Source organism: Leiobunum rupestre, chromosome 4 (assembly GCF_980474605.1).
Source record: "Leiobunum rupestre chromosome 4, qqLeiRupe1.1.hap1, whole genome shotgun sequence".
Lineage (NCBI taxonomy): Eukaryota > Metazoa > Arthropoda > Arachnida > Opiliones > Sclerosomatidae > Leiobunum > Leiobunum rupestre.
Window position 1 is genome coordinate 47,900,740 of NC_143387.1, and position 72,089 is coordinate 47,972,828.

The 72,089-nt window shown below is 36.5% G+C and overlaps 2 protein-coding genes across 2 annotated transcripts in view; one reads left to right on the forward strand and one right to left on the reverse strand.

The window, feature by feature from the left end:
- Positions 1–2,098: 2,098 nt before the first annotated feature.
- Dh31 (diuretic hormone class 2) lies at positions 2,099–28,925 on the forward strand. The gene is made up of 4 exons (XM_090172019.1): positions 2,099–2,350; positions 16,549–16,680; positions 26,140–26,241; positions 28,270–28,925. The coding sequence occupies exons 2-4, from the start codon at positions 16,586–16,588 to the stop codon at positions 28,409–28,411; spliced, it is 339 nt and encodes a 112-aa protein (XP_090028145.1). The 5' UTR covers positions 2,099–2,350; positions 16,549–16,585; the 3' UTR covers positions 28,412–28,925.
- A 34,787-nt stretch (positions 28,926–63,712) lies between these two features.
- Positions 63,713–72,089, reverse strand: part of AstA (allatostatin A) — a 16,677-nt gene continuing 8,300 nt past the window's right edge. Inside the window, exon 2 of the mRNA XM_090172964.1 lies at positions 63,713–65,277. Coding sequence (XP_090029090.1) covers positions 64,167–65,277 — 1,111 coding nt within the window. The 3' untranslated portion in view covers positions 63,713–64,166. The remainder of the gene's footprint in view (positions 65,278–72,089) is intronic.

The window sequence follows — 72,089 nt, forward strand, 5'->3', positions numbered from 1 at the left end:
TGGAAAGGGGGGCAATGCCCCTCCCTAGAATTTTGCTGGGAGGGGCAACTAATGTTATTGCCCCCTCCAACATTTTGATCCGTTGAAATCTTCAAAAGGTTCAAATTATCATTTTAAAAGCATACAAAACTTATAGAACCTCAACTGTGTTTAAATTTCAGTCTTTTCCCGCCAATTTACATAGTAGTAAAAAGTACGCGTGCATTCGGAGAAGCTACACTCCATTAAAAATTCCAAACCATTCTCCAGACCCCTTTAATTTGTTTCTCTTTGCCCCCTCCAGCTTCTAGAAAGTTCCTACGCCCCTGGGTTCAATGGGAAGATACGGTAGATACCCTTATGAAGCACCGCTGGAAAAAGCAGCTTCGTTAAATTATTATCAAAATATATTAAAAAGCAATAAATGTATATATTTTGAAATGAAGGTAAACAAATTATCAGTGTAATCGCGAGTAAGTATAGTTTTCCCGAGAAGCGACGTTTAAAGAGTCGAGGCTTTATCGATGCAGCGGGGATAGAGTCGGCCGTTCATTCATTAGAGTCGGCCATCCGCGGTAATCGGGAAACGGTGTTAATTATTGAGCGCAACTTCTAATTGAGAAAGTGTGTTTGACCATCAAAGAGACTAGCTGGATACGCTGACTAGCCTACTTCGGACACTATAGCACCCTCGATCAAGGGTGAAACGTTTTCCTATTTACCTAGATTTCCTCACAAAGCTGACTCGGGATTGAAGTTGTCCAGGAACTTAGAAACTTTACCAAATAAGCCGAAACCAAGTACGCGAATCCAAATCAACGCCTGCTTATTTAGACACTAAGTTCAAATACTACAGCGACGGGATTATGATTGAAAAGACCCCCGAATTTCAATAGAGTGATTAACTCGAAGGTAATTTAACTCTCAAAATAAAACCCTTTGAAAATCATTTTGAGTTTTGCCTGAGTATTAGGAATAGCTAAAACCGAGAGACTAACCACTAAGGGTGTAAATGTGTATAATACTATAATTCATAATAATACTGGAAAAACCGATTTTGTAATACATTTTCAATATTATTACTAGAGTTGTTAAATTTCCGGAAAAATAAAATGCGGAAAATTTTCCGCAAATCGGAAAAATAAAAAATTGAAACATTAATTACTTTTTAAGAGTTTATAATGTTTTCAACTTTTTATCGATATAAATTGTCTAATAACAGTAAACATACTACAAAACATTAATAGTATTACATTGTTAATAAGTTTAAACCAGTCTAGAGGTTTAGTTTTACTTTTAAATTCGAAAAAATGAGGCAAAAATGCCGCTTCATTTAAATTGGGAAACAATATATTAGACTAATCATGGAATTAAAACTTTCTTTAATTTTTCTAAGTATTATTAATTATCGAATTATACATTTTATATTATTGTTATTATAAAATTATGTTACAATGTTTTAGTTGAACTGTAAAAGAGTAATCGAAAGTCACTAGCACGATTAAATTAACAATATAATTATAAAATAATAATTTTTTTAAATTACTTGACGAGTTAATTTACGTACGCATCATAATACCGAGCTAATTGAACCGTTATAACAATTTTAATGCTAAGAAGAGGCAATTAAAAGCAGTCCTTATCCAGGGGGGCAAAAACAATCAATTTAGAAAACCATAAGGGAGGTGGGTGGGACAGACCAGCGGGCAGCCGCTGGACTCCGGTGGACTGCGCTACAAACAAAGCCAAGGGGGGAACAGAATGGGAGGACAGGACAGGCGTCGAAATAGCCGGGAAGCGTGCGTGGCGTCTATCAAAAATTGGGGTGCAAACGTCATTCGGACGAGGGCGCGAACCAGCCGGGAAGGGGGCTTTCAAGGCGCGTGCATCGCGGGGAAAAACGGAAATTCGGGGGATGGGAGGGGGGAGGGGGCGCGCGCGCTGGCGTTTGTCGAGCGCGGTCTGTGTTTTATTTCCGCAACTTATCATCCGAAACTGAAATTGTCACCGTCCAATGGCCACTTTCCGTTCGTCCCACGTAAAAGGGCCGGCGCGGCCAATGGGCGGGCGAATCGCCGATGACGTCACCATCGTGACGTTTTAAAAAGAGCGGTATCTACAGTTAGCAGTCTCTGGATTCGAATATCTCTCTCTCCTCGAAGCCGCTCTGCCTCTTAGGATCCTCGTCTCACGAAACCCCGAAAAGATCTCGACAAGAAAAACTTATCTCTTTCTCGAAACTCTCTCACTCTACTCACTCTCAGTTTCGACTTATTCGGCTGCCCCGTCGTCAGACTGCTCCAAGTTTCTCTTCGGAACCGACAGAAGCTCCGAAAGAAGAACACTCACCTGGATCATCACTTTATCCAAAGTAAGAATACTTAATTCTCGTTTTTCGTCGCTAGAAATTAGTTTATTAAAAATGCACGTGGATTTCAATGATAAAGCAGAAATTTCACCGGGTTATATCGACCTTATTTTCCTCTGAATTACCTTGAAATATCTTTCGAGGGGCTCATTGAATTAAATAAATCTTTATCGGAATTTTTAATGGTAAATTATTAAATTAAAAATTTCATTAGATTTAATTTCAATTCAGCAATATACTCTTAAATTTTTTAATTTACTATAACTTAATTGATTATAGTTTTAATAAACTCCTTCCTAAAATGTTGCGGTTAGTCGTTATGAAATCTACCTTACATTGAAGTAAGAATTGAATGTAGTTTTATTAAACTCCTTCCTAAAATGTGGCGATTAGTCTACCTTACATTGAAGTAAGATAACATTGTAATCCAGGTTGGTTGAAATTCGTGCACTTTGCAGACGGCATTTATAAAACGGTTTAAGATCTGGTTTAGTAAATCGAAGTTTTCTACATAAATTTCTGTATAAAAAAGCAAACTTTACTAAGTCTCGTGCCATTGAATGTAATGAAATAAATTCACCGATAAAAATGCGGATAATATTTTAATATACAAAATTGACTCACCAATGCGTTTAACATTGTACAATAGTAATATTTGGAACGAATGAAAATCTTAATTAAACAAGACGAGTAGAGGTAGTCGGAACAAATATGATAATAAGTGGAAATGGAAAGCCGGCGAGTCGACTAGAAAGAAAGTTAAGAGTAAATATGGGCTTTCGCGAAACGCAGATTTTGAAAAGCCAAGAATGCGAAGAATTTCAGACGGAGCGACATTGCCAGCCGAAATAAAAGATGATTACGAATTAAATTATTCCGTTATAAAGAGGCGCTATTAATGGCGTGGCTAAGACGTTCATTAATTAAAAATTCATAAATTGCAGTTGACAATAATATTTTGTCCGATATTTTAATTTGAGTAAGGCTTATACCACTATATTTCATTAAAATGACCGTAAAACGCTTGATTATACAATCCAAAAGTGAACCACGATTTATAATTAAACTTCTCCGGCCAATTTCACGACTCTGGAGCGACTAAATTGGAAATTAGCGATTTTAGGGACCAGGATTTCCGAAAGTCAACTTTCCTCGAAAACCTAATTATCTTTTTTTTCACGGGGAACCATTTCTTTGGGTTCGGTTCCAAAAATAACTGAAAAGTCGAATTTCACCACCGTTAAATGGAGTAAAACGTTCATTCAAGTCGACAATTCATTAGGCTGTAATTACCATAGCTGTTTCACTCTAAAGCCACTAAAAATCCCGTTATCAATCAGTTAACGTTAAATAAATTACGAAAGTAAGATAAATTTAAACGTCATTATTGTCAAATTAATTTAGAGAAATTTTAAAATTAAATTTCACTTCTAATTATTATTATTATCATTAGGCGAAGCAATCAGATATCAACCAGTTAAAATGATGAGATCAAGATAAATTTAAGCAAACTTACAAGGAGACATCCCGAAGTGTAACCCACCGATTTTGTTCAAACTCGGGGGATTGGTAGACCTTCATGTAACTTGAAAAATCCTAAAGGGAATTTATTCAATGGGCAACCGTTTTGCCATGGCAACGAGAAATGTTTTTGACAACAACAAATTTAAATTTTCCCATTGAAATAACGATTTTTAACAAATTTAAAAATTTCGAAAATTATAAAAAATTGAAAAAATAGATATAAATTGACAAAAAAAACATCAAAACTGATCAACTTTTGATCAATTTGAGGTCAAAATCCTATGTTATTTTCAATGGAAAAATTTAATATTTTGTGTTGTCAAAAACAATTTCATTGCCATGGCAAAACGGTTGCCCATTGAATAAATTCCCTTTAGGATTTTTCATGATACATGAAGGTCTACCAATCCCCCGAGTTTGAACAAAATCGGTGGGTTACACTTCGGGATGTCTCCTTGTTAGTAACTTGTTGAAATTTGAAAATTAAAATATGTCCAAATTCTAGCTCAAATTTTTATGGGAAATGAAAAGAGTGAGCGAACGCTGCAGGCAGCCTCGATTTAAAAATAAATGGAGCGGCGATACAATTTGAATCGTAGAACAAACCACGAAAGGAAATGGTTCAAATAAAATAAGCATTAGCTCCTTATTAATTTGCAGTTAAATGGTTCTTTATCACGGGAGGTTCACTAAACATGGTAATTTGGCCGTATTTGAGTTTGATCCACTTTTAACGTAATTGTCATTATTCGCGTTAGAGAAACCAGCTTTTTTTATACCGTTTATTTGTCTTCCGAAAGTAATTTCCTTTTCTGAAAATTTTTCTAATCTATCACGCGAAATTTGACTTTTCACATTTGCTCCTGAAAATCTAATAATTTGCTTTCATATCGATTGTTAGAATGACGTTTCACTGTTCAGTTTCAAAAATTAAATTTGAGATTGAAACGGATATATACAGATTTACGAATTTAATTTGTTATTTCAAATGCAAATAAATAAACTAATAAATAAGTTATAAATAAATAAGAAAAAAAATATGTTTTGCACAGTTAAAAATATATTTTTCAGTTATAAATAAATTAGAAAAAATATATTTTTTCACAGTTCTAAATAAATAAGAAAAAAAATATTTTTTTCACAGTTATAAATAAATAAAAAAAATATTTTTCACTGTTATAAATAAGAAAAAATATATTTTTCACAGTTATATAAATAAGAAAAATATATTTTTCACAGTTATAAATAAATAAGAAAAAAATATTTTTCACAGTTTTAAATAAATAAGAAAAATTTATTTTTCACAGTTATAAATAAATAAGAAAAATATATTTTTCACAGTTATAAATAACCAAAAAATATATATTTTTCACAGTTATAAATAAATAAGAAAAAATATATTGTTCACAGTTATAAAGAAATAAGAAAAATATATTTTTCACAGTTATAAATAAACAAAAAAATATATATTTTTCACAGTTATAAATAAATAAGAAAAAATATATTGTTCACAGTTATAAAGAAATAAGAAAAATATATTTTTCACAGTTATAAATAAATAAGAAAAAATATATTTTTCACAGTTATAAATAAATAAGAAAAAATATATTTTTCACTTAAGTCAATTAAATTTCACGATGGTGTTCGTTATTTAACTCAAAAATAATTTAAATTTACTGATAATTATTGATCTTTAGATATCTTGAATAGGAATTCATTTATCACAAATTCCTACAAAAGTTGTGAAAATGAAAAAAATGCCAACAAAATTCACGTGGTAAAATTAATCCACGATAAATTTCACGATAAATAAAAACCATTATAGGGAATCACGGGCATTTTGAAGTAGATGATAAATATGTTCTTAAAGAATAGAAAGAAAATTGGATGAATTCTATAGAGAAACGAAACTATCTAGAGGATAGATGCACAATGTTAGTGGGGTCTACAAAGGGTATGAAATCAGCCTTCTAAAAAGAGAACGTGCGTGCCGCTATTTTCCGAAGGTGAATTTCAGAGCACTCGCCAACGGAAGTTCCTCCTTACCTATTTTTTTTCATTTTCTTTCTTAAGCCCACTTCGTCGCGGGAAAAAAAACGAGAAAACGAAATGTAGTTAAAAAGAGAACTTTAGGGGATGCAATTTTAAGGATAACTTTACGATTACGAGAAAATGGGAAATTTGGCCACACTTTTAAGGTTATCTTTGTAATTAACTTTTTGACTAAACAAAAACCCACCGTTAAAATAGCGAAAGCTTTTCCAGAAGTTTTAAGAAAACAAAGAACAGTCACGCCCCGTTAAATTCGAATAAAGATGGAAAACTAACTGCAAATTAGCCTCGGGCTAAAGGAAATAACTTCCCGTTTTTAGGGAGACATTTGTAAATGGTTTGTGGTCCATCTTTTAGGTATAACAAAAATTTTACCGCTCTGTCTTGTTGGATTTTGTAGGGCAGAATTCAGTTTTAATTTTTCCTTAAATATTTCTAGAAATGGCTTTAATTTCGAAGATAATAATAATGTTGTTCGACTTAAAAGCAAATAAGTTTCTGTTTTAGTTTTTTTTAACTTAAGGGGGAAGACTACAGTGGCCATTGTCTACTTTCGCGCTATTTCAAGCTGAACTCTTTTAATTTTGTATCTCAACTTATAAAATTAATATTTAAGTGTAGAACAGCCGCTTGTTTAGTGCTTAAAATAATTTTGACAATTTTAAATTTTAAAGTAATTAAGTTATTACGTTTTAATTCGGATCCCAGAAGCTAAACAAGTTGAGCAAGCGCCCAAACTACCCTTTAGTTAGGACCTTATATCTCGTTAATTATTAATATTAGAATTATCAAAATTATTTTAAGCACTAGAGGAAGGCCCAGCCTAATAAGAAAAATATAATTCAATTGTGTAATTGTTAAAACAGAAACGTTCATCTTGAACGAAAAAGAGGCTTTTACTGTATTCTTCCCCCTTAAATTTCAACATTTTTTATTTCTATTTTATTTAATAATAATCGTTTAATTCGAATTATCTTGAATTCGACATTTATTAAATGAAATTACTATAATAAAATCAGGAAGCTATATGTGCTTACACTTGGAATGTTTAATGACCAATTGTCAACGCGCTTCGAACGCGGCTGGAGAAACGTCGAATGTAGACATTCCAAGTGTATGTATATATAGTTTCCTGGTAAAATATTTTTACCAAGAGAAATCGTGACGGCTTAAAACGAATGGTTTTGAATTTATTCGAATTTAGATTTTCCAAATAAATTTATTGTAGGAAACTAAATTTAAGGAAAATATAAGGAAATCACAAATACGCGAGTAAAATATATAATTAAACTCGCCATAAAACCGTCGCGGATTAGATCGAGAAAGAGGTACTGAAATATCTTGATAAACTCAGAGTCGCGGAGCTAAGCTATTAATACCGGCAGGAGGACATAGCGTAGCTTCTCCCAACATTAAATTAACAAGGAGCAAGTGCTGATCGACTGCGAACGACAATAAGCTATAGAAAGGCGAGTACGTCGAAATCCCACGGGGACAACATTCGGAAACGGGTCTCCTTGTGTCCCAAGAACGAACTCGTGTCGGGAATAAGGGAACGAGCTAAGCTACGCGGTCGTCGAGCCCAATTATTTCCTACCAATACCGTCTAGCGACGGGACTAACCGAACACTACGGTAACGGGCGAATCCCGCCCTTTTCCTTTCGTAGGACAAAATTGGGAGCTTATCCCGCGTGGCCAATACTAATAGTTCCGAGAGTGGCCATCAGGTGGCGTTTTCCTTGGACAATTAATACTCGCGTTAAAGGCGTTACGTAGGAACCCCTTCTGGCGGAAGGAACAATTACAATTTGGAGTGAGGAGACGAACAATTATAAAATTTTCCGACTTGGAAATCCCGTTTCCAAATATGATGACTATTACCCCGTGTCTGAAAGATAAGCCAGACTTATTTCGAGGAAATGTACACAGCCATAAGGACGTGTCACTTTTAATCTCAAGTTCTCTGGGCTGAAACGGAGATATATAAGTATAATTCGAGCCATTAACGGATAGTTCAATATTGGAGTTTATTCGAGCTCTCAACGCGAGCCTGTTAAAACTGCAATCCAAAATTAATGATGATAGTCGAGGATTAAAGTCTGACGAGTTAACGACGACAAATGAAGAAACATTACACCGAATAAGCCAGACGTATTATTAAAATATAATTATTTTTTCTTATTAATAAAAAATAATTTAATTCTAAGTAGAAATATTTTAAAAAGAATGTATTATACTTAGGGGGAATTCGATGATTTATAGTGTGTTTCCCAATTCACTTCACGAATTAAATGTCAAACGAATCACCCTGGTATCTCGGGTTCGTTCATTAACACAAATCTGGGGAAAATCGGTTTTTACTTGAGTTTGCTTGATGAGCGCTTGTAGTCATAGTGACGAAGGAATTTACTGAACGGTGTTATTTCTAGTCAGCGCTGTTTTTAAAGATGCCGGCTATAAATGTTCAGAGGAAGCGAAAAATATTATTTTAAATAATTAATGAGTTGATAAATGACGAAATTGTTGACGACAATATTCTTTATTGTTGCAACGATCAGTCTTTTATAAAACGGAAATTGCAGTAGATGAGGCTTTCCAGTTAAATGTTAGGCCTTTGACCAAACCAGATGAATTGTTGATTAAAACTACAGTTGTATAGTTTTAACTTGGAGGAGAGAAGTATTCTGGAGTGGAAAATCCCATAGCGGTAATAAGAACGTCCTTTCCCGCCTATTGCTGTTAGAATTACCCAGACTAACCCGGTTTTTGGTCGGACGTCAGCTTTATCTACCATCATTCTGGCTTGATGACGTCCGACCAAAAAGTGCATGATGGGAATTTTACAAAGCCGCAGGTGGTGCCTGACTTTTCCACTCCAGAATACTTCTCTCCTCCAAGGTTTTAACTCCTCCGCCAGCTAAACTGTAAACACCGACGCGTTTGACGTCAAGACATTCTTGCTATAAATAAAAACGTTCTTGATTCTTTATAAATAAAATATGAATTGCACCGAATGCCTTTATGATATTAATTTATTGAGCTCTGTCTCTTTTGAAAGGTTAAACAGTTATTGGCATTTTTAAGATTATTTAGGTACAATTGAGCGTGTTTAACGAAAAATTGACCTAATGTTTCAGTGACTGGCGTTATTGATTATTCACGTTACCTCATTAAAAAGCTATTACAAGGAAATCACGAAATCAAACTTACAACGCAAACAAACTCGAGAAGCAAAACAATTAGGTTACGCCATTATATTTAAAATACACGTTTTCCGGGTAGCGAGCGGAAATACATTTTCTCAGAAATGTCATCGGGCTTCATAGAAATAAACTGCCCAATATATCACGCCGTAAATTGGGAAAAATCTATTTGACGTTGTTCAAGGCTAGACGGAAAACGACCAAGAACTTTTGGCTGTAAGTAACCACGGATTTATTAAGCGAAATTTTTGAGTTTCGTACAGTTTTTATACAATCGAGAAGTAGCGTTTTCAAACAGTGATATTTTGAAATCGCATTCCACAAACCATTAAGTTTTGTTTATACCTTATACGGTTAGAACATGAAAACTAACAAATAGTTTCCCCGTTTTTGCATTTCGTATATAAAGTTATTTCAGTTTTTTAAGTGGAATATTAATTCTAAATTCCCGTAAGATTAAGAAGTTTTCGTCCACTACTTCAGGTCGACGATGCGTTTCAACTTTGAATTATAATTTGTTATGGACTAAAAATGTTAACAATGTTGGATTGCGAGTATAATGACCTTTCTAGATCTATAGAGCTATATTATAATTATACAGGGTGTTTCGTAAACGGTTTTAGAAGCTACGAACCATAGAGTAAACCACTCACATAGAGTGGAAGGCTATCAGCGAAGCTGGTTAACACTTTTCGTACGCAACCTCTTGTTTTTGAGGCGTGAAATAAACAAGCTGGCCTAAAGGTTATGTCCAATATCTGGATAAAAAGTAAGTTTATGCTCTAAAAACTGAAAAAACAACACCATCGCTTTTCGGACAATATTTATTCACGCCTCGAAAACAAGTTGGGCCGTTAGGATTAATGTTTCATGCGCTTCCATAGGGCCTTCCACTCTATTTGAGTGGGTTACTATATGCTACGAATTTTAATATGTCTGATTGTCCTCTAATTAGAATAACAAAATCTTCATGATAGTAAGCCAATCCGAAAGAACGCGCTGGTCGCTAAGAACCAATGGGTTCCTAACTCCTAAACGGCTATCCATAAGTAAAAATAACTCAGAATATTTTCCACTCCAATTGACCTCTATAACCCGTAGAATATCGCTCCTACCAAACATTTTGAATTCAACTGACCCTCTAAAACTTGTAGAACTTCGCCACCTACCGCCATTTTCGATACATCCTGTATACATAGAGGTCGGTAACGGTTAATCATTATCCATGTTTAAATTGAATTTTTTCGGGAAAAAAATGTAAACAAAGAAATTTACCGGTTAATATTAATATTATTAATATTTACCGGAAAATGATTAAAAAACATGTATTATTCGTAAAATTTGAGCTTTTTATCGAAAAAAACGTCGTTTTTCCGAATAATTTTACAAATTTATCAAAAAATTAATCGGATAATACAGAAATATAAATTACTTGATCAAAACGTTTTACGAATAATTTTGAGAGCTTTATCTATTGAATAAAAGTTAACCATCCCCGACCTCTATGTATACATGGAATGTTATAGTTTTTTTTAAAGATACCATAACGATCTTCATAATGAAACAATTTTAAAGGACTTCAAATCAAAAATCGTAATTCAATTTTATGTGAAATATAATTCTTACGGCCTTCGATCCCCCAATAGGGATTGTTCACAAATTACATAAAGTAAAAAATGGCCTCAAATACTCAACCCCCTTAAAAGGAATATAACCTGCAAAGGAATCTTTATACAAGACCCCTTCAATTTTTCAAATTACCCTATACAGTGGCGCCAAACATTTTTAAAGCCGAAGGCAACAGCGGCGAGAGCTGCAAACGTTGGTGTTCCACACCAAATACCTGAGGTTATATTCCCTTTGATTACAATGAACTAGTGTTGTAAGTCAGAAAATTTTCCGTATTTTTCCGAAATAAATAAAAAAAGGTTTCATTTCATGATTAGTCTAATATATTGTTTGCAAATTTAAATAAAGCGGCATTTTCGCCTAATCTTTTCAAATCTGAAAGTAAAACTAAACCTCTAGACTAGTTTAAACTGATTAATAATGTAACACTATTAATGATTTGTAATATGTTTACTTATATTAGACCTTTTATATCGATAAAAAGTTAAAAACATTAAAAACCCTTAAAGAGTAATTTATGTTTAAATTTTTTATTTTTCCGATTTACGGAAAATTTTCTGGAAATTTTTCCGCATTTTATTTTTCCGGAAAATTAACAAAACTACAATGAACCTTAAAATTATTAATTTTCTTTCAAACGGTAGCAAATTTATTTATTGTTGTACCTCTGCAAAAACTAATTAAGCCTACAGAATTTTAAATAAGAAAAACAAGTACTCAATTGCTAATGTATTTTAAAATATTCTAAAATTTAGATTTCAATATAGAATTATAATATGTGACGTAACATTTCTTACTGCGTGACCTCACAAGTGTACGTAATTTACATAGTATGTGGCGTTTAATGAGAAATTGCCTTAATACGCTTAAAAAAAGACCAAATAAAGCTGAAATAGACCTACTGGCTACTCCGAAGGAGACTAAATTGGTTTAAAAAAGAGGCAGGGAAGAAAATAGGAATTCGCAGTGGCCAAAAAGAAAAAGAATATTCAAGTATACCTGGGGAAGTTTTTGTTGGAAAGAAAAAGATGCGAAACACAAGGCTAGTTGTTAAGCCCAATGCGCGAAGAAACAGCGACACAGCGTGTTTGGGTCGGGTAAAACTACTTTGAAGATTTATCGTCGGAGTTTTACAAGACACTAACGCCAGGCGTCGGGTGGGGGGGATTGTTTCGCGCGCTCTGGTGTCAAAAGGAATAATGATGCCCCCACGCTTGAAAAACGATAACACTCCAGAGAGTATCTTTTAGAGAGGGAGGACCAGTTTTACACACGCATTTTCTTTGAGGGGGACACAAAAATATATCTGATTTATTTTTTAAAAGACGTTACTCCCCCCCCCCCAACCTCATCTTACAACGTCACAGTTTCGGGCGAATTTACTGGACAGTAAAGTAAATTTAACGAGTTCAAATGACGGAAACCTAAATTTTATAAATTATAAGTTACGAAATCGTGAATCTATTGGAATACTTTGATCTGTCTAAAAATAAAACCATTAGGTCACGCCAGCCTTGTCAAAAATTATTTGGCCCTGCCTACCGTGTCAAAAATAAACAAGGTGTTGTCCTTTAAATTCTTGATTCATTATAAATTCAACGGTTTAATATTAAAAGTACCAATAATAAATAAAATTATCTGAAAAATTTGCAACATTTAAATCAAAGGTCTCTGTAGTTTAATTAAAACCAGATATAAAACTAAAGTCAATATGAAAGTAAATTTACTATTAATAGAATTGTTCCAGCATAAACCCGTTATTTTCTTTAGGAAAAGTTACTTAGTAAATCAGGAACGAATTAAAACGAATAACAAAATTTATTAACAAATTAAGCGTTACAATCTGAAATAAAACCGTGTCAAAAATACGAGCAAAGAGGTTTAATTTTCAATATCAAAAGTCATATTTGATAATTTTTAATTGGAAAACTGTCTAGAGTGTGCCCTTCATCGGGGTAAATAAGAGTTATCGGTGCCACGCCGTTGAAAGTAGTCGCAAACGCGCGGTGTCCAAAGATCTTACTGTATAATTTGGAGAAACCGCGTGCCAGGAGCTAATTAACCCCAAACAGACACGCGAGACCGAGATATTTGCATAATTCGTTAACTAGTACATTTTGGAGCGGCGGTCCGCGTTAATAAAATAAACAATTAGAGGGAACGACTGTCTCGAATTGTATCATTCTTTCCTTTGTTCGGGAGAAACAGAAAAATTTGCCACGGAGGAAAAGGTGGCCGAGTTTTTAATTACAAATCCAGTTGACCCAACTAACGCGACCAGAAAAGAAACGCCGACTAAATTAAGCGAATGGAAATTGGTTCGAATCTTGGACCACAGATGGCGTTGATAATTAATAAAAAAAAGTGAATTTGCCGAACAGATAGACTTTTATCAAATGCGCCAACAGTGACGGTTCCTGGCGATGGGGGCTAACAGGACCAGAAGCCAAAGAGGACGCGACGGGATGATTAGCTCAGAACGAATCACTGGGATGGAAAGCCGGCTCGACTCAGGATTCTGGCCTTATTGAAATCGTCTGGTCCGAGGACGAGGTTTAGCCTTATTTCAACAATGTCGCGTGTAATGAAACCCTCTGCCCCTCCCGTTCTGGCAATCAAAGCTCGGGTCGATTGTTGATTTTGGAACGCTCTCCGTAACGCGCTCACCCGCGAAGGTAACTGTGAGATGTCACTTTTATCGCTCCGTCTGCCGCGCTCCGTCTCTTCGATAATAGCGCCCTCTTTACCCAATGACGTCATAAGGGGAGCGCTAAAAGCCGCGGCGGACCGACTAGCTCCACCCGTACATGGGCAAATCAACCGAGGGAAAAATAAAGCCTTCCACTATACGGCCAAGACTATAAATCTATAATATAATAGTCGCCTTCTTCGGCCTGTTCTTTCGATTACGAGCCGAGGGAAATCCAATTCCAAAACTATAGTTTCATTAGCGGGAGTGCCTTAAAAAACGGCTGGGCACGATTGGGGTAGAGTCTAATAGGCCATACGGGATTCTCGTTTCTATCGCTATACCGGAACCGTGAACTAGCCACTTCCTAACAAATATTTCACCAGATTTACTGATTTACCAATATGTATTCGCGACCGAAAACTATAACAACGCCACCTTTGGTTCGCCATTGAAACCTAGATAGGTAGCGGCTACAGCCGACCCCCTTAGTTTTTCCTCATCGTTCGTTATACGTAAATTTTACAAATAATGATACTTGCATTTTAATGTAATTTTTGCATCGTTTGCTTAGATTTTGATAAGTTTATTTAAGAAAACATTTTCTTATGACTCTCTAATTTGTCTGTAGCAGACGCTAGATAATATTGTAATATTCGCTGAGGTATTCTTCAATACTTTAGATATTTCCAGTATTTCCCAAGTATGTAAAATGTTTCTCAATTATGTTGAATATTTTGGAATTGTATGCAAAATTTCTGCTTTATGCTCGATCTTTCTCAAAAGATGCTCGATATTTCTCAAAAGATGTTCGCTATTTCTCAAAATATGTTCGATATTTCTCAAAATATGTTCGATCTTTCTCAAAATATGTTCGATATTTTTCTAAATATTTTTATTTCTCGAAATTTCTAATATTCGTCCTGTTTTCTAAAATCATACAAAATTTCTTCTTACTCATCATATTCCATAAATAACTATCCTCTAAATTGCAGTAAGCCTAATAACAGTCGGTATGTCTGTCCCAAAATGATTTTATCACAACATCAAAGTTTAAGAAGAGTTTATCTGGAAATGGTAGCCTATTTTTGAATATCCCCGAGGCAGCGTTTAAATTAAAACACCTTAACTATTACAAAACACAATGGAAATTGTTACTTCAATAGACAGATACCAATCAAAACGTAATATTATATATAACGGTTACTTAGCGCTAGTGCCCCGAACACATTAACAACCACGAAAGCCAGTTAACGGATGTACGGGAAGTGGATTTCTTACACAAGTGGGTGGAGGGAGCCAGACGGAACTAAGAAAGATAAGCCAAAAACATGAAAAGACTCGGCACGATAGGGGTGAAGATAAAACCCACCGAAAGGAAATTAGAATGCCCGAGGACCAAATTTGGGGTCTCCCAAAATAAGATTTGCCGGTTTCGCGTCACTTTTTCTTTCAAAGGAGAACTTTTCAATTTAGGCACTCTAGCGGCTCGGGATATTCGCAAGATACCACAGAGATTCTTGGATGGACAAAATCTGATTTGCATTTAGGGTCGGTGGAAAGCGATTCTGCCCTCCCCTCTTACAAATATTTACGACGTTCTTCAACTTCCTAGTCTATCAGCCCGCCTTTCCTACTATAGCAGCAAATTAAAGGGAGGGTTAATACATTCGGGGGCGGTGAAGGACTTGGACCAAAAAGGGGGGGGCGAAAGAGGGCCAGCGCGGAACCCTTTGAACTTAATTTAGATGTCAAAACGCATTAGCTATTCATACGAATACCCTTTCCACCAGGACGGTCGGAATCGTCCGTTTTAAAATTCAGACCTACTGGTGACCACTGATAACTGAAATATACAAGCGAATTGAAGTGATTAAAACTGTGCTGGAATGCCGAATAAGCTTCTTTGAGCTTCGGAATGTGGTTTATGTCAAGCAGATTCGAAGGACACCTTACGAAAACATATTAGAGCTCCGATGTAATAGATAGAGAACCGCATTTGTTTGTCTACTTATTGTAATTAGCAAACAAACGGATGGTATTTCACTTCCTATTGAGCAATAATCGGTTAAGTTTATTGTAGATTCATTTTGGTCACGAGCCTATGATTAAATTGAGCGTTGGAACGCTCAGATAAATTTGACTATGAAAGCTTCCGTAGTCAAGTGACTCTGTCGAGTAGTAGGTTATTCAGTAAGTTACTCTGCCAACAAAGAACAACATAGGTTGTTCTTTGTTCGCAGAGTGAACATTAAGGTCTATTTTTCAAAAAGGTCTATTTTTAAAGAATATGCGTATTCATAAAAATGTAAATAGGTTGTTCTTTGTTCGCAGAGTGAACATTAAGGTCTATTTTTAAAGAATATGCGTATTCATAAAAATGTAAATAGGTTGTTCTTTGTTCGCAGAGTGAACACTAAGGTCTATTTTTAAAGAATATGCGTATTTATAAAAATGTAAATGATTATATGGTTTCGTATAGTCAGATTCTTGAAAATGTTCGAAAGATTTTAAAAAAAGTTTAATAATTAGCTTAGGTTGTTCTTTGTTCGCAGAGTGAACACTAAGGTCTATTTTTCAAAAATATGCGTATTCATAAAAATGTAAATGATTATATGGTTTCGTATAGTCAGATTCTTGAAAATGTTCGAAAGATTTTAAAAAAAAGTTTAATAATTAGCTTTTAATTTGCGTGTATACATATTTAACCTATTTCAGTAAAGCTCTATTATTATTGAAATATTACGTGTCATTAAAACATTTAGACTACACCATAAGTCTATAATATTGTTCCATAAGTTTATCACTTTGAGGAATATTTTACTGAGAGCTAGTAACGAAGTGACGTCATCGCAAGAAGAAAATATCCCCCTAGCGAGGCTACGTGTGAAGAGGGAGCAAGCGGACGCAAAACGGCGACGGAGCCCGTAATGCAGTCTGTCCCGTGAATAGCTCTCTGTAAAAATTTTGCATGTGAGGAATAGGAAGTGTCACACTTAGGAAAAATATTATACACTTATGACTACACTTATTACAATTAACAATGCATTACGTTTCATTCTTTACATAAATTAATTTTTCTACTCATTGGAATGTTTTTCAGAAAATTCCAAACACACCAGTGACATCTTACCCGCAACATGGTCTCTAAGGTGATTCTATTCTGGTTCGCCTCCTTGGTGGCTTTGGTGGCGCTAGTGTCCGCCGCCTCACTTCCTCAGAATCAAGCAAAGAGGTAAGACTACTTTACTGATAAGAAGCGCTTATTAACGATTAAGACCAATTAAATCCGTAACTTTTCATAGACGAAACTAAAGGGTTCGCCAAAACGAATTACGTACCGCAGTTAGCTAAACCCAGAAAATCCTAGAGATAAAATGGTTAAGTAAATACGGACTAAACGTCACTTTTCCGGAGAGGAAAATTAATTCCCCGACGAACGTAAATGGAACAAATATAACCTTAATCTTCGTAATACCCGGGACGCCAGAATTTAGAGATTAATAACTATAGCGTCTGGGGGAATCAGACCAAAGCTATCGGGTCCGAAGGAGTAGAGACACACGCCATTTACAACCGCCATTAGACCCTCGTCGAAAAAGAGGCCGTCTATAGTCCTCAATTCCACCAACAGGTGTCTCCACTGTACACAAAAAGAGGGAACGAGGATCAAGAAGAAGGGAGGGGGGTCGAAATGATATACAGCGGCGAGCTCGACGCTAAAACGAAAAGCAAATCGGGATACCATTAAGGGGAAGCCCAAGAACTCGGCAGCCTAAAAGGCTTCGCGATCGCCAGAAAAAGCTTTAACCTTGTTTGAGTAAGAGTTACCGTCGCCAGACAGCCAATCACAGCCCCGGATCGTATCTCGGTTACGAGTTTCTCTATCCGCTTGTATCTGGGATAAGCTTGTCTAGAAGGTTCGCGTTCATACTACGCGACCTTAAGATACAATTCGTTTGGACAACTAAATAAATAATAAATAATAATCAGCTAGGCTAATAACCGAGCCACCACCCTAGGCCAAAGTCACGCAACGTTCTAAAGCTTGGTACTTAAAACGTTAACCGTCTCTGGTATGCAAACTAATTGAACTTCAGATAGTCACCAAACTTGAATATACTACTTTGTCTACAGAGTGTTTCAAAAGGTTATGCAAAAATGTTAAGGAGTTGCGAAGTATGCCTGTTTTTTCCCCATTTTCCTACGATGAGTTAAAAGAGCGCCAGAGAGCTTCAACGAGTGGCCTACTAACCCCAGGAAGTAGGCTGCAACAAGTGCCAAACCAAGCAGCAGGGAAACGCGAACATTAAGGTTTGGGTTCGTGTGATAGGTAAAAAAGGACTTTATAAACAAATCAAGGTAACCAGCGTAAACTTAAACAGTATTTAAAGTCCCTGCTGCTTGGTTTTGCGCTTGTTGCAGCCTACTTGCAGGGGCTAGTAGGCCACAATTTGAAGCTCTCTGGCGCTCTTTTAACTCATCGTAGGAAAATGGGGAAGAAACAGGCATACTTCTCAACTCGCCCCCTACAACTCCTTAAAATTTTTGCTGAACCTTTTGAAACACCCTGTCTAGTAACTTAACAACTAATTACTATCAGTTAAGTTATAATTACCCTTCAGAAACGTAATTTTAGTTATTTAAATTTCGCAAATCAGGCGTCTTTCAAAGATCAATGACGAGCATAAATTATTTAACAAATATTAAACGTATAAGAGCAAATCAGGCGTCTTTCGGGTATTAACAAAGTGCAACGAAAGATCAATAACACAAGTGGACGAGCATAAATTATTTAACAAATATTAAACGTATAAGAAACTAGAGCGGTAATATTAAATTTCCCGAAGAAGGTCAAACACCGACGACAGGTCCCGTCTTTAACGTAATTATTCCTTATTTAAACGAACGCGGATACTCTAGGCTCGTCACGTAGGACGTGTCGTAATAATCATCTTAAGACTGAAGAGAGGAGAATATCTTCACATTTGGGACGGCCAGATTCCTCGAGTTCGGTACCCGTCTTGGTACGTGAAGAAATTTCGAAGTGAGGAGAGCAGGATGATTTTTATTTAAATCCGTAGATATATTCCATTACGAGCCCGGTATTTCGAGAATTGCGGGCTTTGATTAAATTTTGCTCCACTTCTCGAGCGGATCAATTACGCTAAAAGGTCACGTAACACGCGACCGGTCGAAGATAATACCTTCTTTAATCAAGACGTAAAGCACGAAATCTATCCCCTTATTTTCCTCCAGTCAAAACCGAACGCCGAGAAGCACCCTGAAGGCGTATACGTTGCCGTTCATCGACTCCCGAATGCTTAACCTCTCTAACGTAATACTGGCACGTTTTCAAAATTGAGTTAAAAATAAATAAAATTGAATTTATTTCAGTTTCCTCAATATTTACCGCAAATACGCGAAAACGGCTTTGGACGTCAAACAAAGAATGAGTTTGAAAAATCAGAAGAATCAAATGTGGATGTGATATAATTCCATAATTAACAACCTTATTCCACACGGTTAAAATTCCCTGGAGCCTTAAAAAATATTATTACTAATAATACATTCCACGAAGTATGGCAAAAGCGATTGGGACCAAAAAATTAAAGCAACGAACCAAATGGCGGTGAGAAAAATTCTTTAAAAACTGACGGGTTTTAGATCTGATGGGGAGGGGGTGAAAGGGGGAGGGGGCAGGTTGGAAACCCACCGGATGGTGGTATCGTAAGAAAGCCGAAGAATAGGAGGCGATTTCTCAATCTTCATCATTCACGAAATTTCCAGTTGCGGCCACCAGAGACGCGCGATAAAGAAGCATCCTTGATCCAATGCCGTAATTTGCTAGTCAATGATGAATAGGTGTCAGACATTTTCCAAAATGCGAGAAAATGACGCCAGGTGCCGCTAGGTGGCGATTTTCTCACGGTTGATTCGAGAAGGAAATACGAACCGAGTTGTACCCAAAAAGAGCTCTCTCAAAAGATAGATTCATTTAATGTCAATAACTCATCGTCTATTTTATGGATACGAATGTAATTTTCGAACTAACGAAAAGTGGTATTTTACATCAGGGATTAGACGGATTTTGGCAGATTAAAGTTCATTCTATATACTGGTATGTCTCGCTTGGAATTAAATTTTTGATATTCATGGGACGAGGAGTAGATAAAGTTTTAAAGTTTTTAAATAGTATCGCGAATTAAATTTACATGAAATTCTTCTCAAAACCGTAGAACGTATAAGGATTTACAAACGGGTTTTGGAATCATAAAGCTATACCATCGCTTAAATTAGTTTTTCTGGTGTTGTTAATTTTCCGGAAAAATAAAATGCGAAAAATTTTACGCAAATCGGAAAAATAAAAAATTTTAACATAAATTACTCTTTAAGGGTTTTTAATGTTTTTAACTTTTTAACGATATAAGATGTCTAATATCAGTAAACATACTACAAAACATTAATAGTGTTACATTGTTAATCAGTTTAAACTACTCTAGAGGTTTAGTTTTACTTTTAGATTCGAAAAAATGAGGCGAAAATGCCGCTTTTTTTTAAACTTGCAAATAATATATTGGAATGAAACCTTTTTTTTATTTTGTCGGAGATATACGGAACATTTTCCGGAAAATTTTCCGAATTACAACACTAAGTTTTTCCAAAGATATCATATTATATTTATATTAAAGCATCTGAAATTAACACTAAACATAATTCGAATATTTATATTGTCGGTAGAAATCAACACCGCCATAGCTAGAGATTTATTTCAAATATCATTCAGACTTCACTCGGGTTACTTAATTCGTTAATCTCGATGCAAATGAAACTAGTAAATAAAATGTGTATTGTCAACCGTTTTAAAAGGCTTAGCTTGGTTACCCCGATATAGGCTTATTAAGGCCTAAAAGATCACTAGGCCTAACTCGACCCGCCGTAGTGTAGTAACGTATACCGGACAGATATTTACGCGCTAGTGCGTAAAAAAACTGTCAAAAATAGCAAAGCTGCAATAATAAATTGAGAATTCCGCACGCTTAATTAACTTGAAGGGCAGCTCGGGAGCGCGTCGCCCCAAATGATTAACAAGGTGCCGGGAGATGGGGCGACTCTAGATGTATGTTGTTTTCATTAGCAGCGGGATATTGGCTAGACGATAATCTGATCAATTTTAGTCGCTCCGCTTTTTAGCAAGGTCAGAAATTGTGACACCCAAGACGCGCGAGATAAAATAAGTAAAATGTAATTATTTTTACATACCTGTTGGTTTGCGTTACGAAAATGTTTGTTTAAGGATTTTTATATTATAAGTGACGCGCGATAGAAGAGATGACTAGTTCGTTTTTTACGCTATCACCGGATATAATTTATATGTATAATATAAATATAGCGGCTTCAAATACTAAAATATTTATGGATTGAATTAAATTTAATTCAGTTTTATTACTTCTACATTTAGCCCATTCCGAGGGGCAGGTCACTTCCATTTTGGGTGCGTCTTAATCATAGTAAAATGATTAAATCAGGATAATAGTGATTAAATCAGGGTAATCAAGATTAAAAAATCTAATCAAGATTAGAAAATCTAATCACGATTTAAACGAGATTTAATCATTCTAATCATGATCTAAGCTTTTTAAACGAGATTTAATCATTTAAACGAGATTTAATCATTTAAACGAGATTTAATCATTTTAATTATATTTAATCATTTTAATCACGATTTAATCAATTTAATCTGTCGAATCGAGAATTTATCATTAAAATCAAAACTAAAGTACGGTTTAATCATACTAATCACGATATAATTTTTTAATCAGGATTTAATCATTTTAATTAGATTTGATCATTTAATCATGATTAAATCAGATTTAAACATTCTAAGTATGATTAATCGTGATTTAATCAACTTAATCGTGATTAAATTGAATTTAATCAAAATAATCACGATTAAATCGGATTTAATCTTTTGAGGGGTGCGTCGTTAATCAAGGAAGTGACCTGCCCCTCGGCCCATTCGCAACTGGACGAGCCTGGTAGAACAGGTTATGTACCCGAGAAATGCCTAAACGTAACGCCAACAAAGGGGCAGGGCACCTGTGGCGGAAGTATGACACCATCCGTTGGGGGTAGTTGGTTCTCTACCTCAAAGATACGTGGGATGATTGGGATCAAAGGAGTTCGCCCCACTCCAGTCAATTTTGAAGTATTAACCTAAAGTCTCAGCTTTTATTTATAAATAAAATAAGTATTTAACCAAGTTCAAAACTATTTAAAAAATTAAACTGACTTAATTTTATATGCATGTGTAAAGAAACCTTTTTTTAATATGCCAAAGCTTAAAAAAACTAGCCAAAGCAGACGAAGACCAAATGTAGACACATTTCCATCAGGGTTAAACATAAGGATTTTTTTTGGAGGCAGCCTGACTAGTGAGCCTCCTACCTTAATTTATTTTAATAGTCACTGACTAGTGGGGGTAAAATTGGGGGTGTAAAAACAAGAATGGAAGCCAACATTTTGCTTTAACCGTCAGAATTAAAATAGGAGTTTTAATCACTTGAGTTGCACATTATGTGATTTTTTTTAATAAAATGGGATTGCTGAATGATGAATTTATGATACGCCACATTTTCCATTATTGATGAATATTTCTAAAAGGAAAATTTTTCACTAGTCAAATTGGTTAATTTTAGTAATCAGAGCATTTATTTTAGTAGTCAAATGCCGTCCAACCCTGATTTCAATACAAACACGAAAGAATGTAGTGTCCGATAAAATCACGAGTACACTAATTCCAAAACATTAAAAAAATAATTTCATGGAAAATATAAATACTTTTATGCTACCACTCTTTTACGACTTTTAGCTCCTAATCCACCCCTCCCTCTTCCAAAGACCGGAAGGTCAGAATAATCGGACAAAAACTTTAATGAACGCATCAGATAGTGGGTAGCCATCATTTGTAGAAACAATGCAAACCCGTTATTTGACAGGGCCTCGGAACAAAGAGCGATTATTATGTCTACAGCGAACCAGCGAGGATTTCGTACAGACGCTTTGCAGGGTAGGTGATCTAAAGGAGACGCTAGCTACGATTCAATTTCGTCTAAGCGAGGGCACACACCGTCGCGTAAATGTAAGATCCCCTCTTTCACCGGGTTATAAATAGAACCCCCGCAAATTGTGGCTCAGGGAGGGAGCTACCGTCGTAGGACAAGCCGGCCACGACGCGAAAATTCCCCCGCGACGCGAGGAACAGGCGAACAGCGGCCCCTGTGTCCAACGAAATTTTATCTAAAACAAGCACGAGGTGGTACACCCCCTTCATCTCCGCTAAACAATTCGGACACAAAGATACGACAAAGAAAATAATTCTCGAAACACACACTGAGAAAACGGCCATCCAACGAAGATAAATACAGTGTATTTTTCGGCCATATTGGAGCTGCAAAATTAAAACGGCGGCAAACGCGGTTGGCATTCAAATCGCGTTAATTATTAGCTGGAAATAGGAAGGGGAAAATGCGCGAGGGGGGATGTTTGAAGGGGGGTGGTCATTGTCTCGTGGAAAAATGAGCCGCTCCGTACCGTATGCATCAAGTCCAAGGCCTATATCGTAATTCGCGGCCAATCCTTTCGCCGTCGCACCGAACAATTGCCTTTTACTTTTATCCCAAGGGAGGGCGCTCTTCTCACTCTCTGCCGAGATTAAGGCGCGCCGTCTAGCGGGCGCGATGGGCAACATCAATTTCCCCTTTTTAAATAGAAAATGCCAAATGGAATATTTTTCGTGCTTAAGCCGGCCCGAGAAATAAGAGTGACAAGAAACGTCTTTAACTCCTAAAAGTAGGAGCTCTTTCCAACAGAATTTTGACGTTCGCCATTCGGTCTAATTAGTGACTTGTTAAAATTTAAATTTAAACTAATTTAAAGGGACTTCTTCGTTGGGTATCTCCAGACACCCATCAATCGGATTTCGTTAAGGAAAACATTAAGGAATTTACTTCATTACGAAATTCTTACTTGTTTTTTTTTTACCCGCTTCTTTTCCGAGACTGAGCAACAATAAAACAAAGAAAATTATCTAGTCTGTCAGCGGAAAAGACAACCTCGAAATGTAAACTGAACTGTTAAAGATTTCTCGAAACGTTCTTATCAACGTCTGGAATACTGATTACTTTCGAATTGCATCTAATTAGCATTAATTTCGTCGAATTAAAAAAGTTGTCCATCTAAATGGACAACTTAATGCTTTGACGTTTAAAGGCTGCCCTATCTAATAAATGCTTTTCCGATTTGAAAGAGTATCTGAGTCCAATTCAAGAGGGTCTTTCAGTCTACTTTAGGTTATTACAAAATTTAAGGTACAAATTTCTCTGGATTTTTTAATGCGTTTTAGGCAAAAGAATTGTTTTAATGAAATTTAAATAGTGAACTATTTTCCTAATATACCATAATTAGTACATTTATAAATGCCTATTATAATCCCAACAAGAACTTATTAAGCTTACAGATTATTTATTATTTAAAATTAAACTAAATTATTCTCATAGTTAATTATATTAAAGACAGAACACAAAAAGTTTAGTAAAAAACTGCCGTAACAAGATTAAAATTAAGTACCGGAAACTGGCATAATAGCAATAATATAAAAGACAGAAAACCGACGTAATAGTAATATTATTATTATTAACTTAGCAATAACATTTAACAATAAAACTGACGTTATAGTAATAAAATTAAAGACAGAAAACTGACGTAATAACAATAATAATAAAGACAAGAAACTGGCGTAATACCAATAATAATAAAGACAAGAAACTGGCGTAATACCAATAATAATAAAGACAAGAAACTGGCGTAATACCAATAATAATAAAGACAAGAAACTGGCGTAATACCAATAATAATAAAGGCAAGAAACTGGCGTAATACCAATAATAATAAAGACAAGAAACTGGCGTAATACCAATAATAATAATAAAGACAAGAAACTGGCGTAATACCAATAATAATAAAGACAAGAAACTGGCGTAATACCAATAATAATAAAGACAAGAAACTGGCGTAATACCAATAATAATAAAGACAAGAAACTGGCGTAATACCAATAATAATAAAGACAAGAAACTGGCGTAATACTAATAATAATAAAGACAAGAAACTGGCGTAATACCAATAATAATAAAGACAAGAAACTGGCGTAATACCAATAATAATAAAGACAAGAAACTGACGTAATACCAATAATAATAAAGACAGAAAACTGACGTAACACTAACAATATTAAAGACATAATAATAATAATAATAATAGTAATACTATTAAAGTAAAAAAAGTATATAATACTAAACACCCGAAGCATTGAACATATATGTCGAAAGTTTGTATATAACATGGGCATGGTTGAGGCAATTCTAACTACTCTTTACGTTAGTTGGTCCTCCACAAAGTATCACGGTAGAACTAAAAAGAAACATCGTACGAAGGCGAACTAAATATATCGTACATAGACCTAATCAAAGATTTTGTTCCCTTTGAATTTAACGATGTCTCAAACAGGAAGCCAGCAAAAATAGCGAGCCACCACGTATTCACTATTTACGTTCAATGTCCAGAACTGCGGCGAAAGGGCTTATAAAAAGCCGAATGAACCCCTCGAGTGAAGTTTCAACTCCGTATTATAAGGTGCAGGCTCTCTCCTTTAGCTACGTGTTTTACGACCGCCTACTATTGTTTCACTGGGATTTCTTCTTTTGGCTCGTTCAAGTTTTCTTTCGAGGACAATTTTACTCGGAGGGACTTCTAGCGAGAGTCCCACGGGGGCCGATACTCGACCGCTTAAGAGCTCCGTAAGAAAATATTCGGCTGACAAACTAACCCAGTCCAATAACCTTTTGACCTCGGGACTTTTTGATAATAAGGGTATGGTCTGGAATGCGGAAGTATAAAAGACAATGGTTTCATCTTCGACGTCCGCGTAATTGGCCCGTGGGTGGTTGGGGCTTCAGGGTCATCAAGGACCTTTCGTTCCCTGCCGGGAATATGGGGAGCTTGAAAAAATACGCCACTTTAGTCAGACGAATAACCATTTCAGTCAGATAAATAACCGTTCCAGTCAGAGGTGTTCTTAACAATTATAGCATTTCTTCAACCAGTTTAAAGTTCATTTAAATGGTCACAGTATCAAAGTTTGGAATTTTTCCTTTTTAAGTACCTCAAATACAAGATAAAATGTTTAGAGAGTAGGACTTTCACTTTTTAATCTGTCTTTTAAATGATTTTAATTTTGTCTACCACCCTTTATTAAAAGACGGTTAATATTCGAATTCCTCGAAGGAAATTTCATTCCATTTTCAAAGCCTCGCGAAATTTCGGTCTAGAAATTAAAATAAAAAATTTGGGAAAAAGATATTCCGTTGAAAATCCCCCGGCACACTCCGAAATAACTTCTCCGAAAGAATGGCAAATATTCGAAGATATTATAAAGGCATCTCTCGCGGCGATATGAGTTTTAAAGACGATGGTTAAGACCGAAACCACTCCAAGCTTTTGGTACCAAATCGACTTTTTCCCTCCCTAGGTGCTAAAAAACACCGTTTGTATAATTTATCCACTAATAAGCGTACATCAAACTTGATCTTTCGAAAATATTTGTTAAACATAATTTATTCTTTTGGACTTACAGTAGATCCAAGCGATCCTTGGTGGAAATTGACGACCCTCAAGAAGTCGTCAGGGTGTTGGGAAACCTCGCTCAGAGCATCATTGATTCAGAAACATACACTCAGTGAGTATTGTTGTATCATAGCACATACGGAGCAGCAGAAGTATTTAAATATTTTAGAAAAAAGTATCCACCTCATAATCATGTTAATGTTATGTACACATCCGCGGTTTGACGGGGCAATTCTCGAGCAGTCTAAGGTACATGATGGGTAATTATGGTCAACGGTTATGCAGTGTACACATCCGCGGTTTGACGAGGCAACCGCTTTAATTGACAACTACCTGGAGCAGTCTACGGTACATGTTTCATGTTAACATCATAAATGGATACTTTTCTCCTAAGATATGATTTATATACTTCTGAAATCACCAAACATCTAGTTTTAATGGCGTGTTTAAGAATAGTTTGATAAAACTAAGCTTGTCGTTATTACATTTAATCAATGAGGTACTGGTAAGCTAGGAGCAACAAACGCAGCACCCCACACAAGGAGAACGCAACCCGTCAAAACTCGTGGATTTTCTTGTGAACAATTTTCATTGGTTAGACGCTTTAGCGCCTGCTGCCGTCGGAAGGGGAAAATTCGGAAATTGTCTTCCCCCTTTCCGTAAAACGTTCAGCGTAAATGTTCGTCCAATGAAATTTGTACACAACACTGCGTTAGCGTGTTTTAAGGCTAGCCGCGTTGTCCTTGTGTTTGTTGCTCCTAGCTGTAAGCGAGTTAAAACAAAACAATTGAATGTCTACAAACTTTCGATATCTACTTGGAAAAGGAGGCATTTCTGATTTCCACTAATATAAAATCCGATACTTTATAACTCTCTCACTTAGATATTTCAACTTATCTAAACATTGAAATGGATTCAACGAGAGATGAAATTTTCGAAAAACACGGTACAGGGTTTAGGAACACGCGAACACGCATTTGTAGTTTGTCTAAAAGTAATACATATCTTTTTGTTTACACATCGGGATTTCGAAAGTTATAATAATCCCAAGTTTGGCTTTAAACTAAAATAATTAAACAACACTCGGAATACGGTATAATTTTATATATTTTTGTTAAGAGTTTTAATCCTGAAATTTCTTTTTCAAATCTTTCTTTTTTGTTTTGTTTTGAAAAGGACATACGCTACATTTCTAATACGGTTCCAAAATAATCTCCGAACTTTACAATATTGCCAAATTTAACTTTTTTTAAAGTAACTTTAGGGACATGGTACAAGAATAACAAGGATAAGTTATTATAACAAGGATAAGCCTCTTTATCGTTACTGGATATACAACTACAAGTTTTCGAATGTCACCGGCCACTCCAATCGAAATAAAAGAGAGGTTAAGCAAGCGCTCTATAAGTTTGAATGGAGACGTTGGACGTATCTAGCCGTTCATCAAACTAATTGTGCAATTTCTTCTAAGCCAGTGTACACGACGAAAAGGAAAAAAGAGTTTGAACAATATTAAAAAGAGGCTTCTACTGTGAGCATTGTCTAAACTCAAAATAATTTTCATGTTTATATAATAGTATGCATTGCGCCATTACAGGAATCCATACCCTCTACTTGGAATGCTTATCTTGGCGTATCGCGTATGGTAAGAGCACCCTGACGGCTTTGGCCCCTCCTACGAGAGAAAAAATCCGTTCTGCGCGCGCTCCCCTCTCACGCTGTTGTTTGTTAAGTTATCATAGTCACGTCAAAAAAAACCGTCCGCCACATCAAGACGAAAATCTGCCGCGATAAGCATTCCAAGTAGAGGTATGGATTCCTGGCCGTAAATCTAAACTTAGGCTTAGGTGCATTTCAAATTAAACCCGTATTTACGCAATCCGTTAGAAAAATTATAATATTCAGTATTTTAATTTGAACACTATAAATATGATATGTTTTAAAATATTTGACTAAAAAGTATAAACGTGAAAAGAAATTTGAAAATGATCACTTGAGTATCGACATTGTCGTTCAAACTTGTAGAGCTTATCCTCTCTATTGTATTATTTCTTTCCGAGGCATCGAGCGAAATGTCCGGTGGAGCTGTAGATAGTTTTCAAATACGGCGGTATATCTAAAGAATTGGCTTTCGTTTCAGCGAAAAGCGAGGTTTGGATTTGGGCCTTAGCCGTGGATTCTCAGGGAGTCAAGCTGCGAAGCACCTGATGGGTTTGGCAGCGGCCAACTTCGCCGGAGGACCCGGAAGGAAACGGAGGGACGTCGGACAAATTGATGTCTGAGAGAATTCGCTCCTTTAAAGTACCCCCTTTGGAAGAAAAAAATATGACCCCCCGACCCTTTTCCCCCAATCAAAATTCGACCTTATATATATATACAATAGAAGTTCCCGAGGGATTTGCAAAATGAAAACACGATTCCACCCTCTTTCAAATTTTCCCGTACAATTTTTTCAATATTTTCCCGCGTTATTGTAAATAGATCAGAAGATTTTTCAAATCTAATTTCGAACAACAAACCAAAAAAATAAAAAATAAAAATATTTATTCTCATAGGGCCGTAGCGAGATTGATAACAAACTGACGATTTCTTGTGTAGGTCTGTTTTCAGGTTTTCTTTTGTAATATTTAAAATAGAATTGATGCTATTGCGTTGTTTAAAAATGTTATTTATTAATTTACGTTGGTGTCATTGTCGGATTCATTTATTAATTATGAAGATTGTTGAAAGTGAGGAAATCAAATAAAATCAAGTGGCAATTGTTCGAGAGTAAAATTGTAAGCGTTCATTCTCTTTCAAAAGTATAAATAAAAAGCAAAAATTTCATTTTTAAATCGTAGAATGCGTTTTGGGGGGCAGGCTTAAGAAATTCGAGATACGTTATACCAGAAGTCAATGAACCGAAGTTATCAGACTGCTATACTCCCCATGTTGGAGGTGTTTTCCTTATGAAGTTACATTTGTACCTCGAATTTGAAATTTTGCGCGCTCCTAGGCCGAAAACAAAAACGTGTTTGATTTTATGAAACTATTTTTTATACATCGAAATAGCAATACCCACAATTCCCAAGTGGAAATTATCGCGTCAAAAGACGGGGATGGAAATTAGCTTTTATTTGACTCGATTTTCATAAGGAAAACGCCCGCCGATTCTGAGCGCTCTTTCGATAACTTCTATTCATTTACTTCTGGCTATACTGGACGATCTCTTGACAGTTGCGTATACAGGATTTAGAGATGGGGGAGGGGGAGGTTACACACACTTAAAACAGAAACAAATTTTACACAGAACTGCTTAAAAATTGTTATTATTATACCTAGAACTATAGGTATTGCTTTATTACGCAATGTTGTATATATATTATTTACAAATTACGAGTAATATTAGTAACGTTTAATGCACCTTTGTAATCTGGTAAGTATGGTCCAGGGGGTGACATCATGAGTTACCACCCTGGGTGACCCCATCCTTAGTGATGCCACTGGTAGAAAGTTAATTTTCAACGATCTGAAGTACATTCTTTACAAATAATCTAAAAATTTCATTTCTTTAAATGTTAGCATTCTCTTTTATTTATAAATTTTTTAATAATTATTTAATAATTTTTCCAACTTTTTTAGAGCTCTTACATAGGTTAGAACTCTTAGAAAACTTGTAGGGGGAACGTGTAGCATTGTAGACGTAGCATTATTGCCCGCAGACTGTTTTCCGGACACGTTCCCTCTACGCGTTTTCTAGCTCGGGCTTAGCCTGACTAACATTAAAAGAGATGATTTTGGATGATAATTTATTTAAGACAGGCTTCGAGAGCCGAAAAAAGCGCCATCTGCTTTAATACCTGTTAACTAAATGTACGAAGAAATAGCAGACGCCTTTTTTTACTGAAATATTTCTAGGTTTAAACTTAAAGATGGAATATTGAATGAGCGGACAGCTGTCATACATTCAATTTAAAACTCGGTCGGTAGGCTGGGATACTTCTGACCCAAGTATAATCTAAGTACTAAGCTTAATCGAAATTTAAAAAATATGAACTCAAAGAAAAAAAGGCTCTTTTTAGGTAACGAGCATACTTTTTAAGGTGGTCCCTTTTTAGGTAACGATACACGAAATCTCCGGGCTCTTCGAAGGTAAGGCTTAAAATAAAAGTATACAAAAGAGGCGATTTTGTCGCCATCTTTCGCTTGAAAATCAGCGAAGTGAAACCTAAAAGGATATCGAAAGTTTGGCGCCTGGCTCGACGGAATTACCAGCGCGACGGTTCTTTTCATATCGGGATAGAGCTGGGTAAAAAATATAAAGATGTTTTTATAGTAAATGCCCAAGGCTAGATTATTTTCCGGCGTCGGGCGATTTGCAGAATCTCTCTTTCCCGCAATACAGCGCGCGGAGCCGGAGAAAGACTTAGCGACTCTTTTCCGCTCCGTTGCCAAGATATAGTGACTTTCGTTCGACTTACTAAAGCGAGGAAAGCGACCCGTTTATTACAGATCATTTTAGGTACGGACACCGATGTACACGGGCGCGCGAAAGCTTAACTCATTCGGGAAGGCGAAAGGCTAAAACGTAATCGCTTTTAAACCGAAAAGGTTTTACAGTATATATATAAAAAATTAATATCTAGTCTCTGATTATGGATCAAAGGATCCTGAAATTGATCAGTAATCGTAACTGCACGTAGTACGAAGATCGAAGTTGAGTTCGTGGAATTTCCAGCCGAGTTGCCTTTACTTCCAAACATTTTAAATGTTTTTTTTAAAAAATATTACAGTATGGAATTGGGTTACGTGTCCTTTTACAACTTTAACTCGAGCAATCAGAAAACTAATTATCACGTATTAATAAATTTGTATAATTTTGTTTCAATAATTGCAAACGTACTAGTTAATTAGCTATAATGTAAGGCCAAAACTAGCGTTGATTTATTACACCTTATTGAGTACTCATTTTCAAATAAACAAAATTATTCAGATAAATATTTATAAATAGGGGAAAATATCCTATTTAAATTTAATTTTAAGGACTAGTTACGGGGTTTCCATCGAAATCCTTAATTAAAAAGAAAAAAAACTTTCACATTAAAATTTTGCGGAAAATCAGAATCAAATGTTGACAATTGTAAAACACTTTTGTGGTTAGATATATCTGTTGCGTTACGCCTTAGCTTTGACCATTTTGGAAAATCACTTCAGAAGAAACGTTGCAATATTTCAAAGTGCTTATTTATTGCAAATAGGGTACTAAGGAACAAGTTCTGAATTTTGGGTGGTTCAGGGATATTAAAGGGGAACGGCCAAGCTTTTCCAAATATGGCCCTATTTCTGTATCAAAAGATTAACAAGACGTTCAATATACTAACACGTACATTTTTTTTCTTGAAAAACAGCTTTTGGCCCAAAAAGTTGAAACGAAAAATAACGCCAGGTGTTTGGGTTTGAATTTTCGCCGCCATCTTAGGGGCTGCTGCCAGCGCCTCTAATCCCGTATGAGCGATTTGCGAACTATCCTAACTTTTAAAATCACGCAATTTAGGCTTAAGTGTCTTATAACTGGAACGAGCCGCACGTGCAAAACAAATTTTTCGCGTCTTCAGCAGCGCACGCTTTTACGTTGTTTTTCTGTCTCATCGACTTCTCACCAGGTGTCGCGGCGGACGCGCCCTTTTCGATTTCCCGAAATTTCTTTATTTTATTAAAAGTTAACCACTCAATATTTTTTGATGGGGTTTTCGCCATAAATTTTAGTTTTTAATGGGTTAAAGGGCTATCTAACTGGTTAAAGCTTGACCGTTTCCCTTACAGTAAACCAGTTTTAAATTAAAAGTCAAGCGACTTTTAAAGCCATTAATCCAGGTGGCCGGTACGTAGGAGGGTGGTGGAAAGCCCTTCATGCCACGCGAGCCAACAGCTCCCTACACTAACTATTATCGTTAACCTTAACAAGTTTTTATGAAAGGGGAAACCGAAGAGCCCGAGGGAAATCTCCTTAAACCAGTGGGGAGAGAACTTGCAAACTCAAAGTAGAAGGAGTTTTTCCGAGTTTTCACTAGAAAGTATAATAAATTTAAAAAAATATTTTATATTTAAAGTATTTCGATATAGGCTCAATAAGATATTTTTCCTAGGATCTTAATATTATAAATTTAATTAGCCATTACTTAAATTTTTTTGAGCTGCTAAGCCTCCTTCTTGGATTATATGGAAACTTATTGATTGATCTGGTAACATAAACGCCATCTTCCGAGTCAAATATACACTATTCGTAGATATTTTAATTCGTCTAAAGAAAAAAAATGCTCAAAGAATAAATAAGTTGCTTTTTTTTATTCAATAAAATATACAAGTGGAAATTATAACGCCACGTTAATAAAATGCAAAAGCAAAGAACGATACGCAGGTGTGACGAGGGTCGGATATTGACATTTTTGAGTCGGGGTTTTAAATTGTTGGAACAAATCGTTGATTTTCAATTAAGGAGTTATCCCATATGGTCAATGGAGGGGATTTAGGATTTGGGATTTGGGATTTTTACCCAATTTTTGGCAAATGTATGACACGCTTAAAAAGTATTATAAAAAGCACTCTGGCCTTTTGGGTACCTTTTTGGGAATTACAGTTTTCAAGGGTGTCTCCGAAAGTTCCTAATAGCTAGACCACCGCGCACCGTTGCTGGTCAAAAGGGTAGTTATTCTTGGTAATACCGACTACAGGCCGATAATTCAACTGTTGTTAAAATTCTGCGACATGCTTTTATAAACGGAATTAGGAACAGAAGAATTTCTAAAGTCGAAACACAAACTCTAAATTGCGAAACAATGTTTCTGATATAATATTATAGGGCTTCGAACTGTAAACGTGCCTAAAATGTACATAGTAGTATGGATTAATAAGTTGGTTTGATTCACGATAATAGGCCTTCAAGGTTAAAATTAAGCGCCTTACGACTGATGGGGTCGATATTGGGAATCCAGCCGTGTACGAATCAAGGATATGGCTCCATCTAGGTACGGAAAAGAGAAATAAATCGATTGACTGGAAGACGAGAAGTCACCCGAATTTTTAAAAGAATATTATTTTTAAATTTAACATTTCATTTGTGCTTGTTTTTAATTCATTATTATGAAAAAAAATTATTTGATTATTTTATCACAGCAAAATTGTTACAATAATAGTGACGTAGTATCGATTTTACAGAAACTTTCTTGGAAGAAAATCAATAAAAAAGACGTCCTACCAAGTCAAATAAATTCTGTGTTGAACCAACCTTTCCACAGTGTTTCAAAGAGTCTATTTTTGGGCAAAAATAATACAATTGTTAGATTCAAATAATATTAATATATTTATGGCAAAGATTATTATTATTATTAATAAAGATTATTAAGATGAGTTCTCTAACATGAGTTTCAAAAACGGCAAGTAGATATCCACAATTTTACCAAAGTGTATTAATAAAAATTCCAAATAAGTCCATTCCAAAAGAATTTTAAATATCATTTCACGAGTATTTTGGAAATTAAAAGTTTTAAACTTTATAAATTAGTTATTAATTTCTAGCCCAAAATTTGGCTAGATATAATCTTGTGTAAAATAATGTTGTCTTGTTTAACACTAAAATAAAAAAAATAATATTCTTTGTAACAAAATTAGTACGTTCGTCTGTTTTTTTAATCCCCAAAAAGAAACATAGATTTATTTATTTCTCTTTTCCGTACCTAGATGGAGCCATATCCTTGATTCGTACACTGCTGGATGAACGCGTACTAGGAAAAAGCTGACGAGCTTTAAATAGTAATAAGTTTATTGTTATTACTTCATATTTATGTGCATAGTAAGCTAGAGGGCTAAGTCATCAGGCGACTTGTAAGCCCTGGCCATTATATTAAAACAATGATAATTTTATTATAAATAGTTTTAAAATATGCGAGGGTGGGGTTTAGAATCTCTGCAGCCCCTTATTCAGTGACGTAATAATAACGGTAATAGTAAGTGTAGGGAGCTGTTGGATCGCGTGGCATGAAGGGCTTGCCACCATCCTCTTACGCAATTTAACCTGGCCACTTGAATTAATTAATTGTTAATTTATTGATGCTATCAATATTACATACATTTTTTCAAGTTTTTTTTATTACATCATATTCTGGTGGATCATAAGCAATTGTTCCTTGTGCGTGGCTGGGATAACTTGATATTATTTATGATTCAACAGTAAAACATATAGTACATGATTAAGAAGCCAGAGAATGAATATAGATAATACCTTTGCAAAATACATAATATTTCTAATTTATGACTAACATAAAGTTACAAAAAAAGAAAGAAAACAAAAAGAAAAAAAACAAGAGAAAAACATTTTACATATTACAGGCAATAAAAGTCGATAGATAACTTAGGCCTAAGGTGGCGCCTTGGGAATTAACCTATAGTCAATTATTGTTAAACCCATGGAATCAGTGCCGCAACCAGAGGGGGATGCAGATGGGCAGTTCCCTCTCCATATGTACATAAGGTTATGTATTTGTACCCCGCCGTTCCGCTGGGCACTACGGCGGCACACAAGACAAAGAGTCATGCCGGACAAAAATGCACTTTGCGAAACAAACGTTCGGCCAGTGAGACAGCCATAAAGACAGGCTCACATATGGCAAACAAACGCCCTCATCATGGCCCAACAAAAGGCGACACCATGGGCTGCTCTCCATATGTACAGTACGGAATTACATTTACAGTTTTACTTTTTTGAATCCTAGCATTCCACAAGCCCCCGGGCCTCCTTTAAGTAATTTCTGGGTGCGCCACTGTACAAAATACTCATTCGGTTTCACATTTTTTTTAGCTGTCTCAAGAGGTGAAATAATGATTTCTAGTTTACTTAAATTCACAAATTGAAATTAACTCTAACCGAGTAATTGAACTGATTTGAACAATACAAACGTTCGTTTAGTACTTGGGCACAATCAACAGAACCGAACTTGTTGCGAGGGTCAAAGTTTACCGCGATGGGAAGATGATCCCCGTATGACGTCACGGTGAAAAATTACAACCTGAAGAGAGACACGACTGGTGTCGCTTGTGCCGAGTGACGGAGCAATAGTATAGCCAGGTATACATGGTTGTAGTCAATGGAAACAACCATTCACTTTCAGATTTTCTTTCAAAAATAGATATCGAGTAAGCAGGGTATTTATGAACTGGTATAAAAGTCTTAATTTTGACTTCAGGATTTTGTATGGGTATAAAAAGGATTATATTTATATATTTATTTTATTTGGGCTAATAGAAATCAACTGCAACAATCTTGGTGTAGATAAGTAGGATGTAGGCGAAGGTGATCGTTGGTGATGCGTGTAGAACTATTCAAATTACTTAACATTCTAGGCAGAGGGGTAAAATAACAAAAAGTGTTTTCCATTACATTACTATCTGTTAAGTCGTATTAAAGATGGGACAGGGGTTAAATGGTGTGCTTTTTAAATATATTTAAAAAACAAACTAACAGGCTTATATATAAGACTTTTAGTTGGTTATTTTACAATAAAAACTGCCTACTTTCGACTTGAGATATTCTTAGGTACATGAATTCAATTCTGGATTTTAGTTAACATTAATTTGAACAATTAATCACTTCAGTACGTATAAACCAAATACATTTTTAACTATTTCACAAAGCACATAAATAAAAAGTATATGATGACTGACGTCCGGACAATAATCAATATATTCAGCTTGCAACCTTAATTGGTTAAGATCATATTGGGTTTCTTCGTTGGGCTCCTCATAACATTAAGTAAGATTTTTTACAAAAAGCAATTGAAGTTGAGGAAGAACGAAAAATCGGTAAGACGAGCTACATCAAGTAATTATTGTAAGCTGTCGTGTTGCGCAAAGAGGGTAATTTTAGTTTCGAAGATGTTGTAAGTAGAAGAAAATTGGCAAGTGAATAATTTGAAAAATTGCAAAAGTTGTACTCTTTTCGTTATGGTATTACCCTGTAATTCCAGCCTATTAGTTTAAAAAGAAAGGGCTTTTTTATTTGGGCTGCTCTTACATGCTACCGCCCTTACAAAAAAAGTCTTAAGAAATCTTAAGAAATTTCAAGGGGGTTTGAAGGAGCTTTTGGGAGTTTGAACGTTGGGAAAAAATTTCCCAAGAGTTCTTAAGGAAATTACAGGAACGTTTTGGGAGTTTGAACGTTGGGAAAAAATTTCCCAAGAGTTCTTAAGGAAATTACAGGAAAGTTTTGGGAATATCCGTCTTGGGAAAAATAGGTAATTTTGGTATTAAGAACTCTTAAGGAAATTCAAGGGAAGTTTTGAGATTAACCGTCTTGGGAAAAAAATTAATTTTGGTAGTAAGAATTCTTAAGGAAATTAAAGGGACGTTTTGAGATTAACCGTCTTGGGAAAAAAATTAATTTTGGTAGTAAGAATTCTTAAGGAAATTAAAGGGACGTTTTTGAAATATCTTTCTTGGAGGAAAATAAGTAATTTTGGTATTAAAATTTCTTAAGTTATAGGAATATCCAAGCACCTTGGAACCGCTTTTATAAAATAAAAAGATTGTGTTTTACGTAGCTGGTATAGATATTAAATTAGAAAGAATAAAAAACTGCTTAAGTTTTAATTTTATATTTTTAAACATTCGTTTTACGACAAGGAAATGACTTTTAGCTTAATCGAATAATTCCATTTTTTGTTAAATAAGATTAACATATTAATTTCCATCTAGTACTATAATAACTTTTATTGTTATCCCTTGGAGCTGTCGACCACATTTGGTATACTATGTCATGGTACCCTGACTGTGGTTTTCAACGGTTATGGTCGGCAAAACATCTTTAATTAATTGGATTAATTTAATAATTAGGTATATCCGCTATACACAAGATACTACACTTTGGTTTTAGCCAAAAGACCGAGTTTCTTTATACTTTGGCCCTACACGCGAAAAACGCCTAAAGAATTGTAATATTTTTAAAAGCCTTCTTCTATAGACACTAGGCACTATGCTAAAACGGACATTATTGTGTAATCAACGTATAATTGTTTTAAATTGGCATAAATCAGTTGGTTATATAAGGAACGGTGCCATGCGTGGAGAGAGTTATGGTAGCGTTGTTCTTTCATGTTGAATGTGACGGTAGATTAACACTAATACTTTACATGTGGTAATTGTTTGCATTAATATGTAAGAAGAATTGTTCTAAGGGAAGTAATAGGCGTATAATCCTGGGTATAATTGTTTAATACCAACGCTTAATCGACGTCAGTTCTAAAACGTTCATACTTGGTGAATTTTACATAATATAATAGTTAAGTTTTCGTTTAATATATACATCAAATTAACGTTTATCACATATCGTTCATACTTGGCTTTCAGTTAGTATTAAGACTTAATATCAACCGTTTTATAAATCATCTATTTTGATGACATCGTCAACCATTTCATAACGTTTACCTCTCAACATAGTTTCAACGATTCACAAACGATTTATCAACGAGATTTTACTACCTGGGTCCTTGGGAAGCGAAGGGAAAATTCGTGGGAATCTAAGAGAAAATCCTTGGGAGGGCAAGGGACAATTCTTAAGAAGCGAAGGTAATATCCATGGGAAGCGGAGGGAATTTCTTTGGGAAATGTAACGAATTTCTTTTCAAATGTTCTTAAGAAATTCTTAAGAGCGGTCATGGGAAAAAGGTGCCAAACTTCCCAATGTTTCCCAAGGGGAACTCGTAAGAAATTCCCAAACACTTTCGTTACAAATGTTCTTAAGATTTCTTAAGATATTTTTCGTAAGGGCGTAGGTGTCCGAAAATCTTTGGGTGTCCCATTTGGGAAAGATTCGCGTTTAACATAGCTACGTTTCTCCGTGAGAGTGGTTATGTTCTTTCTCCGTGAGAGTGTTTATGTACTTGTTTCGAGAGCGTGGTTATGTTCTTGCTCCGTGAGAGTGGTTATGTACTTGTTCCATGAGGGTAGTTATGTTCTGGTTTCTTGAGCGTGGTTATGTTCTTGTTCCGTGAGAGTAGTTATGTTCTGGTTTCGTGAGCGTGGTTATGTTCTTGTTCCGTGAGGGTAGTTATGTTCTGGTTTCGTGAGCGTGGTTATGTTCTTGTTTCGTGAGAGGGGTTATGTTCTGGTTTCGTGAGGGGGGTTATGTTCTTGTTTCATTAGAGTGGTTATTTTCTTGTTTCATTAGAGTGCTTATGTTCTTGTTCCGTGAGGGTAGTTATGTTCTTGTTCCGTGAGAGTGGTTATGTTCTTGCTCCGTGAGAGTGGTTATGTTCTTGTTCCATGAGGGTAGTTATGTTCTGGTTTCTTGAGCGTGGTTATGTTCTTGTTCCGTGAGAGTAGTTATGTTCTGGTTTCGTGAGCGTGGTTATGTTCTTGTTCCGTGAGGGTAGTTATGTTCTGGTTTCGTGAGCGTGGTTATGTTCTTGTTTCGTGAGAGGGGTTATGTTCTGGTTTCGTGAGGGGGGTTATGTTCTTGTTTCATTAGAGTGGTTATTTTCTTGTTTCATTAGAGTGCTTATGTTCTTGTTCCGTGAGGGTAGTTATGTTCTTGTTCCGTGAGAGTGGTTATGTTCTTGCTCCGTGAGAGTGGTTATGTTCTTGTTCCGTGAGAGTGGTTATGTTCTTGTTCCGTGAGAGTAGTTATGTTCTTGTTCCGTGAGAGTGGTTGTGTTCTTGTTTCGTGAGAGGGGTTATGTTCTGGTTTCGTGAGGGGGGTTATGTTCTTGTTTCATTAGAGTGGTTATTTTCTTGTTTCATTAGAGTGCTTATGTTCTTGTTCCGTGAGGGTAGTTATGTTCTTGTTCCATGAGAGTGGTTATGTTCTTGCTCCGTGAGAGTGGTTATGTTCTTGTTCCGTGAGAGTGGTTATGTTCTTGTTCCGTGAGAGTAGTTATGTTCTTGTTCCGTGAGAGTGGTTATGTTCTTGTTTCGAGAGCGTGGTTATGTTCTTGCTCCGTGAGAGTGGTTATGTTCTTGTTCCATGAGGGTAGTTATGTTCTGGTTTCGTGAGCGTGGTTATGTTCTTGTTCCGTGAGGGTAGTTATGTTCTGGTTTCGTGAGCGTGGTTATGTTCTTGTTCCGTGAGGGTAGTTATGTTCTGGTTTCGTGAGCGTGGTTATGTTCTTGTTCGGTGAGGGTAGTTATGTTCTGGTTTCGTGAGCGTGGTTATGTTCTTGTTCCGTGAGCGTGGTTATGTTCTTGTTCCGTGAGAGTGGTTATGTTCTTGTTCCATGAGGGTAGTTATGTTCTGGTTTCGTGAGCGTGGTTATGTTCTTGTTCCGTGAGGGTAGTTATGTTCTTGTTTCGTGAGAGTGGTTATGTTCTTGTTCCGTGAGAGTAGTTATGTTCTTGTTTCGTGAGAGTGGTTATGTTCTTGTTCCGTGAGAGTAGTTATGTTCTTGTTCCGTGAGAGTGGTTATGTTCTTGTTTCGTGAGAGGGGTTATGTTCTGGTTTCGTGAGGGGGGTTATGTTCTTGTTTCATTAGAGTGGTTATTTTCTTGTTTCATTAGAGTGCTTATGTTCTTGTTCCGTGAGGGTAGTTATGTTCTTGTTCCGTGAGAGTGGTTATGTTCTTGTTCCGTGAGAGTGGTTATGTTCTTGTTCCATGAGGGTAGTTATGTTCTGGTTTCGTGAGCGTGGTTATGTTCTTGTTCCGTGAGCGTGGTTATGTTCTTGTTCCGTGAGAGTGGTTATGTTCTTGTTCCATGAGGGTAGTTATGTTCTGGTTTCGTGAGCGTGGTTATGTTCTTGTTCCGTGAGGGTAGTTATGTTCTTGTTTCGTGAGAGTGGTTATGTTCTTGTTTCATTAGAGTGGTTATTTTCTTGTTTCATTAGAGTGCTTATGTTCTTGTTCCGTGAGGGTAGTTATGTTCTTGTTCCGTGAGAGTGGTTATGTTCTTGCTCCGTGAGAGTGGTTATGTTCTTGTTCCGTGAGAGTGGTTATGTTCTTGTTCCGTGAGAGTAGTTATGTTCTTGTTTCGTGAGAGTGGTTATGTTCTTGTTCCGTGAGAGTGCTTATGTTCTTGTTCCGTGAGGGTAGTTATGTTCTTGTTCCGTGAGAGTGGTTATGTTCTTGCTCCGTGAGAGTGGTTATGTTCTTGTTCCGTGAGAGTGGTTATGTTCTTGTTCCGTGAGAGTAGTTATGTTCTTGTTCCGTGAGAGTGGTTATGTTCTTGTTTCGTGAGAGGGGTTATGTTCTGGTTTCGTGAGGGGGGTTATGTTCTTTTTTCATTAGAGTGGTTATTTTCTTGTTTCATTAGAGTGCTTATGTTCTTGTTCCGTGAGGGTAGTTATGTTCTTGTTCCGTGAGAGTGGTTATGTTCTTGCTCCGTGAGAGTGGTTATGTTCTTGTTCCGTGAGAGTGGTTATGTTCTTGTTCCGTGAGAGTAGTTATGTTCTTGTTCCGTGAGAGTGGTTATGTTCTTGTTTCGAGAGCGTGGTTATGTTCTTGCTCCGTGAGAGTGGTTATGTTCTTGTTCCATGAGGGTAGTTATGTTCTGGTTTCGTGAGCGAGGTTATGTTCTTGTTCCGTGAGGGTAGTTATGTTCTGGTTTCGTGAGCGTGGTTATGTTCTTGTTCCGTGAGGGTAGTTATGTTCTTGTTTCGTGAGAGTGGTTATGTTCTTGTTCCGTGAGAGTAGTTATGTTCTTGTTTCGTGAGAGTGGTTATGTTCTTGTTCCGTGAGAGTAGTTATGTTCTTGTTCCGTGAGAGTGGTTATGTTCTTGCTCCGTGAGAGTGGTTATGTTCTTGTTCCGTGAGAGTGGTTATGTTCTTGTTCCGTGAGAGTAGTTATGTTCTTGTTCCGTGAGAGTGGTTATGTTCTTGTTTCGAGAGCGTGGTTATGTTCTTGCTCCGTGAGAGTGGTTATGTTCTTGTTCCATGAGGGTAGTTATGTTCTGGTTTCGTGAGCGTGGTTATGTTCTTGTTCCGTGAGGGTAGTTATATTCTGGTTTCGTGAGCGTGGTTATGTTCTTGTTCCGTGAGGGTAGTTATGTTCTGGTTTCGTGAGCGTGGTTATGTTCTTGTTCCGTGAGGGTAGTTATGTTCTGGTTTCGTGAGCGTGGTTATGTTCTTGTTCGGTGAGGGTAGTTATGTTCTGGTTTCGTGAGCGTGGTTATGTTCTTGTTCCGTGAGCGTGGTTATGTTCTTGTTCCGTGAGAGTGGTTATGTTCTTGTTCCATGAGAGTAGTTATGTTCTGGTTTCGTGAGCGTGGTTATGTTCTTGTTCCGTGAGGGTAGTTATGTTCTTGTTTCGTGAGAGTGGTTATGTTCTTGTTCCGTGAGAGTAGTTATGTTCTTGTTTCGTGAGAGTGGTTATGTTCTTGTTCCGTGAGAGTAGTTATGTTCTTGTTCCGTGAGAGTGGTTATGTTCTTGTTTCGTGAGAGGGGTTATGTTCTGGTTTCGTGAGGGGGGTTATGTTCTTGTTTCATTAGAGTGGTTATTTTCTTGTTTCATTAGAGTGCTTATGTTCTTGTTCCGTGAGGGTAGTTATGTTCTTGTTCCGTGAGAGTGGTTATGTTCTTGCTCCGTGAGAGTGGTTATGTTCTTGTTCCGTGAGAGTGGTTATGTTCTTGTTCCGTGAGAGTGGTTATGTTCTTGTTCCGTGAGAGTAGTTATGTTCTTGTTCCGTGAGAGTGCTTATGTTCTTGTTCCGTGAGGGTAGTTATGTTCTTGTTCCGTGAGAGTGGTTATGTTCTTGCTCCGTGAGAGTGGTTATGTTCTTGTTCCGTGAGAGTGGTTATGTTCTTGTTCCGTGAGAGTAGTTATGTTCTTGTTCCGTGAGAGTGGTTATGTTCTTGTTTCGTGAGAGGGGTTATGTTCTGGTTTCGTGAGGGGGGTTATGTTCTTGTTTCATTAGAGTGGTTATTTTCTTGTTTCATTAGAGTGGTTATTTTCTTGTTTCATTAGAGTGCTTATGTTCTTGTTCCGTGAGGGTAGTTATGTTCTTGTTCCGTGAGAGTGGTTATGTTCTTGCTCCGTGAGAGTGGTTATGTTCTTGTTCCGTGAGAGTGGTTATGTTCTTGTTCCGTGAGAGTAGTTATGTTCTTGTTCCGTGAGAGTGGTTATGTTCTTGTTTCGAGAGCGTGGTTATGTTCTTGCTCCGTGAGAGTGGTTATGTTCTTGTTCCATGAGGGTAGTTATGTTCTGGTTTCGTGAGCGTGGTTATGTTCTTGTTCCGTGAGGGTAGTTATGTTCTGGTTTCGTGAGCGTGGTTATGTTCTTGTTCCGTGAGGGTAGTTATGTTCTTGTTTCGTGAGAGTGGTTATGTTCTTGTTCCGTGAGAGTAGTTATGTTCTTGTTTCGTGAGAGTGGTTATGTTCTTGTTCCGTGAGAGTAGTTATGTTCTTGTTCCGTGAGAGTGGTTATGTTCTTGTTTCGTGAGAGGGGTTATGTTCTGGTTTCGTGAGGGGGGTTATGTTCTTGTTTCATTAGAGTGGTTATTTTCTTGTTTCATTAGAGTGCTTATGTTCTTGTTCCGTGAGGGTAGTTATGTTCTTGTTCCGTGAGAGTGGTTATGTTCTTGCTCCGTGAGAGTGGTTATGTTCTTGTTCCGTGAGAGTGGTTATGTTCTTGTTCCGTGAGAGTAGTTATGTTCTTGTTTCGTGAGAGTGGTTATGTTCTTGTTCCGTGAGAGTGCTTATGTTCTTGTTCCGTGAGAGTGGTTATGTTCTTGTTCCGTGAGAGTGCTTATGTTCTTGTTCCGTGAGGGTAGTTATGTTCTTGTTCCGTGATAGTGGTTATGTTCTTGCTCCGTGAGAGTGGTTATGTTCTTGTTCCGTGAGAGTGGTTATGTTCTTGTTCCGTGAGAGTAGTTATGTTCTTTTTCCGTGAGAGTGGTTATGTTCTTGTTTCGTGAGAGGGGTTATGTTCTGGTTTCGTGAGGGGGGTTATGTTCTTGTTTCATTAGAGTGGTTATTTTCTTGTTTCATTAGAGTGCTTATGTTCTTGTTCCGTGAGGGTAGTTATGTTCTTGTTCCGTGAGAGTGGTTATGTTCTTGCTCCGTGAGAGTGGTTATGTTCTTGTTCCGTGAGAGTGGTTATGTTCTTGTTCCGTGAGAGTAGTTATGTTCTTGTTCCGTGAGAGTGGTTATGTTCTTGTTTCGAGAGCGTGGTTATGTTCTTGCTCCGTGAGAGTGGTTATGTTCTTGTTCCATGAGGGTAGTTATGTTCTGGTTTCGTTAGCGTGGTTATGTTCTTGTTCCGTGAGGGTAGTTATGTTCTGGTTTCGTGAGCGTGGTTATGTTCTTGTTCCGTGAGGGTAGTTATGTTCTTGTTCCGTGAGAGTGGTTATGTTCTTGTTTCGTGAGAGGGGTTATGTTCTGGTTTCGTGAGGGGGGTTATGTTCTTGTTTCATTAGAGTGGTTATTTTCTTGTTTCATTAGAGTGCTTATGTTCTTGTTCCGTGAGGGTAGTTATGTTCTTGTTCCGTGAGAGTGGTTATGTTCTTGTTCCGTGAAAGTGGTTATGTTCTTGTTCCGTGAGAGTAGTTATGTTCTTGTTTCGTGAGAGTGGTTATGTTCTTGTTTCGTGAGAGTGCTTATGTTCTTGTTCCGTGAGGGTATTTATGTTCTTGTTCCGTGAGAGTGGTTATGTTCTTGCTCCGTGAGAGTGGTTATGTTCTTGTTCCGTGAGAGTGGTTATGTTCTTGTTCCGTGAGAGTAGTTATGTTCTTGTTCCGTGAGAGTGGTTATGTTCTTGTTTCGTGAGAGGGGTTATGTTCTGGTTTCGTGAGGGGGGTTATGTTCTTGTTTCATTAGAGTGGTTATTTTCTTGTTTCATTAGAGTGCTTATGTTCTTGTTCCGTGAGGGTAGTTATGTTCTTGTTCCGTGAGAGTGGTTATGTTCTTGCTCCGTGAGAAAGGTTATGTTCTTGTTCCGTGAGAGTGGTTATGTTCTTGTTTCGAGAGCGTGGTTATGTTCTTGCTCCGTGAGAGTGGTTATGTTCTTGTTCCATGAGGGTAGTTATGTTCTGGTTTCGTGAGCGTGGTTATGTTCTTGTTCCTTGAGGGTAGTTATGTTCTGGTTTCGTGAGCGTGGTTATGTTCTTGTTCGGTGAGGGTAGTTATGTTCTGGTTTCGTGAGCGTGGTTATGTTCTTGTTCCGTGAGCGTGGTTATGTTCTTGTTCCGTGAGAGTAGTTATGTTCTTGTTTCGTGAGAGTGGTTATGTTCTTGTTCCGTGAGAGTGGTTATGTTCTTGTTCCGTGAGAGTAGTTATGTTCTTGTTTCGTGAGAGTGGTTATGTTCTTGTTCCGTGAGAGTGGTTATGTTCTTGTTTCGTGAGAGTGGTTATGTTCTTGTTCCGTGAGAGTGGTTATGTTCACCTACTTAGCAGATTGAAATCCAGCGTAAACTGAAAAGGCTGATTGATTTTCGGATGACGTACTACGTTTAATATATATTTTGTATAGTCTTTAGGGAAAGACAACCTTGCTAATCCTTTATTTTATGCCGTTAATCTTTGCGCTGCTCCGAAACTGTTCTTCACTCTCAATCGCATCAAGCAATTTTTACGTGTGACCTAATTTGAAGAGAACTATTTCGAGGCACATTCGGATTAAGACTTGAAATAAATGCATAGAAAAGTTTTGTAATATTTCCCTGAAAATAAACCAAGGTGAGACGCATCTTGTTTCAGGGCACTCCAGGTGCAATCGGAGCAGCCCAAATTTAGCATTAAACTGCCCCTGAAATACCGCTCATAAAAACATAGCGCAGTGGGAAATTTCATGACAGCGAGATGGCTTGGTCAACTTTAGGTTAATTGTCCTACCTGGGTCGATTCATTCATATGGCTGCGGAACGTACCACGAACAAAGTTTACCGGTATCTAGTAGATACTATCTACGGGCAACGGGTCTTCCAACCGCGTAGATCAAACGAGTTGAAGTGATGGATCGGGCTAACGGCTACGGTCACTCCCGCGGAAAGGTGAAGACGGTGGGTTATTGGAACAAAGTTGTAGACAAAGTGGCGTCAAGAGATCGACAACCACTAGAGTTTCTCCTTGTATAGCAGAAAGGCAGAAAGTTGAGGCTTGCTATAACAACGACGGACCCAGCCATCTTATCTTTCTCGCACGAACTGGAGCACTCCCAACCACCGCGAGGTTCGAGGACATATTCAGGGTTGATCAGTTGAAGATATTGGACATCTTCTAGTTGAGTGTCCGTGATTCGAAAACGTTCGAAAATAATATATTTACGTGAACAAACTGGACATGTCGGATGATTGCGTGGCGTATCTTTTGGGCTTACGGTCGAGGAGTGCGAAATGGCAAGATCTGGTCGTGAAGAAATTAATTCTGGGGCGTTGGGGACAGCTAAGAATTAAAACTTTTTCTAGCTAGTGCCAAATTAAAAAATGTATTCCTTCTTGCATTCATATTTGAGCTGTTCATATTGTAAATAACTTTATTATTAGTCATTTGTTTTTCTACAGTTTTTTGCCAAACTTATTCTATCGAAATTATTGTAGATAATATGTCTTTGATGATGGTTAATATATTTAAAAGCATGTAACTCGTGAATCCATATTTATGGTTTCCTCCCTGTTATAAATGGGATTTGTTCTTTTACGAAGAGTTAGTAAATATTCATTCATTCATTTATGTTCATTGGGAAATCGTTATCGCATGTACTTTCACGGTACGATGACGTCTCGCTTAACATTTCTTGATCTGTTCAGTTAAAAAAAAATCAAGTTGGTACTACCTTACATAACTTTTTCTGAGTATAGACATAAAAATGTTGGAAATGTGAGTCTGTTCTTAAAATTTCCCAAAACCTAATTCCTAGGACACCAAATGCTCAAACGTTTCTTCAATTAACTTAAAAAAAAACGTTTTCAAATTACCCTTTTTTCATTTTAATATTTTTATGTGAGACAACAGTCAGTAATACATTTAAGGTAATTATAGGTCACTTTCCTTATTTTCAACAGTTCTTGAAAGTTAATAATTAATTATTGTCCAGTATTCCTCGTTATTCTCAGGAACAGCGCGCTTTCCCGGTGAAGGTAACGCTAGAAAGGTTTGCTATTTGTTCAGACTGCGAAAGTAGACCGAACCATCTTACTGTTCTCCGATTTATTGGCGACTTCGAAATATGAATCCGAGATTCCCTGGACCAGGTCATTCGAACATCAACGTAAAAGATACATTCTTCGGTTACTTTGTTGCATATCCTCTATCGAACATCAGAACTGCAAGCCACGACCTAGAATTGTCTGGAGAGTAAGAACCGTCATGCATAACGAGCACTCTACATCTTCATCACTTCCAAGTGCAATTTAGACTAAATGACTGGCCAGGACAACAAGGAATTTTATATTATTCAAAATTAGTTTATTGGTAAGAACCACTTTCTCCTAAAAGATTCATTTGTCTTCGATTCCAATGTGAACGAAAATTTTAGAATTCTAGATTAAATAGCTAAATCAAATTTTAATTTGTGACAGTTACAGTTAAACGTTTTTCAGCCCTCTCACAAATTGCGTTCATAATCAGGGACGTCGATTCAAGGATTCTCACGCGGGGATGCTACGCCTTATCTTGGTTGGGTACAGGCTCAGTGCAACGCTTTTGCTAGGGGTTTCCAGCACTGTAAAAATAGCCTTGTTAATACTGAAAATGATTAAACCAGTTTTTACCAACTAAAAACGTTACGTTGCGAAGATATTTGTAAGGCTGCGAAATTTTTACTTTCTCTAAAAACACAAAATATGTGTCAGTGAAAACCATCTCTATGTGGAATATTTTTAATTTTTCGTGTGGTTTTAAGTGAGAGCTATAATTAAAAATATGAACTGGCCTGCAATATATAGGTCTATGAGCTCAATCAAATATCGTCATTTGAACGACTGGACGAATGGAATTGTAATGGAAAAACGTGAGCGAGCAAGGTCCTCTAAAGGCAGTCGCCCCTTGCATAGCGCACATCCTTCGAGCAAAGATAAAAAGTCGTAAAAAAGCGACAAATCTTTCCCCTTCTTAAAGCGGAGAAAGAATTGACCATTAAGAGTATCCGCTGCAGAGTTTAGACACAATTTAAATGCAAAAACGAGGAGAGCTTTTTCAATTGAGCGACAGGAAGTAATTTTACACGTGCCTGATTCCGTTCGAATTCGTCCTTAGAAAGTTCCGATGGCAGCTCACACTAATTTAATTAGAAAATTCTAACCTTCGAGATGAAAGAGTATAATGACATTTCGTAGGAAATGTTCGGAGCTTACAAACCTAATTATATTTCACGGTTGTGGAAGCAATTAATTCGTAACAAATTCCAGAAAATATCAAAATTTATTATTATTTTTTTAGTCTTACAAATAGTTCCCTTTTTCTTTAGAAAATGGGTTATGATAAACTAAAATTTCTTTCGATATTTCATCTATCGAAATAATTTTACTTCACAGTGCGTGAGAATAATGAATTGAGTATGGCGTCACGAGATTTGTAAAATGTCTTTATTAACGTTTTCCATAAACGATTCCCTAGCTGATTAAATGGAACCAAATAGTTCTCGGATTTCGATTAATTTTTATCCATGAATAAAATAAGCTCGGCGATATTTAAATAATATTTATTTAAATAACCAATAGTTGAATAAAAATAGTAAAATGTTTAAATAATCGAAAGTGAATAAGCCTATTATTTAAATAAAACAAACAATTATTTAAATAAATGCCACTTTTATTCAAATAAATGCTTGGTTGCGTAAAAAACATAATTAAATATGTTAAAATGATATTCTTTTTACCAACGTTTTTTAAATAAATCAGAAAATTTGTGGATAATGAATAAACAATTCCGAGCACTAACTGAAGATAGAACGCTTTATTGAAAAGAATTGAGGAAAACATAGAACACGTGACCGGGAAAAAGTCGGTTTCTTTTAAATTATTAATTAAAATACTAAAATAAATAAAAACAATAACCACTGTTGCATTGTAAACTTTAATATGCAACGGTGGTTATGGTTTTAATTTCATTTAGTCTTTTAAGTCTTTGAATTATTTTTTTCTCAAAACTTTAATTTTCAATGTTTCTAAATTCAGGTAACGATCTATTGACATTCCATTTGAACAGTTGTCACCATTTCTCTGACCACCAAAGTCACTCTAGCTGACACGAAGATAAATATAAAATCCTACAATAAAACGTGATGGGACAGTTGCGGTGATGGCTTATAAATTCTTACCATTTTATTAAATTTATTACACTTAAATTATTTAAGTCATGATGAGTGTAATAATAATCATAATGGAATCCTTAAAATTTCAGGTATTCTTCAAATTTATTTATGTCACGAAGTATTTCGTTTATTTGAAAATTTTAAAACTTTAACCAATTATCTATTTTGGTAACTTCCCAGTACCAGTGTATGAAAAAAAATATATAAAAAAATAACTTTTCACAGATACTATTATTTGGTTTAAATTAGGTCATACGATTATTCAAATTACCAAACGATAAACTCTGCCTGTCCCCCTTAAATTAACTTGCCTGAAAAGCAAATACCCTGGTGGTAGGCCAACCGCTGAACATGTTGGCAAGTTATTTTAAAGAGGGACAGGCAGAAGCAAACCTAGGCCTTTAACTCATTAGGAAAAACGTATGCTTTGATACCCCACGTTTCACTACCTCTACTAAATTAATAATCCTTAATTTTATTTATCGAGTACCTAATTCTGACCGATAAATAAAATGGCAAAATAATTTAAAATTATTTATCCATCTAAATTTTTACCTACCGAGTCGAGATCCGAGTTTAAAATTTTTTTCTAGCCGAGTTCGAGTTTGAGTTTGAAAAATATAGTGAGTTTACGAGTTTTATGTTTAAAAATTATTACCGAGTTTGAAATTATTAACAAGTTTTCAAATATTAAACGAGTTTAACTAATATTCAAACAAATGACCAATGGCATGAATAGAAATGATATTACAAAACATCACCTGATTATATGTCTTGTCACGGCTAGCTTTGATTCACGCGCTACCACGTATCGCGTGATCGACGTTGGCCGTGTTTCTGTAGATATTGGTTGTAGCAGACAACGTGGTCTACGATTCGACCCCTTGGAGCCCCAGAAACCAAAAACCGAAAATAAATAAGATGGCGGCCACTTTTTGACTTGATTGTTTATTCATTATCCACAAATTTTCCGATTTATTTAAAAAAAAACGTTGGTAAATCGAATATCATTTTAAATTATTTAATTATGTTTTTTTACGCAACCAAGCATTAATTTAAATAAAAATGGTATTTATTTAAATAATTGTTTGTTTTATTTAAATAATAGGTTTATTCACCTTCGATTATTTAAAAAATTTACAATTTTTATTCAACTATTGGTTATTTAAATAAATATTATTTAAATATAGCCGAGCTTATTTTATTCATGGATAAAAATTAATCGACTGCCGAAAACTACCTATAATAATTCAGTTTCTTCAGAAGTGAAACGATTTTTCTTTAGAAACTATTAATACGTAATAAATATCTTATGGATATAATAAACACAAACATAAAAATACACCTTATTAAATAAGAAATAGAAATACAGGCAAATACGATTAAAAAAGTGAAACTTTTAGTTGAGGGTGTTTGGTTAACGGTTAATTAATTCTTGTAATATGTTTCTATAAAAAATTACTAGGCCTTTATACACATACATTAAAAATTAACATCCCTTAATTAGAAGAAATATGTTATGAAAATAATTATACATTTTTGGGGGCGAGTAAACGAAGTACGGCGGTAACCTTTAAAGTAAATGAAGCCCATATATAATCTATAACTTTTTTGATGTCTTAAATTCATTTATCGTAAGTAAATATGCGCCCTCGATAAAATCGGTGTATTTGTTGGACATTATTAAAAGGTAAAATAAAAGAACCATACCTTTCCATCGCCGATTCCACCATCGGAAAAATCAGTCAAGCAGCACTGCGGAAATTATGCAGAATCCAGTGAATTTAAACGCCACTCCATAAGTCTATAAAATTGTTCCATAGTGTTGTTTTTTTGGGAAATATTTTATTGAGGGACGTCATCACGGGAAAAAAATCGCTCTCAAAGGCTACGCGGAATAGAAACTGAGACGAAGACTTTTATAGATTATAGAGTTTGTGTCGCGAATAACTCTCAGTAAAACGTTTTTCATGTAACGAATAGAAAAGGTCATACTTATCGAATGATATTATAGACTCATGACGTTTGTATTCGCTTAAAAAATTGCGCCCTTAAGCTCAATTCCCCAAAAAAGTCGATTTCTAAAAACTGACCTTTTGCCGATGCGATTCGATGGTGAAAACCCCTACAGGCGAATTTCGGCGAACCACCCGGATCACACTTTCTTTTTCAATTTTCAAGCGCCTTTCGAAACCTACCTTTACGCTAGAAATATTTTCGATGAAGTAGGATTCGCGACCAGAGAAATAAAATTGATAGACAAACTAAATTTAACGCAGTGGCTTCACTAATGCGTGTCCGATACTTGGACCTTTATTAACCAGTGAAATTATATTAAAAGATTTAGATCAGGGATAGGCAAATAGATATTAACCAGTGAAATTATATTAAAAGATTTAGATCAGGGATAGGCAAATAGTTATGACGACGGGCCAGATCCAATCATCTAAATTAATCAATTTTAAAACAAATTAAAAAGAGTTATTGATAACAGACTAACACTTTCAACGCGTATAAATTCATATTGATTTAGTGGGTCATCTAAATTAAAAAATTCGAGAATATGCCTACGTACGTGAAATAGAAATTTAATATTAATTGAAACAGACAAAAAACCACTTTTTAAATATTTCTTATCAGTTAACTTCAATAAACCGAAATAAGGAAATAGCAACCTTTGACATTTTCCTCCGAAAATGTCTGAGGAGCAAGTAGGAGCGATTTCTTAGACGAGATAATTCTTTTCTCGGTAAAGCAACACCGAAATTCTTCGTACAAATAGCCCGTGTCGTTCTAGGAAGAACACTCGATCCTTCACTCAAATTCAACTACTATAGATGGCGTTAAATACCAAGCTTCCTTTAATAGACGCCTTTTTGTAGCGACACTATATCGGTACTTGATATCGTAAAGCGAACCGTTAAAGGTTGCAAAGGGACACCTATGAATTCAACTTTAGCTCTTTGCTTTTTCAATTCAGTCGTATCAGAAAATGATTTGCGCGCCTCACAGAGCAATTTCTAAAGAATCAACCGGCGTCGAGGCTGCCGACTAAAAAACCAATTTCCACCTTTCTCTAGTTCTTTATTTTTGTAGATGGGAGGAATGGATCTCTTCCTCGTAAAGTAAAAAAAAGTGTGCGGGAAACGTTTTGTTTTCTTTTCGAATAAGATTCGAAATTCTTCTAGAAGCGGGAAGATTTCCAACCAAATAAGGAAACGAAATCCACTTTCGGAAGTTCAGCGAAAGAAAGCTTTGGCGCACCAATCACGCGCGAGAACGTGTCGTCTCTCGTCTCGGAGCGGACATGGCGTCACAAAATCCCATACCACGTTTTCATACAAATACCACCAATTCAAATATTTTTTTTCGTATTTTCTTTTCATTCATTCTTTCTTGACCGTGGACGTCCAATGATCAGCTTCGTCCTTTAGTTGATTTTCGCGAATTTTAGGAAGATTTGGTAAATATGTTTGGAAAAGACCGTATTCATTCGCTTAATTAGATTTTTTCTAAAACACACTTTTAACTAGGTTTACACAAAACGAAGCTAATTAGTCTGATACGTACACATTATTAAGATTATAAAGTTCCGTTTAGTTGGTTTCGCCGATAGATGTCACTTGATCGCCCCGGGTTAAGCACCAAGGCTGCAGGAGTGAACTCAAAACTCCGACTCCTGCGGCGCTAGTACTTAGCGCGGGTAACCACCACTCAAAATGCGTCTTCGCGATCTCCTCGTGTTGCGCCTGAAACGGGTCGTCAGTAATAGACCGGAAATGCAAGTACGACATTAAGGGAAGGAAATGGCGATTTACACCCCGTTATCTTTTCATTTTCAATTTCTAAAACCAACTATTTTTACTAAGGCTTTGAAAAGACTGAAAACATCGTTACGAATGAAAACATTCGGTAAAAATATATTTTTGAATTTCCGACGTTAGTTATTTTACAAAAATTAAAGCGACTACTTTATCACTCATAAATAAATGTCGTTTTAGAATTTTACCAATGTGACGTCATGGTCAAAGCGGAGAAGTATGTCTAGTCGTTTTAGAATTTTACCAATGTGACGTCATGATCAAAGCGGAGAAGTATGTCTAGTCGTTTTAGAATTTTACCAATGTGACGTCATGGTCAAAGCGGAGAAGTATGTCTAGTCGTTTTAGAATTTTACCAATGTGACGTCATGGTCAAAGCGGAGAAGTATGTCTAGTCGTTTTAGAATTTTAGAACACCCAAACTGAAGATTTTACGAGATAGTCTTCAAAAGTTAAAACCGAATAAAAGAGGTGACTTCGGAAAGTTTCGAAATCTTTCAAACTAAAGAACTTTTCGGCTAAAAGGCGTCACGCCGTTAGTGCAATTAAAAGTACTCGGAGTCGTACTTGAAACATCGGACTTTTGAAAGTTCAATCTCTTAAAGAGAGAATGAGGAGAAGGAGAGAGACAGATCGAGCTCACCTTTGAGAGGCCTTTGTCTTAAGAGGTCTGCGCCGGTAATCCGAGCCATTCTAGAGACGGAATTTTATTCCAAAGCGAAGATCGCTTGTAAAACGGGGTGCCCGTATTCGGTCGCTCGACGCCATCGTCACTAGCTAGAGTCCTTGCCAAAAATGTCCACGTAGCCAGGCTTAACAGGGCCATTTAAGAGTCGTAAACTCCGGCAGAACAAGTGGTTGCCTGATTGGTTTTAATCTAATAAAGGGCGCCATTGGTCGAGCGGCGCAGTGGGAATTATTTCATTCAGACGAGACCTTTTTGTCTCGCTTTAAACCCCGACTCCACAGCGGTTTCGCTGTAGACCTCCAGAGCGTGGTATCCATCCACGGCCGAACATCTCCAACTTGGACCGGCTTAAATAGAAAATTGGCCCCGTTAATAAGGATACGGCTCCTCGTCCACCCCCCTCCCGAAAACGGGCACCCCCCCCCCCCACTCCCACTCATACCAACCCTACGTTTAGAGTGAGACAATGAACAAATCATGCTTACGACGCGATGATATTGTTTCACAAGCATTCCCTCGTTCCGTTATAACACGAAAAACCATTTCATTTAAGGGTATGGCGGATATTCTACAAGGTTTTCATTGTCAAGGGCAAAAGGTCACTTAACTAAAGTCATAGTCGCGCTACACTCTAAAAAATAGGGTTGTATTTATGGTGTTACAAAGGTGTTATTTTAAAAGTACTCTTTATTTACGCCCTTCTAACTCCCCAAATAATATTTCATTGGGCAATTACACCTTTTTGAATTTAAGGGTACTCTTAAAGGTGTTTATATGGTGTTTAATATAACATATTTTGTGTTGTTTTTATTTTTGTGTGCGATTTTAATTAGTCGTAATTTTTAAATAATATAATAATAATAACAATACATCATATAATCATTAACTTTATTTTGTTTAATAACAAGTCGATTTGAATTCCAGATTTACTAATGAAATTGAGAGCAACTCGCCACCATGTAATAAGATAATAGTAAAGTAATAAACTCACTGGAAAATTATTATGACGCGAAAAGTGGGCTACGTTCTAGCAAACTAAATATTGGTTCGGTATCGGATTAATTAATTAATTTTAATCAGGGCGTTTAATTTTATCGGAGATACATTGAAAATTGTAAGGGTAAAATGCAAAACTAAAGGTTTCTTATTCTTAAATAAATTGAAGTTAATACTGTCGATTCTAGAAGGTGTTCAAACTATCTCGACGTTAGAAAATCTAAGTATGGTTATACTTAGACTTTCTAACGTCGAGATAATTTTAGCACCTTCTAAAAGCTACAGTTTTAATTTCAATTTATATATATTATATTATATATATTTTTATATAATTTTGGAAAATACCGTCTATTGCTTTATATTTCAAAGTGATAGTTCATTAATTAACATAGATAAGAATAATAAACACTTGTAATAATTTATTTATTTAAATTTATTTAAATATTTATTTAAAAAATTCCGTTTGGCGATTGCAGGGTAAGTAAAGAACGGGTATTGCCGAGATTACCACGTTGACGTATACATAAACGTGCTATTTGTAGTTTGTTTAGGAGCATAATACTAAAAAAATATAATGAAGCTTAAAAATAATTATCTACATTAAGTATTTAGTACTCACTTTGAAATTTATACGAAATAGAAATTCCTAAAATGGATTAATATTAGGAATTCAACAGAAAATAGTCTAAATTCGAAATTCCCGACGACAATTTACCGGAAATTCGTGCTAGTATCTTTCGGCCAAATTTTCTAGATATTTTGCCCTTCTTAACTTGCAACTGAGTATATAAAAATATTTCAATTATTACATTACCTCAGCCTATAACAGCGGCCGCGCCAGCATGATCGGGTTAGGTAGGAGTTTCCCCCTTTTGGTTTTGGACCCTTTTTTTGGGGACCCTTTTAATTTTCTAAAGCCAGCAAAACATTGCAGTTCATACTCAAAATTACAATTTCTACGCTCCCTGTAATAATTTTCTGGATAATTATAAGGAATTTAAAATTGAGTCCGCAAACGTTATTTTAAACTTTTTGGGCCCCTTGGTAGGATTTGGAGGCGTCCTTAAAAATTTCAATGTAGGCCATACCATGCTTTGCCTATCCCCTAACGCCGACACTCAACCCTAGCATAGTATCATATATTAAAAATACAAAGATAACGATATTAAAGAGTGCACAAGAAAAGTGTATTTAAAACAAATAACTATTACACCCAACTTCTAGTTTCGGACACTTTATTGCGCCGTCATCATTGGCAATAAAGTGACCGAAACTAGTCTAATATTTATTGGTTTTATATTAGTGTTGTTAGTCGGAAAATTTTCCGGAAAATAACCGAGGTCTTTTTTTCGGAAAATCTTCCGTATTTTTCCGAAAAAAATTTAAAAAAATTTCATTCTATGATTAGTCTAATATTATTTGCAAATTTAAATAAAGCGGAATTTTCGTCTACTTTTTTCGAATCTAAAAGTAAAACTAAACCTCTAGATTAGCATTAAACACTATTAATGTTTTGTAGTATGTTTACTGTTATTAGACATATTATATCGATGAAAACTTAAAAAATTATAAACCCTTAAAAAGTAATTTATGTTCAATTTTTTTATTTTTGGAAAATTTTAAGCATTTTATTTTTCCGGAAAATTAACAACGCTATTTTAAATACACTTTTCTCGCGCACTATTTAATATTTTTGTCTTGATAATTAGCGTATTAGCACCATTAGCTAGTATTATTTTAAATTTTAAATAGTATCATATCCCGAGATGAATTTTCTTCTCGTCGTAAAATCAACGTCCACTTGGTGTAGAATTGCATAAGCTTTCCCAAAGTATAAATAAGCGTGAAGCTGGTGACGTCACCAAGCAGCCATCGTCGGGACGGGTGCTCCGATATGTCTATTGGAATAGAAGGCTGAATTACGCCATAGTGTACTGTTATTACCCTCTTCCTCCCGTCGAAGAACAATGCGGAGGGGGTGGCGCGCTGGGGGAGCGGGCTCGGGTTCGCGAGACTGACTGTTGCCCTATTTCATCTCTCTGCCATCCAAGGAGACAGTTGAAAACGGTCCTTTTCCATTTGGCCGGGAGGGCAACGTGGCCCCCTCTCGGGAGAAGCTTATGATGAAGCTCTTTTGTGAGGAAGTTGTTCGCCCATAGCAGTCAACAAAAAACCAACGAGTAATGACAATGTCCTTAGAGTTTTGAAAATATAATGAGCTCTAAAAGACTCCGATGTGTTTGAGAAAAGCGGCGTCAATTAGTTTTTCAAATGGAAAATGAATAAAGCGCTCTGCACCAACGACCAATATCCTCCTTTCAGCTGTCGGCTCGCCATATCAGTCTATCATCAATCTATTTATTCTTCTCTCTCACCAAATTTTAAAAGTTACGACTATACGCCTAAGCCTAACCCGCCTTATTTTAAAAATATTTATTTTATAAAAATTATAACGTCGCTTATAATCGAATTTACCACTTTTTGACGCCTTTTTTTAAATTTGCGCAACTTATTCAATTTGGTTATTGGTATAATAAATAAATAATTTATAAAATAATTTTAAACTGAAATTTAAAAATACATTTAATGTAAATAGCCGAAACTATAAAGGTTCTTCTGGTCTTGCCCAACCTGTTAAAATGGGAAAGTAAAACCACGTGAGCCCGCGCAATCGCTCCCGGAAAAACAAAAGTGCACGCGACGAAACTATCATTATCACCGTTTTTTACAGAAAGACCTATTCACGAGTTAACGACGTCATTAGTCACGTGAGTCCCATTTTTTATTCCCCATCGACTTTATAGTTTCGTATATACACTCTTTTACGAAGTCGGCCATTTCATTACAGGCCAGTGCTTCCACTTTGAGGGTATTTTACCCTTTTTCGCGTAAAATTGACCCCGAGAGGGATTTTTTTTCGAGGTTGAGGGTAATGGGTAAAATTAGGGTATTTTGAACATTTCATGGGAAATTTAAGGGTATTTAAATTTTTTTTAAATAATCTACCATGAAATATAGTTTCCCTTTTTGACAAAGTGTAACTAAGTTGGCCGTAAGTGGAAAACTGGTTTTGCTTATGTCGAGACCCTTTTAGGTTCTTTTTCTGTTGTCAGCTTTTGCCGATTGGAGCAGACAAATATATTGTTTTCGTTCCTTAGTAAGTGAATTGCATACCTACCATTAATATTAGTGTCTTTTTCTTTGTAAAAATTAAAGAAAAAACTGTGATAATTAAACTACATTTTTTATGGTGTTTTTTATGGGAATTTTCAGGGTATTTTTAAATTTAAAATGGGTAAAAGTGGGTATTTTATTGTTTGATTCTTGTGGGAATTTTAAGGGTATTTTTGAAATTTGGAACGGGTAAAAGAGGGCATTTTTCAGCTTATGTCTGAGTAAAATGATCTTTTGGAAGTGGAAGCACTGTTACAGGCCTAATTTAAAATAGTACAGGCAAGGGCGCCTGCACGTGCTCATCAGCTCGAGACGTCGCGTGCACTTGACCGCGTGAAGCGGCCTTGCATGCACTATTTGAAATCAGACCTGTAATAAAATGGCAGCTCTCACAAATAAGGATATAAAAGAGTGTATAGAGCGTTTTCGTCTGATACGATTTTGAAAACTTATAACGTCACAGCTGTAGTGTTAATAGTGGTCGCCATGACAGTTACCGTTTTTTATCAATAGGCAAATTACAGTGGTGACTTCGTGAGTTTCGAATTGAAAGCACTCTATTGTGCTTTGCGTTTTCTAACTTCAATAAATTCCGATTCATTACGTCAAATTGTTTTAGTTTTAGTTTTAAAATAAACGTATTTAGGTCCCTAAGAACCTAATGGTTGCGAAACTAGGATTGATCATCAATGCCTCGTTTCTATAATAATTTTACAACATTTTTTTATTTACTATATATTATTAAGATTGTATTCGGGTGACCAGATGACATGTGGGCAGCACCGTGTTCATCTCGCGATTCCCTAAAGAGTGACCACGCCTTTACGCCTTTCTGTAGTATTGTAAGTCGGAAAATTTTCAAGAAAATGACCGAGGCCTTTTTTACGGAAAATTTTCCGAATTTTTCCGAAAAAAATAAAAAAAGTTTTCATTCCATGATTAGTCTAATATATTGTTTGCAAATTTAAATAAAGCGGCATTTTCGCCTAATTTTTTCGAATCTGAAAGTAAAACTAAACCTCTAGACTAGTTTAAACTAATAAACAATGTAACACTATTAATGTTTTGTAGTATGTTTACTGTTATTAGACATTTTATATCGATAAAAAGTTAAAAACATTAAAAACCCTTAAATTTTTTATTTTTCCGATTTGCGGAAAATTTTCCGCATTTTATTTTTCGGAAAATTAACAACACTACCTTTCTACCTTGAAATTTCTCTGCTTTATCCCAGAAAATATGAAAAGATTATAACTATAGACTTCCGATAATATAAAACAATTTCATTATTCTATTTCAAAAAATATCTCAGTTTCGCGACCTCCACGGTTCCGCACGTGGATGCTACATTTGCCAGGGCGTGGCTAAAAGGAATAACGACAAGGTTCAAGGTTCTATAGTCCGGGTTACGTCATATTAAATTAAACTAAGTTGTATGTATTATGAAAGAAGAACTTAGGCGCAAAACTAAAGAGCGTCTCAGGCTGACCTAGGCCTAAATCGGGAATATTTATATTCGGGGATTAAAGACGCGTCCTAAGCGAGCGGCCAATTGCGCTTAATAAGGCTAAATACGCGCCGGGCAAAAGAGGAAATTCATTAGGACGCGCTAGCGTTGTTTTTAAGAGTCGAGCTCTCCGGCTATTTGAGAAGGCTTTTTTCCACAGTGTCGCTTCGTATTAAGAGTGCTCGTCTTACCTAGATTAACTGCCCCCAAATGAGGGGGCTTTAAACTGCCGGTCAAGTTAAAGGGTGGTCTTGAAGGGGAAAGCTCCGTTTAATACATCAAGAAGCGACTGTCTAATTAGAAGAGCTGCCCCAAAGGTTTTCCCCAACCCAACGTCCCCTATTCAGCCTGGCGGAAACGAAGACTTTTGTAGCTACACATTTTTATCTACACGCTATTCCGTGGAAAATTACAAAAGTTATTTTTAGCGCCTATGGCAGTTTTTAAAATTGCGTATACTTTTTAAAAACGTAAATCGGCCTTCAAGTTATTTTGTTTAAATTTCTCTCGCGTGAAATCAAGCTGTTATAGAATTTTCTAACACTTAATTACGATAAGGTAACCAAAACTGTTTAAAAGTGCGTTGCAATTAAAGAGCTAGTCAGTTAATCAGTACTTGCAACCTCGATACAACTGTATCAGAATCAATTAAAGCCATTTTTTTAACCATCTGCGAATAACAGTTGACTGGTTTACAGTAATCTGAACTTATCTGTTTTCTTTAACCTAGTTTACAATCAACATTTTATGCGAGATATAAGATCAGAAAGAAAACGTTATAATTTTTAAAAAGTCGCTTTTAGTCTAAAATAGAAAAACCTTTATCTAATTAATTAGTTTATTTATTAATAAGTAATATTGTTCCAAAATATGTAGTAGATATATCTGTTTGATTAACGAATTTTTAAGTTAAAAAGCAGTTCAGTTAAAGATAAAGCCAAAATATTTTATCTGATCCTATTTTCTACGCTACGTTATCTGTTTAAAACAGAAATGGCACCACGTTGCATTTTTCTCTATTTGCAGAATTTTGTACTTGAAAAATGTGTCGCGGATTTTTTAAAGAGAAAACGTTAATGTTAGGTCCATTGTTCTTCTGGGCCAAATACAACGACTGAGAGCGGGGAAAAATGTCGGAATTTCATTTGGGATGTTTATTTATCTGGAGCGCGTCGGCGTACGAGAGATCAGACTAGTCGGAACAAACACACAATTTTTCCCTCCATCTCTCTTTCGAGGACATATTTTGATTAATTTAACTGTAGTTTTCCCGTCCTCGTGGACAATTTAAACCTCGTTTCAAAGAACGGAGGTTCTCTGCCTGTTTTAGCCTCATATTTTCATTTGATTTTTGAAACTTGGTCAACCTTTGCTCAACGTCGAAACGAAAACCTTTTACGTACCCTTATTTGGTGTAGGCGCCTAGTACCTGGTTCTTTTCGGGAAAAAACAAAAGATGAAAATACTCAAAAGTCAAAATTTTAGTCAGAGATTCCAACAGTAGACCGGTTTCGCCCTTTTGGGGCTCATCAGTATTTTGTAGGAACTCTGGCTTCACTCGGAAATCTGCCGATATCAGTAAAACTAATATACATTCAGAGTGCCCTATATATGAGCAGTCCATTGCAATTTATAGTGAAATTCTTTTATATTATGAAAATACTCATTTAAAACTCAATTTCAGTCCGTACATTTTCAGTACATCCTGAATGGATCAACCGCAAAAATGAAAACTAATTTTTCAGCTGAAATACGACGTTATGAACGTTTTTCATTAGACTTTTATCGTACATATTCACTCATTTAATTTCCACATTCTGCAAATTCCCTTGTATTTTATTTTTCATATACTTATACGCATATATACTTATGTATATTGATACTTACGGACTTAGCCCTGCACCATTATAAGAAACTCAGTTGAAATCCAAATAAAATTATTATTATTATTATTATTGTTATTTCAATATATTTTAGCAATGGTGTTCTGTAGTTAAGTTTGCTTCGAAACTAGAAAACTAGATGTACAAAATAACCGCGCAAAACGTTCGGCAATGACGCCATATGGTCTCAATGCAACGTCGAGATTTAATAGGGTCCGAAAATTAACTCTATTAAACTTATTCTACATAAATTTGTATTTCCGATATCTCCATGTAATTTCCATGTTATTCGTAGCTCCGGTCCGTTCATTTAATTAAGGCCAGGACAAAGCTAAGCGAGTTCCAATATATTGTCGAGCGTAACGGACTTTCCACATACTCCCACGCGGGGTATGGGCGATAGTGACAAGCGTTGCTTCAACCTTTGGTTGAAATTGGCCTCTGTTAGAGTAATTAGTCATTCGCTCTTCATCTTAATTCAGTGACGGGCAAACGTGGGTCCGAGGACCATCTTGACCCCGCTTCTTAGTGGTATTTGACCCGCGAGGAGTTACAAATTTAACATAAATAAGAATGATATACAGGGTGTTTCAAAAGGATTTGCAAAAATTTGAAGGAGTTGTAGGGGATGAGTTGAGAAGTATGCCTGTTTTATCCCATTTTCCTACGATGAGTTAAAAGAGCGCCAGAGAGCTTCAAAGTGTGGCCTACTAGCCCCGGGAAGTAGGCTGCAACAAGTGCAAAACCAAGCAGCAGTTTCGTGTGATAGGTGAAAAAGGACTAATAGAGGTAACCAGCGTAAAAAAGTAAACTTAAACAGTATTTAAAGACCCTGCGCCGGATTTTATAAATTTACAGAGGTTTATTTTACCCAAGGAATATAACTTCTGCGGATGTTTCCATAGCAGAATGACTGTGAAAAATGCCATGACCTCGGGCAAGAATCAAACCTACGACCTTTGAGTCCCGTTTGGAAAGCGTACACATATAGTGATGTAGTCAATTATCAGTATTTAATCAGCTATAGGCTAATACCCAAGGCACCACCTTAGGCCTTAGTCCTCAAGCGACTTTTAAAGCCATTAATTCAGGTGGCCGGGTTACAATGGATTTAAAAACATCAATTTGTTATCGTCCTTACTATTTTGAAGTAATTATAATGTTCTTCGCGAAAGAAGTGTAGTGATACCTAATTTCAGGTATTTGTATAATTATAAAAGAGATAATCAGGTAAGCTAATAATATAATAACATGCATGACTAGGCTTACTGACGAGTTTTCGTCGAATGAGGGTAGCGAGGCGCCAGAGTTTTTCTCGTGAGTTTTCCCGCTTTAAGACACGCCCGTTTCTACGAGCTTCATCACGGCCGTAAAAATCTTCCTTAGACATTCCAAGTGTATACCTATATAGTTTCCTGATATTACCTATTACCGTTAACCTCAACAAGTTTTTATGGAAGGGGAAACGGATGGACTCGGGGGAAAACCCCTTTCACCAGTGGGGAGAAGGAATTAATAATAATAATAATAATAATAATAATAATAATAATAATAATAATCAGCTAGGCTAATACCCAAGGCACCACCTTAGGCCTAAGTCATCAAGCGACTTTTGAAGCCTTTAATTCAGGTGGCCGGGTTACAATGCGTAGGAGGGTGGTGGCAAGCCCTGCATGCCACGTGATCGAGCCAACAGCTCCCTACACTAACTATTAACGTTAACCTCGACAAGTTTTTATGGAAGGGGAAACCGAAGAGCTCGGGGAAAAACCCCTTAAACCCCCTAATTGTTCCGAGTTTTTACCCAAAGCCACAAGCTGGGATCGAACTCGGCTCCTCTTGTTTCGAGGCGAAATGCTAACCACGGCGCCACTCCACCTTAATCGAACGGGTGGTTAATTTCGTTTTTAAATTGGTACGGCTCGTAAAATTGTTCAAGAAACTCGATTTTTACAGGCATCAGACGTAATTGCCCATACCTGTCTAATTGGACCTTAATTGATATAATATCCACAAAGGTTACTAAGGTATCGTTTAAGCTAAAATTACAGAATTAACTTAGCTTATAATGTATTCATGTTAACTATATCCTGGCAGCAAGAGGGTTGGACATAAAGATATTTTCTTAGTAATCAGCCTGACTAGTGAGTCTCCTATCTTAATTTAGTTTAGTAGTCACTGACTAGTGGGGGTAACAATGGGGGTATAAAAACAAGAAGGTCAGTCAACATTTTGTTTACCCGTCAGAATTAAAATAGGAATTTATTATCACACACGTTACATGACTTTGGCCGATCACAATTTTTTTTAATAAATTAAGATTGATTAATTAATGATAACGGCATATTCTCCATTATTTATAAATATTTAGGTAATTTTTCACTAGTCAAATAGTTCTTTTTATAATATAACCTTGGCCATCTTTTTGAAATGTTGCTTCCCCGCTTCAGCTGTGGATCCGTTTTCTCTCCCACTAAAGAGCTTATTCTTAGGCATTGGCTGAACTATTCCCGGGCAACATTTCAACAAGTTGGGCAAGCGTAAAGACATTTTATAAAATCAACTATTGACAAGTGAGCCCCCAGATTTCGATTAATTTTAGTTGTCAAATGCCGTGACTAGTGCCTTATGTCCAACCCTGGTTCCATCCCATCTTGTGGCACTGCGGGAAATTTCGGAAACAATCCTTCCTCGTTGAGTTATCTCCCTGCTGTTCAGAGCGGTTTTCCCACGAACTCTTCAGTTTTATCTTTCCATAAACATTTGCTGTGGCTAACCTATTGGAGTTTGAAAACCTTGTCGTTTTGATTGCAAATTTAAATGTTTCTTTTAAATAAAAAATAATATCTCCTCGATATTACTGCTTTCCGCAAATTATATTTTCCTCATATCTCTCTCGCTTCGCGAATTGTTTAATATTATGTCTGTCAATAAAATATAGAATCCTCTTCCATATCTTTAAGTTGTACTCGGTCCCGTAATAATTTTCAAACATGGCCTTTATTATTTCACAACCTATGTATATACAGAACTGTTTCAAATCTCTTCGTGAAAAATCTAACGTTTTTAAATTGTACTTCTTAAATCTTTAAAAATTCAAATTCCTTTAGATTTGTGGACGAGGCAATTGTTTTATTTCATTTTTGTTGAATTAAATCCAGTACTTTTACATTGATTTCTCTACTATTCTTCCGTGGTACATATACTGCAATTGTTTTTTAAATTTAAAACTTGAAAATTTCCATGTTTGGTTTATAAGGTATAGTTAGATATCTTCGATAGTTCCGTACTTAACAGAAAATAAAATCAAATTTTGTACTTTTAATATTTTTTTATTTAACAATTGAGAGAAAAATGGCGAACAATTTGTTTTTTTAAGTATTTTTTTAATAAATAAGAGGTATATTTAAGTAACGTTAATACGTAACTCTAATGACACAGATTTGATTGTCACCAATAAATAAACTTGGTAAATTTTAATTCGTATATTTTCAATAAGTATAAATAGGTTACGCGCACTTTAAACCGCCCAACGGCGCGACATTTGTAAAACCATGACCGAAAATAGATTGAAAAAAATACGAACAGAAATGTTTAAAAGTGACCCAAAAATTGGATAAAAAGTTAAACCCGCGACAGCGCAAATACCTTGAACCATAAACCCCGCGACAAAATAATTATTTTCGTATACTATATAGGTCGTCCGATTTAAAATGATATAAATATTGAATATTTGGTTTTTCTGAAAGAGGTCCATTCCCCGCTTTATTCTTCGAAATTGACCATTCGGTCAGCGTCGCTCTCCAAATCGGCGTTTCTTTTTCGTCTTCCGAGGCCGAAAGCGAATCGTTGGTCTTGTCCGCCAGCGCGTTTCCCCAGTCCGAAAGAAAAGCGCCTTTTCATGTAATCTTCAACTTCTTCGTGCGGAATCCGTTTCCCCAATCCGAAGGCGAAGCGACTGGAAGCGTCGTTGCCTCCTCTCTTGCCCAGCCCGAAGCTGAAGCGACTGCTTCCGTCTCCGATTTCTCTTTTGCCCAAGCCGAAAGCGAATCGTTGCTGGTCATCTGCCGGTCGTTTGCCCAAACCGAAAGCGAATCGTTGCTGGTCATCTGCCGGTCGTTTGCCCAAACCAAAAGCGAATCGTTGCTGGTCATCCGCCGGTCGTTTGCCCAAACCAAAAGCGAATCGTTGCTGGTCATCCGCCGGTCGTTTGCCCAAACCAAAAGCGAATCGTTGCTGGTCGTCAGCTGGTCGTTTGCCTAAGCCGAAAGCAAATCTGGAATGGTCGTCTGGGCCTCTTTTACCCAATCCGAAGGCGAACCGACTCTGATCTCCCGGTCCCGCTCGTTTCCCCAATCCGAAAGCGAACCTCGATTGGTCCCCGGGACCGCGTTTACCCAACCCGAAAGCGAATCTGGAATGGTCTTCGAGGCCCCTTTTTCCCAGGCCGAAAGCGAACCTCTGTTCGTCGAGCCCTCTTTTGCCCAAGCCGAAAGCGAACCGGCTTCCGGTGCCTTCCTCTTGGCCTCTTTTGCCGAGACCAAACGCGAAACGACTGCCCTCGCCTCCGGAGCGCCGGAATCTCTCGTCCGGTTCCGTGTCTTCCGTGTCGTCGTCATCATCTTGTTCTTCCTCTTCCGGAGATCTCTTTCTGCCCAGTCCGAAACTGTACACCTGGCCTCCTCTTTTGTCCTGCACGTCCGCCAGGACAATCTCTCCGGGATCTTGGCGCTCCGTCGTGGATTGATGGCCGCCACCTTCGATGGGTTCCGCATCCAGTTGAGTGGAATCGACCAATGGGAATACGGCGTTGATGACTACGTGGATGGTCAGAGCGTACAGCAATATGGATCGCTTACAACACCAATCTCTCCCTCTGAAACAAAAAAAGCAAAAACCGCATTCAATCTTTGCGCACTCAATTTCTTTCCTTATCTCGTATCTTTGAATGATATATAACATTACACGCGTGTTAGCCTTAATTAATTGGGCCTTAATTTATTTAACCTTCATTAAAGTAGTCCCGTTACGATATTGTGGTAACGTTATTATCTTTACTACCTATTATTGAACAACGTAATGCGATAATATATAATTTAGTCCCCTGACTATGACTGTAATTTTGAAATTCAATATACAGGTTTTAGATATAGTTTTAGCCGGGTTATAGATGAGGCTTACTATTAATGAGCATAATCTATTTTGGGAGTAACATCGATCAGGTTGCGTCACCCTATACGTTTCATTAGGGTCAGTTATCAATAGTTTTCTAGGTAATAAAGCAAAATCAGAAGCCATAAATGAGACCGGTTATGAAGACTTTTGGTACTTTAATAGAACCTCCCTGAGAACGACTGATATATTGCTCAGTTTCTTCCGAGCGCGCCTTTTGTTTGAAAAAGAATTGGCGAAATCCCGCATTTTCCAATATACCCTGAACTTTTTCCATTACGGCCGACTCTACGTAAGGATTCTTTTAGAAAAAGAACCGCTTCTAAGAATATTAGCCCAACAAAGACCGCTTGCCCCATTGCTGTGACCTACAGAAAACCATTTTGCTCCATTTCGAATCGATCAATTTCATATTTTGAAAAGCTATTTAAGATATTTATGAGGGGGGTAATTTGATACAAGCGAGTACCGTTACCAAAACAGTCTCCCTCATTGCTGTCATTGGCTCGCGCAACTAGTTTACCATCATAATACTCGGGACCACTCTAGATATATTTAGATTAGTAATTTTCTACATCCTAGCAGTCTTTTCATAAACCTTTTTTTCATAGTACCTTGAAAGTTATTCAAACGCATTTTTAAATGGTAAGCTTAACGTTAATTGAAGTCATGGTCTTCGCTCGGGAAGAGGGATTGTGAGCAAATGAGACTTGACTTTCGAAACTAACGAGTAAGTGTGTTACGCTTTTCGCGAGTCACCAGCGTCAGATTCTATTAGGCCAGATACCCCATTACCACGCCACCTAAACTAAAAACTAATAATCAGCAAGGCTAATACCCTAGGCTCTAGGGTGGTTCCCCTTCGGCGTTTTGCCTTCTCAAAACTTTCTATAAATTCCATTTGCGTGGCTTTCAGGTAGCTGTCTTGAAAAATATTCGAAAACAAACGTCTTTATCCGCGAGGGGGGTACACGACCTCTTAGAAAAGCGTTCGAAGGCCGGCCGATTCTAAATTGAATTTTGTCCATCTCTCGGGCAATCCTCTAAAAGCACGCTGGTTTTAAAATATTCGAGAATGAAATTTGAGCCAGCAGATTTACGCGACTCGGAAATCAGATTATTCATCCAGTGGCGCGCTCTATCGGGCGGACGCGGGACTAGCGAAAGGACGGAGAAAGCAACACGTGAAATAATACCGTTAAGCCAAAACCCCGTAAACACTAAAATGTGATTACTGGCCGCGAGAGGGTTTCGTATCGGTCTTCGGATCCGGAGAACCTCGAGACTTGGCAGTTCGTTCTTGGCGGGCCTTGAGAGGCGACTGTTCAGGGCGACTCGCTCTTCGCGGCCAACTGCCAACTGCGAGGGATCCGTCGAGGAACGGATATAAGCCTATTTCCCTCGTGTACATTAATTCGCTCTCAAACTAAATCTAAAACGTTATGCAAATTGCGTTAAGAGTGGGCGCTCCGAATCTGACGTGTCTGTCGGACGGAGAATGTCTACGTTTAAATTAAGACGCGAAGCCATTTTTCTTTTCGGGTGCCACCGCTAAAATACGAAAGAGGTTCCCGAGGGTTGAAATAATAACTTTCAAAAAAGCAACATTGAATCAATGCGGAATGTCCGCCTCACCACGATATTATTTGGCTCGCTAGTTATTCCTTCCGGCGTTAACGCTCCGAGATTTACATTTCCGATGCGCGCTCATTTTAAATTCGGTTTCTCTAGAGAGAGAGAGAGAGAGAGAGAGAGAGAGAGAGAGAGAGAGAGAGAGAGAGAGAGAGAGAGAGAGAGAGAGAGAGAGAGAGAGAGTCGACAAATATGGCTCGAATTTAAGATTATTAATAAGGTGGTTCGGATAATTTTTTATCAAGCGTGAAAATATATAAACGGCTCTCTATTTGTAGGAATCATTAATTACTCGCTAGTTTGAGCTGATTTGCATAAATCGGAGACGTCTTTCAAAAATTGAGCCTGCCATTCAAATTATTAATAGATTCATCTCTATACTAAAGTTTTAGGCGAACCTTTTACGAGCAACTTTCAAAACCGAGTTGCGAGACTGATTTGATTAAGAATATTTAAATGAATATACAATATCAAAGAGTTATTATATTTGGAAAAGGTTTTACGGTAAAAATAATTAAATATCAAACAGATAGTTTTCGTTTCCATTTAACAAAAACGCGAAATTTTCAATATTGGGAATTTTCTAAAAGGGCGCTTTGTATATTATTGTAACAAAATGCTCGTCCTAAAACTCCATTGGTCAATAATTGAGCTTCACAAATTAATGAAATTAGAAACGGAATACCTCAAATTTTTCAATAAAAATGTTCAATAATCCTTTTGAAAGTAAAAGGTTCTGAGAAACTTCGAGACTTCAAAACGTCTTAGTTCTACGACGTTGCTAAGAATAAGCTGGAGCATGGTATAATTAACTAACAAGTGATGTTCCACAGCCGTAGAAAACTCGCCAAAGCGAATGTTAGCAACTGTTCCAAAATAATTTTAGCCGCGCATGCGCAAATCACCTTTTTACCGATACAACCGGATACAAATTTTGATTTTTTTCCCGCTTGTCTCGGTTTGAAAACCGACTGCAACCACCCGTCCACGTGTGTTTGTTTGAATCGGTAAAAATTAAATTTCCGCTATTGGCGCTTTTCGCTGATAAGTGGCGTTCGGAGCAGGCAACTTCGATATTTTTGAGCCCGTGGAACATCCCTAAGTTAATTAATCCATGGCTGGAGAGAAATATTTTGGGAAATGGAAACGACTGAAAATTTGATACATTGACGTCTTTCGCTCAACAGTCTTTCCAAAAATAGGTCTCAATTATAGACGTATCATATAGACTATGAGACTGCTTTTTAGAAGAATTTTTTAATAGAAAATGGGAGGATCCTTAATGATACGCCATTTTGGGGAACCGGGAAGAAACTTAAGATTTTAATAGCGTCGGAAAAGAGATGGAAAGTAACGCGCTTAATCCCGCCCGATAACGGGAAGTAAACGCTCCCTAAATCGCTAGAGGGCGTTTTGTTTCGCTTCAAGCTTACCAGCTGAAGCCATTAAACCCTTATCTACTCGGGTACGCTAGCCCCATCTACGAACTGGAGGCTGAACTGAAAAAACTTTAACGCGAAACACGGTCGCGTTCGTATTAGATCGCTTTCTAATATTGACGTGTTTTTCTCTCTCTCTTTAAAGCGTGTTTAGAAGAGAGACTTAATTACCCTCAAAGGCACGCCGTCTTCTCACCTTTGCGGAAGAAAGTTTCTGGTCCGTAATCGATTTTTAATGTTCGCTAATGCAGTTTCAAGGGCCGAGAGTCGATTCTGTTTCTTTTGCTTTAAGAATCGCGATTACAGGGGTCATTGCGAACCTAGTTTAAAAAAATCGCCGAATGTCGAAGCGTGTTTGTTTTTCGTAAAGTTATTGACGTTTGGTATTTATAGGTGAATTTCTAATCTATTATTAAGATTTTTCTTTTTAAAAAAAATTGGACATTTTGAGAAATGAGCGTTTAAATATTATTCGCAATCCGAAAAGATTGATCCCAAATTTGGTCGAGCAATTTCCCCGAACCCGTATCGGGTCTTCAACCCTTTGTACCCTCATCCCAATAATAAATTTTCGGTGAGAAAGTGGATTTGGAATACGTTTTGTCAGGTAAAACTAGAAGAATAATGATTAAACGAAGGCATTCAGCGTCCTTATTCCGGCGAATCTTCCGTCAGCCCTCATGGACTCTCGACATCAACCCTTTTTTACTGGTTTTTTCTCTCCAAATTTAGGTATACGTTTAATCTCGATCGCTACAGCCTAATTTTGCAAAGTAGTGCCTATTTCAGATGGCTTGTCAATTTTGCTTGACAGGCTAAATTCCGGGGATTTTTCGTCTTCAGAGGACCTTGTGGGTAAGGATGACACTCGGCGCACCATGCTCGCCGTTGTCACGTCATTGTACCGCCATTCGCGAGCAGTCCAGCTTCGCGTGGAGAGTTAATCGACTGCGCGATAACTCTGTACCCGAGCTTTCAATTCCCCCTCGAGACGTTTTCCGATATTGGTTTTTCTGCCAAGCTTTTAGGGTTTACAAAATAAATATAAATACCGTACTCGTGTTCGATAAATTAAATAGGACGTTTTGGAAATTTAATTACGAGTCATATTAAGAATGTATTTATTTTCGCTGGCAAAATTAATCAAGGGGAGGAGCGGAGAAAATGTCAGCGGTGTTCTTCGGGGAAACGTCAGTTTTGTGGAACTGTTTTGATTGGCTGCAAAGCGAGGGGTCGGACATTTGACCAAATTCAGTACAAAAATTTCGAAAAAAAAAACACAAATCGAAAATCCAGGAATTTTACTCCCATAGATTGTATATGACAAATCCACATTAAAAAATCAAAATCCTACCCCCTCGCCGCCAAGCTAAAATTTACCTCGCCAAAATCATTATTCTAAAGTGTAAATGAATAAATTCTTGGTCATACATAAAGGGAAAAGATAACTCAATGTTACCCGAGATGAAAAGAACTTAACAGTTTTCTGGTGGAGGTAAAATTTCAAATGTAAAACGTAACCAACCATTGAACGTTCCGAGAACCCGAACCTACTTTATTGATTACATTGATAGCGGTTGAGGTTTAAGGGGGAAGACTACAGTGGCCATTGTCTACTTTCGCGCTATTTCAAGCTGAACTCTTTTAATTTGGTATTTTAACTTCTAATTGATATTAAAGTGTAGAACAGCCTCTTGTTTAGTGAATAAAATAATTTTGACAATTTTAAATTTATAAGTAATTAAGTTATTATTACGTTTTAATTCGGACCCCCGGAGCCAAACTACCCTTTTAGTTATGACCTTATATCTTGTTAACTATTAATATTAGAATTCACAAAATTATTTTAAGCACTAGAGGAAGGTTTAGCCTAATAAGAAAAATATAATTCAATTATATAATTATTCAAACAGAAACGTTCAGCTTGAACGAAAAAGAGGCTTTTACTGCATTCTTCCCCCTTAAGTAGTGTTGTTAATTTTCCGGAAAAATAACTAAAAAATTTTGCGGATCCGAATTGCGGTAAATTTCGAAAAAATGAGGTGAGAACGTAGCTTTATTTAAATTTGCAAACAATATTAGACTAATCATGGAATTAACACTTTTTTTATATTTTTCGGAAAAATACGGGTCTCCCGGAAAAAAGGTCTCTGTCATTTTCCGCGGAACATTTTCCGACTTACAACACTAGATTTAAGTAAATATGGATACGTAATTCATAACGAAAATTCCCGCGAAAAAAACGCGAATTGTAGCGTTTTCTACGTATTATATTTTAATTGATTCAACCCTGTGTACTGGTAGCGGTACCTTTCGTTTCTATGGTTATTCCCAGATTTTTTCCAAGAGAGCCGTTTATTTCTAACGTATAGAGAACGAAGCTAATGGTCCAGCGCCGACCTAATGAGCCTCTAAGTCGTCGCGACATAGCATTCTTGCCATTTCGACTAGAAAACCGAAACCCATAAAGACGGGGAAGAACGACAATTAAGAATTTGAAATTTGACTTATTTTTTTTATAGTGGTTCCAGCAACCGGGTTGCGTCCTTCGACGACTTCAACCGATATTATTCTTTGTAGCGTTTGGAAACCATCCAAAATTACATTTCGCCGTCGAAAGAGATAGAACTCTCCCGAAATATGCGGCCGAAAGTAAATTGGAAACTCGCTTGAAATTTAAATGTCGCGTTAAAATATTTTCACCAAACGAGAAACCAGGCGAAGCTAAGACGTCATTTGCTCATTTCCATCAAGAGCCAATTGGTAAATTTCTCATTGTTTGGTCATCCCATTATAGCCCCCTTATCCGAAACGCTGGCGGGAGTTTAGTTTCTTCCTCGAAGCTAAACGCCAGTTTACCTGAATTTCGTCGATATATGCAAATATCATTCCCCAAATCGCCAGTCTCGCGTTGATATCGCCCGCCAAAGCAAGAATTATTCCATTTTAGCGAAATATTATTCTTAGCAGGCGTGACTTCTAAATATATATATCGTCAAATAGCGATGCCCTAATCGATTGCCGCCAAATAATAATTTCCTAAAATTAGGGAAGTCGATTATTATTTAAATTAAAACACGCGTCTTTAAAACGAGCTAGTGAAGGGTTTTACGTACCGTAATTTATTCGCAATTTTAAGTACAATATCGTCTAAGGACCCCTGACCTTTCAAAGACATAAAAGCCGTTAAATTTTGACAAAGTCTTAGAGAATGTATTTATTTGTTTGTAATAATGTTGAGCGCATTATGTAAGAGTACTTTCCCGAACGTCTGGCCTTTCTACCTGAATTATTAATTTGAAATCCATTAAGCGTATTTTGTTCGGTAAAAATATTAAAATAATATTTCCTACGGTTTCAAAGAAAGGTCGAAGAATACGATTAATAAACAGGATTTAAAGATATATATATATATATATATATATATATATATATATATTAAATC

What these genes read in the sequence shown, in the direction of transcription:
- Dh31 (XM_090172019.1), top strand. Translation starts at nt 16,586, where the DNA reads ATGGTCTCTAAGGTGATTCTATTCTGGTTCGCCTCCTTGGTGGCTTTG. An exon ending in CCTCAGAATCAAGCAAAGAG is followed by an intron (nt 16,681 to 26,139) that starts GTAAGACTACTT and finishes TTGGACTTACAG; the next exon opens with TAGATCCAAGCGATCCTTGG. An exon ending in GATTCAGAAACATACACTCA is followed by an intron (nt 26,242 to 28,269) that starts GTGAGTATTGTT and finishes CTTTCGTTTCAG; the next exon opens with CGAAAAGCGAGGTTTGGATT.